This window comes from Vicugna pacos, chromosome 16, assembly GCF_048564905.1.
Source record: "Vicugna pacos chromosome 16, VicPac4, whole genome shotgun sequence".
Classification (NCBI taxonomy): Eukaryota; Metazoa; Chordata; class Mammalia; order Artiodactyla; family Camelidae; genus Vicugna; species Vicugna pacos.
The window spans coordinates 61939247-62000510 of NC_133002.1; the positions used below are offsets into that span (position 1 = coordinate 61939247).

Consider the following 61264-nt stretch of genomic DNA (forward strand, 5'->3'; position numbering starts at 1 on the left):
CCCCCTCAAAACTGGAAAAAAAATTTAAAAAAGAAAATCACAGGACCAATATTGGACATTAATACCACATTGTAAATCAACTACACTTCAATTAAAAAAAAAAGGATCAGACAGTCCCCCTGGGGAGTCCTCAAACATTTAAGGAGGAAAAGACACCTGCCTGTTTTAGAAGCCCCTACATGTGCCCCTCCTGAGTGCCCGTACACACACACACACACACTCTCTCACTCTCTCTCAAGGAAAAAGCAAACGGCACAGCTTTGTATTAAAAGCAGTGTTTATCTAGGAGGTGTGACCCCAGATCATCCCCGGCTCTTCCAAGAGGAACCAGAGCTCTCATCCAAGGTGCCGTGCGGTCTGGAGGCCACGGTCATGGCAAAGGAAGCTGGCACGGGCCACATAGGGACCTGATGCTGGAAAGGGCCCCAGACTGATGAAGATAAGGTGCCATGCTGCCTAGGACCCAGCCCACCCCACTCCTTGCTGAGGGAGGAATCTGAGCTCAAAAACAAACCAAGACCCGAGCAGTGGTTCCAAACCCACAACAATCCTTGTTCCTGAGGGAAGGCGGGCAGGGGCCTCCCCCGGGGGCCCGCGGGGAGCACTAGCAAGGTCCTGCCAGCCACTGCTGTGGGGATCCAAGCCCAGGCAGCCGGCCCCTGACAAAGGAGACAGGTCGGGGTGGGGGTGGCCGAGGTGGCTCTGGGGTCCTCCCAGGACCGTTGCCTGTGAACAGCAGCCGGGGGGGGGGGAGGCTGGGCCCCGTCTGCAGGCAGGCCCTCCCCGCCTTCATCTGGTGCCCTGCTCTGCATGCCTGTGTGGACCCCAGGGACTTGGGGCAGGTCCAAGGGGCGTCACGTCTCAGCTAGGTCACCAGGCCTCTGCTCCCGTGCCCTCCAGGCAGGCCACGCCAAGCCATCTGCCCCTCTGCCCTCCCTTCTGATCCCTTTGGCAGATGGAAAGATGGACAGTATGCTCATCCTGCCAGACCAGACGGCCGTGAGGCAGGAGGCAGGGCTGCCAGTCTCAGCGAGCATTCAGCTCCTCGTTCTGTGCCCGTCCTGCGGGCACTCAGGGCTGCTCCCTGGTCACCAAATCCACAGGGCAGGCTGTAGGGGGTCCTGCCCCACCAGAAGAAAAACAGGGAACCTGCCTCTGACGCAAGGTTGGGGAGCAGGCCCCCATGGGCAAGGACGACCCCTTCCCGCAGTGCTGGCCTGAATCTGCTGGGTTCGTGGACTCCTGAAGTTATCACCTGGGTTTTATTGGTGGCTGGTCTCATCACGGGATGGGCCGTCCACTGAGCCTGCCTGGCTGGCTGCCTGCCTGCACCAAGGCCTCAGTGGGCAAGGGGAAGAGGCCAGGGGGAGGGCGAGGCTGACCGCAGACCCCTGAGGGGAACCACTCTTTGATGGGACATGGGGGCTGTAGGCACTGGGGACAGGACAAAGTTGGGGGGTCCTGGGAGCATGGGCCAGGGACTCTGCTGGTGGCCCAGGCTGACGAGGTCACGAGTTTAAGAAGGCGAAAGCCGACGGCTCCGAGCCAGACGGTTCTTTGGCTGCCATCCTCTGAGACGACATCCAGGGGGCCTGGCAGGGCTCCCCCACAGCAGGCCCGGCCCCCACCAGGCGGGGACAGGCCACCAGCTCCATGCCAGCAAATAAGGAGTGGGAGCTGCCGCTGGGGCCCGGGCCCAGCTCTGGCCCCCACTGTCGGGTGTCCATGCCCACTGGGCCCCGCTCAGATCCAGGCCCCTGCTCTGTGGAAGCTGCCAGTCTGGTTTCAGCCTCCACAGCATCCCCAGGGGCTGGAAGCAGGCAGCTGTCCAGGGGGGTGGGAGACACAGGGCCAGGATGCAGCCCTGATGGGGGAGCAGTGCTCCTGGGTGTGAACAGAGCTGAACTCAGAGGCTGCAGGAAGGCCTGGTCCCCGGCTAAAGGCAGGGCATCGGTCAGCAGGTCTGATGGGCCCACATGTGCAGCTGTGGGGCCAGGCTCAGCTGGGGGCTTCCGGGCAGGAGGCCACTGTCGGCAGGAGGCTTCAAAGTGTCTCAGGATCTATACAGGACAGAAATAGACTCATGGACAGAGAATACAGACTTGTGGTTACCAGGGGGGCAGAGGGTGGGAAGGGATAGACTGGGATTTCAAAATTGTAGAATAGATAAACAAGATTACACTGTATAGCACAGGGAAATATACACAGAATGTTATGATAAATCACAGAGAAAAAAATGTGACAATGAGTGTGTGTATGTCCATGAATGACTGAAAAATTGTGCTGAGCACTGCAATTTGACACAACACTGTAAAATGATTATAAATCAATAACAAATGTTAAAAAAAAAGTGTTTCAGGATCTGGATGAGGGAAGAAAAGGGGCATCGGTGAGGCTCCTGTGCTCCGCAGGAATCACGGACGGCTTGGCCCTCCCCGCACCAGTGCCTGCCTCAGTGCCGCCGCCCAGAGCAGGGGAGGGCCGGCCAGCTGCTCCCACCCGTTCTCCTGTAGTCCCACCCTGGGGAGCAGCAGCGCTGGGGAGGACAGTTAGGGACAGGTGACTAAGGAGCTGAATTTTCAGCCACCACAGAGGAAACGGGAAGCCAACAGCGGGTGAAGGGGCCAGGGCCTGGCTGCTGCCTAGAGGCCCCGAGGAAGATCCTGGGCTGCTCCCCAACACTTGTCAGCGGAAAGAGAACTCAGACACACAGAGCCACTTCCGTCTTCCAGGAGCTGGGGACCTGGAAGCAGAGCTCAGACCCGTGAGCTGTGACACAGCGGAGAACAGAGGAATAGATCCATCCAAGCAGCCAAGGAGGGCTTCCTGCAGGAAGCCGTGTGTAAGATGAGTCATGAGGGGGACGGCGTTGCCCAAAGGACAGAGCTGCTAGGCAGCGGGGAGGGCAAGCGTGGGGTCCCAGGAATGGGAAGACACCAGGCCCCCAACTGCTGCTCCAGGGGCAGCAGGCAGGAAAGGGAGGGTCTGTGAGCGGCGCTGGGGCCTGGGGGCTGGGGAGTGGGGGCTGGGGGCTGGGGATCGGGGCGGGGGCGGCGCTCCGCCACTCACCTTGGTGGCCTTGTTGGTCACGGGTCCGGGGCGGCCCGTACTGAGCTCCTGCAGCCGCGGCCGGGCGAGCAGCAGGACGCGCTCCTGGGAGAGCAGGTCGGTGCAGCCGAGGGAGGCGATGGCCCCCAGGGCTCTCTGCGGGGCAGGCCTGCGGTCAGCAAGGGCCCTCACGGGAGTCCTGTGCTCACCCCCCACCTGTCTCCAGGGCAGGACACCCCCCGCCCCGCGGCGGCCGCCCTCACCATCTGCTCGTGCTCGCCAGTCCCGCCCAGGTGGCGGATCAGCAGCTCCAGCACGGCCTCACAGTTGAGGAGTCCACACCTGCACGGGGGCACCTGGGCAGTGGGACAGGGGCCAGGTGGGGGCGCAGAGCTGGGGCAAGGGTGGGGGGTGCAGGGGTGGGGTCCTGGAGTGGCGGGGTGGGGGGCTCACTCTTTGACGAAGCGCTGCTCCTCCTCTCGGCTCAAGAAGGCGTGCGGCCCGCGAGTCACAGCCCGGACCAGGCTCAGCTCCTGCTGGTAGTCACCCGGGGTCATGGCCTCGACCCTGTAGGAGACATGCAGGTCAGGACAGAGCAGGGTGCCTCCCCGACCGGTGGGATCCTGGAGCTGGGATGGGGGGGTTGCCCTGGGCCCAGGCTCACCTTTCTGCCAGGTCACTGGGCGCCCGGCTGGTAACTGAGGGGCTGTCGCTGCCCGACCGACTGCTGGAGTCTGAGGCCCCGCCCAGGGCGCCGTCCTCCTGGGAGGAGCTCTGAGAGCTGGGGCTGCTGTCCAGCTCATCCCAGCCGCCCCCGGCCTGCCCAGGCTGGCGTCTCACTGCTGGGGGAGACAGTGACCGAGGGTAAGGCCCTCTGGGGCCTCAGGCTGGCCTCGTGTCCGCCTCCCCAGGATCCTAGAACAGAGAGATGCAGGAAAGGCCTGGGGTCTGGGTCCTGAGATGTGGACGGGGTGGCCACCTGGGCTCCAGCTCTAGGACACACCAGGTGAGGGGAGATGGGGGCAGAGAGGAGCACATCCTTCCAGGGGACCTGCCCCGCCCGGAAGACGCAGGAAGCCGTGTCAGGAACCAGGGCCAGGCGGGGGCTGGATGTGCAGAGCAGCAGGGACACTGCCAGCACAGTGGCTCTCAAATCCTGGTGAGTCCTGACACCCTTCCTTTGAGCCATGAAAATGACGGCAGCTGCTGAGTGAGGTGGAGGTGGAGGTCACGGACAGCTATCTGGCCGTCCTCTCCCCCAGTGCACCAGAACACACATGCCCCAGAGCCTGGTCCTCCTCGGGCGTCCCTGCCGTCCCGCACAGCCACCCAAACGTGTCGAATGCATGGACGAGGGCTGGGGCTGGGTTCTTGTCCCAGCTCAACCCTAGTCCTGCATCTGAACAGCTGGGACCTGGATAGGACCCACCCCTGGTGGGGCCGTTACACTGAAGCTCCCACCCAGAGCAGATGGACAGAGACATTGGACAGCGCAGGGACAAGGTATGGTTGGTCTGGATGCAGCCACCACAGAGGCCACGTGGAACTCATCACCTGGGCGGCTGGCTCTGAGTTCTGAGAGGTGGTGTGGGACAGGAGGGCGGGGCCTGTACACCACCCCACCACAGGTGAGCTGCTTTCTTCCTCCTCCATCTGCTCCCACCCAGCCAGCAGGTGACAGAAGCCCGGGGCCCTGGGAGGGGAAGCCAGACCCCACTGTGGGAGGGGTGTCACTTGATACCTCGGGCGCCCAGGCCGGCTGCGGGGAGTGGGTTCCCAGGAGTGGGGGGGCTGAGGCTGGCTGGAGGTGTCACGGCTGGCTGGTAGGCGTTACCCCGCGGCAGGGGCCTCTGGGTGCTGGGGCTCTCAGGCCCAGGGCGCACAGCGCTGGCCACCACCTCTGCGGCCTTCTGGATGGTGGACAGGAAGGCTTCACCTGCAGAGCCTGCACCAGAGGGAGAGGGGACATGGTGCAGCCACCACCCCCACGCCCTGTCTCCACGCTGCTCCCCACCCATGGCTTGGAGGTCAGGACACAAGCTGCACAGAGCAGAGGGCGCGCAGAGGAACCAGGCCCGTCGGGAAGCTTCTCCGGTGAACTCACTTCAGCATGCTCTGGCCCAGTGCAGCCTGAACACTCGGCAGCTTACAGCTCAGCTGTGCCCCTCGGTCCCCTGGGTCCCCGCCTCAGAGCAAGGGGCCTCCTGCTTGTCCTGAGAGCCCCAAACCTCCGTGGGCGCTTAGGGAGGCTCATGTCCAGTGCTGGGGGCTCTCCTGTGTGAGCACCCCAAGGAAGGGATCCAACCATCACCCCCAAATTAAGAACAGGTGAGGTCTCCAAGGCAGACCCACCTCAGGGATCAGAACTTCAGAAGGACCAGGGGACTGAGAGCGGGGACCAGGACCAGGACCATTAGCACAACAGCGGGACACAGCCCAGAGCCCACAAGAGGGCCACACGGCCCCGCTGCAAGCCGCAGGCACCCCCAGCAAGCATGGCTGGCACCGTTCCTGCCCTAGGTCATCTCTGTCACAGCTGGGGCCCCCGCCCTCTGCCCTCAGAGGAGCAGAGCTGGGGGCCCAAGTGCAGGCTGACCTTCAACCTGGCTTCTCACCTGTCAGTTAAGCAGAGCCGACCACACCTGCCCTGCTGCCAGGGGTGGGAGGGATGTCAGTGTGGGGCCTGAGGGGCCCACTCGCCGCCTCGCCCCCTCGCCCCATCGGCCGGCCCCTCGCCCCTTCAGCACTCACCTGTGTGGCCCCGCTCCTTGCTGTAGCCGAAGCCCTGCAGGGCACTCTGGGGCCTGGACTGGGAGCCCATGCCTGCGGGGACGCCCGTGTCAGTGGCCCTCCGAGGAGCAGTGAGCACACCCGGGACACTAGGGGAGGAGGGACCATGAGCCCGCCCAGAGGGGAACCTGGCCCCCCGTGATGGACATGGTTGCATACCTGCTGGAGGCAGGGCCCTGGAAGGCTGGGAGGGAGGCAGAGGTGACAAGGCGTCTGAGAACAGGGCAGCCCCCAAGTCCTGGGTGAAGACAGCAGACACTCAGCACTGCCGTGAGCCCACCGCTGTCACCCTGCCCCTGCTCCGCACACACCCCTCCCCAGAGGACCACGCACAGGGCTCCAGCCCTGCAGCAGGGGTAGAGCCAGGACCCTGGGTGGGGGGACAGGGAGCGACCGGGGTCCCGGGCTCACCTGGGCGGCCGCCCGCACCCTCTGGTACAAGCTGTTCCCGTGGAGAGGGTCCGGGGGGCCTGTGAAAACTGCAGACGAGGCAGAGAGAGGAGAGCCAAGCTGGGCTCTGTGGACCACCTCGAGGGGCGTGGCCTGCAAGCCCCCTCCCTGCATGGGCAGCCTGAGCTCCGTGCCCCCCGCCAGCCCGTGTCTGTGGGGCCGGGGTGGGCTTTATAAAGCACAGATGCCCCGCCATCCCAGGCCCGCGACAGCCCGGCCCTCGCAGCCCCTCGGCTTCCCCCTCGCCCACACCCCAAGCCACGAGGCTGAGATCCGACCTCCGGGGCACCACAGGGCGCGTCGCTCCCTGACCCCACGGCCGCCTCTTGCCTGGGCTCTCGCACCAGCAGCCCAACCGCCTCCCCGGACCCCTCCACCACCCGGCGGCAACCCGAACGGGGCCTCGTGCAACTCAAAACCCTCGAGTATCCCAGGGGCTTGACAGTAAAACTCAGGTTCCTCGGCCTCAATCGTCTCCTCTCGTAAAGCTTCAGTCGGGCCTCATCAGGTGAGCTTCCGCTGCACTACACCCCGCCCAGGCTCTCCCTGCCTCAGGGCCCTTGCGCTCCCGGGGGGACAACCCCCACCACCGCGCGTGCCTCACTCCCCCCTCCTCTCAGGGCTCAGAGCGAGAGCAGGGCCTGCCTGTTTCCTCTGTCCAAACGCATCTCTCTTCTCACCTGGCTGGTGCCAGCCCCAGGATGTGCAGACCATGGCCCCGCAACCAGTGGGCGGGCAGCCGGACACAGGAGGAGTGAAGGGACAGCAGCACCTCCCTGCCGTTCCTGCTGCAGCTCCCACCCTCCCTGCAGGACCCTGCTGGACCCCAGACACAGGACTGTCCTCTCTGTGCACCCCCCCGCCCCAGCACCACCTCCTCTCACAGCCCATGCAGGGCTATCTGCGCACCGTCCCCTGGGGCCAGTGCTCAGAGCTGGAGAGATTTTGGTGCCAACAGAGAACCCGGTCTGCTGCCCTCAGTCCGTTTCACCTGCTCTCTTCCAGGGGACCAGGACAGAGGTGACCCCCGGCACCCGCCGCAGCTGTGCAAGCTGCCCAGTGGGTCACTGTGACCTGCCAGCTGGTGAGGATGACCCAGCAGGACTGCTGCGGGGCACGAGCTCTGGGGAGCTCGGCTGTGATGGGTGCACCCCAGCCCTGGTGCCTCTGGGCCCCTTCCCAGGCTGCTCCATCTCCAAAGCACCGACACAGCTGCCCAGGACCACAGGCAGCCCCGCCCCACCCTGGCCGTAGCCCCATCTGCAGTAAAGGATGCAGGCAGGTGAGTCCCAGCACCCGGCGGGTGGGACATACTCTGTAACTGCCGAGGATCTCCTGCAAGTGGTGGCCAGAGGACTTGGTCCCCATCGTGGCGCTGCCCTCTTGGGGACAGCTTGGTTGGGTGGGTTCTTGCCTGAAGGCCAAGGCCTCCCTGTTCCATTCGCCCCACCCAAGGAGCAGACCTCAGGCCCCCAGCTCGCAAGTCTGTGTTAACAAGAGGCGCGGGACGACCCTGGCCCGGGGGATGGGTGAGGGACGGGACTCCACCCCAGACCCACCTGTCGCCTGGATCACGACAGGCCAGAGCCCCACCTCTCCTGATGGCCTCACCAGTCCCGTCCTCCCACAGCCCTTCTGAGAGCGGAAGGTTTACTAGGGCCCCGGGGAGCAGCCCTGGGGAGAAGAGAGAGCCCGTGGCAGGGACGGCAGCACAGACGCTTGCCGAAAGCCTACAGCACACAGGTCACAGGGGCAGACAGGAAAAGTCTGGCCACAAAGACCTGGCAGGGCTCAGAGACAGACACGGCCATTCCGCCCTGCGTGGTAAGTGCAGTGGAGGAGTGGGGTGGCAGGTGGGGGGAGGCTGAGAGGAGGCAGGGCTTGGAGGAGACCCCAGCGGAGTCTGCCGGGCAGGGAGGAGGAAAGGGTCCTGTGTGGTGGGAGCGGAGAGAGGTGTTGGCAGTGGATGACGGCGTGGATGGGGCCTGGGGAAGCACGGGGGAGGGTCAGGGAGGCGGGGGCCCAGGCTACCGATCCGGCTGCGACCTGCCCCAGCCGCCCTGCTCCCTGTGCCTCGGTGGGGCCGGCTGGGCAGACCCCGTACCTGCGGCTTCCTGGATGAAGGCGGGGTTGCGCTGCAGGATGAGCAGGAAGGACTGGGAGCCGTGGCTACACAGGTGCAGCATGATCTTCAGCACCTGGGGCGACAGATAGGTGGGGCCGAGCTGGGCCCAAAGGAGGGGACCCCACCCAGCAGAGCCCCCTGCCGCCGGCCTCACCTGGGGCAGGACCTGGGCCTCGACCTGACCCCGGGGAGGGCCTGCCGAGACGCTCAGACTCACCTTGAGCTTCACGCGGCCGGAGCCGCTGTGCAGGCGGCTCAGGAGGTACTCCAGGAGGCACTGGCTGCTGCCCAGGGACTCGTGGGAGATCTCTGGGAGGCACTCGGGTTAGGGAAGGGGCGAGCTGACCCTGGGCCGCAGGAGGCCGGCTGGCCGGGGGGTGGGGCGGGGAAGAAGCCGCGCTGCCCCGCTGCAGGCACCCACCCCAGGCCCTGGTTTGGGATGAATGCGGCCATTAGGCCCCGCCCACACTGGTTACTACGGGGACGGGGCCCGGGGCCCCTCGGGCAGGAGAAGCCCAGCAACCCTGCCCCAGCCCCCAGGCGTCCGCGGGAAGGATACTGGCGATCTCCTCAAACAGGTAGCCGGGGCACGGGACATCGTCGTCCGCCGTGCCCTTCAGGAGGATCGGGAGCTGAAAGGGAGCGGAGCCCCACCCACAGTGAGCGGCCGCGTACACGGGGCCCGCGGCAGCCGGGAGGCCAGCCGCTGCCGAGGGGGCCACAGGGCCCTGTCCGCAGGGCTGCAGCGGTCCCAGTCTCCACACATCCTACTCCTGACGCGCCATCTGGTCAGGGGGCCCGGCCAGGACTGCTGCGGTCCCACAGCCACAGAGAGCCCGCAGGAGCCTCCCTGCCGGAGGGTGGGACAAACGCCCCGGAAGGTGGTGGTCTCCACGGCGACGGGCCCTCTGCTTGGGTCCGGATTTGTCACGGCCCCCAGGGCCCTATGCTTGCAGCCACACAGCAACGTAAAGGCGACTTTACATGTACCCACTTACTGACTGGCAAAAAAAACCCAGAACAACTCAAGACGAGCCCCCTTCCCGCGCAGGGCACCGGGAAGGTTCCATTTCTCCTGGAGCACAGATCAGCAACGTGACACAGCCATTCGGCCTGACCGCCCCACAGCTCCACTCCCGGGCATGGGCCTCACAGAAATAAGCCAGAGCAAGAACAACTTAATTCCTTGAGCGTCTCACGGTTACCTGTGAGCACAAACGCCTTTACGATACGTGCTCACTCCGCACAGAGACATACTGTTTACAGACGTGAAAACGGGAAACATCCACTCCCCCATCACTGTGCATCTGCGGGGCGCGAGGCTCGGTGTAGACAGGACAGAAGGCCTCAGGTGCACTGTGAGGCGCTGGCCACAGACGCAATTTGATTGGTGGATGCCTAGTGTCACAAGACCTGCCTGAATGTCATCTGAGGCTGTGTGCTCACACTGCTTACATGATTTGTCCACCAAGACCAAAAGGGGAGCTGAACTGAGGGGGCTTCTAAAAGCACCAGGGTAAGCCCAGCCACCCCCCACCCCAACCAAACACCTACCTGAGGAAGTTCAAGGCGCCAGGAGAATTTCCTGTTAGTTCTGGCCTACACCTGGTGACAAGCCCCAGCCTCCCACTCCTGGAGCATTTTCTAAAAAGAACCTACAACTGTGCATGTGGACCTCCTACAACTCAGGAGCCTCTTTCTGAAGGACCTGGAGCCCATTCCTGGAAACATAACCACCAGGAAGGACAGGGCCTGTCTCCCAGTCCCCAAAGGAGGATAACTGCCAGCTATCAGACAGAGCAGCCTATCCCACCGACACTGCCCCACTCCGCCTAACTCTGCAGCTGGGCACCGCTCCTCCCTAGTTCTGCCTTAAAAACGTCCGGCCCTCTTGCCACAGCTTGGAGGGGCGCGCAGGGCCTTCCCTCCCATCAGGGCTGCGGAATAAACGGTTTTCCCCTGCTCCCAGGCCAGTGTCTGGTTGTGTTTACTGTGGACAGAGTTCACGGCTCACTGGGTTTCTTTTTCTCTAATGCTACTTCAAATTAGGTTGAAAAAAACAAAACTTTGGGTCCCACGGCTCTCTTCTCCGACTTGGATACTGTTCAAGGGGTCTCACAGTCCCCAGTGGACCTGACACTGCGGTGGTCTGACCTGACCCCTCCAAGTACGTGCGGTGCGGCCCCCCAGCCGCGGGAGGGGCGGAAGGGTCGGAGGGGAGAAGAGGAGGGGTCTGCGGCGTCGGAGGGGCGGGAAGGAGGGAGAAGAGGCGAGGTGAGAGGTGGGAGGGGTCGGAAGGGTCAGAGGGGATAGAGGGGATGGAGGGGCCGGAGGAGGACGGAGGGGACACCGACCCCGGGAAGAGCCGGAGGGCCCGGAGCGCGGGGACCAGGCTGGGGCCAAGCAGGGCCACAGAAGTGGTCGGCTTGGGCCCGGGGAGAGGCCGGGGCCGCCCGCACTCACCCGGTGCAAGAAGCTCAGACGGTCCCGCAGCTGCGGCGTGGCAGCCATGATGCCGGTCACCTTCCGGCCCCGCCCCGCTTCCGCCAGGCCTGGGCCCCCTCCAGTCACTGCGCTGGCCTGGGCTCGCTGGCCAATCGCTCGTGTGGGGCGGGCCCTGAGGCCGACTTCAGTAAACAATTTGAGCCTGAACCAATCTAAAGTCCAAGGTCAAAGATAGACAAGGCCACAAGCCAATTGCAGGGCTCTGAGGAACCAGGCGCGGTTCCGGAGGAGAGACCGAGGCGAGGAGAAGCCTAGCCAACTACAAGGCAGAGGAAAGGTGATGGGCGGGACCGCCGACCTATCAAGCTGTTGAGCGCCGGAAGAGGATGGACCTAAGATGGCGGCGCCCACGAGTGCCAGGAAGAGCCGCTCATGTCGGGGAACGGGGCGGTGTGGGGTCGCGTGCGAAGCCGTCTCCGCTCCTTCCCCGAGCGCCTGGCGGCCTGTGGGGCCGAGGTGCGGAGCCTTCCCGGGGGCAGGAGGGGCTGCGTGGGGCGGCGGTGGGGTGGTGGTGACCGGGGAGCGGCGGCGACGGGGTCTACACGGATGACCGGCGGATGCAGGGGTCGCCGCGACCCTCGCCCGTCTCCTTCCCGCCCCCAGGCCGCGGCCTACGGCAGGTGCGTGCATGCGTCCACGGCCCCGGGCGGCCGTCTGAGGAAGGACCTCTGCGCGCAGGAGTTCGAGGCCCTGCGGAGCTGCTTCGCCGCCGCGGTAGGTGGGCTCCGCCCCGCCCGGGGGAGGGACACTGGGGGCGGAGACCCACGTGTCTGCCCGGGACCGCCGGCATCCTTCTGGGTTCAGCGGTGGGCGCTAGCCTCAGACGCGGCCCTCTAGCCGGCGCGATCCCCGCCGCCATAGAACTCGCGCGTCCGTGAGGTGGGGGAACACCACCCTCATCGTGTGCCCCCCCAGCGCCTTGTAACCTTATGTGGTACTGTCGCGGGGGTTAATACCAAAACGAACCTCAGCCCAGGGCTCCAAGAGCGGGCGTCCTGGCACCTGCTGGTGTTTAGGACCCACGTGTGTGCTGCGCATGGGCAGTGACAACCGAGGGTCTACCTAGCGTGTGCTGAGCCCGGGCACCCCGACTCCCGGCGCACGACTACCCCATTTAGGAGGGGAAAGAGAACCAGTAGAGCGTGTATCTTGGGTTTGCCATTATTACCGAGGCTGCAGCGGCTGTGGAGTCCTCCACCCAGGCCACCGGCCCCTTCTTGAGCTGGGAACAGTCTGTTCTCCTGGCTCAGGACTCAGTTCTTCCTCTGACCACTCAGGTCGGCTGCCTTCCATTCTGAGGTGCCTCACCTTCAGATCCCCATCTGGTCAAATGCTATGCGGGTGAAAATCGCTAAACCCTGTGCACAAGAGAGAACCACGGTGTGGCGTTGGTGCATTTTCAAAAAGGATGAGGAGGAAGCAGGACTGGAGGAGACCAACTCTTGGGAGCCCAGGGGGGAGGAACTGTCTGGGGAACCAAGCTGGAAGTTCAGAGTCCCAAGGAGAGGGGAAAGGGGCTGAGACTGCCTGTCATGAGCCTTTAACATAGGGTCTTGAGCTAGTGCCCAAGGTGTCACAGCTCTAAGTCTCCATGGCCTGGGGTGTCTGGGATGGGCCATGATACCAGTTAATCAGAGCTGCTGACCCAGAAAACTGAACCAGAGAGAGGGCACTTGGGTCAGCTCGGCAGAATTCAGGGAATCTGAGACAACTGACTGACGTTGCGGGATGGCCGAGACTACGCGGGCTGTCCCTCGTTTCCCGGAGCGCTCAGAGAACTCCTTGCTCCATCCTCGCCATTGTGGCTGGGACGTGCGGCCTCGGCCCTTGTCACCAACTTCTGATCCGACGTGGGCCGTTCATCCGCCCTGCACGTGTTCCTTGGACTTCCTTCCTGCCTCTTGGTAGACACCCTGCTTTACTTACAGCACTTCCCCAGGAGGGGACAAACCTCCTCTGCGGTCACGGCTGGGGGGATTCGCACGTGAGATGAGATCACTCTCCTTCCCTGCCGCGCTTCGTGGTTAGGCAGGAGTGACCCACCACACGCACCTGGTCATCAGTGAGTCCCAACGCGCTCTGTCTTTGTCATGTCTAGCCCCCAGGAGCACCTCGCTGCCTCTAGTGCCATTTTCCACTGAGGGGGACCCAGCCACAGGCCCCGGGATCTGGAAGGTCAGGACAGGGAACCTGGGAGCTTCTCACCTGAGGGCATGTGCCGATGAACCCATTTTTGCCCATCCTGCTTGGAACCTGAGGCCCCATGGGCCCACATGTGGGGCAGAGGGCTCTGGGCTCCATTTCCAGCCGTATCCCAGGCGCCCTGTCCCTGGGCCAGTGTTTCAGCACCTCTGACCTCAGAGTTTTCTCTGTAGAAGGGGTTCCTGCCACCTGGTGAGGACTCAACCTGACATGGTGGTGGCCCTGCATGGGGCCTAACACAGACAGGCATGGCTCATGTCACGGGGCAGAGCCCCGTGGCCTGTGAAGGCTGCACTGGAGACCCAGTCCCAGGGGCCCCCGCCACACATCCAGAGCCGTGCTCTTTGTAAGGTATTTGCCAGAAGGTGGCATTTGGTGTGGTAGTTTTCTTACTTCAATGCCACGTCTCACCTGGAAACCACCCATTCAGACAAAACACTTTCTTTTCCAGGCCAAGAAGACCCTGACGGGAGGCCACTAGGAAGGACCAAATGCTCCACTTCACGTCCCGGGTGCGTGGCACGGACGGCCCCCAGGGGCAGACATCTAACACCTCGAAAGCTCTTGGGACTAAAAGGCCCAGAAGACGCGAGCAGAGGGGAGTGGGTTTTCCAGCCTCGCGCAAGTGAGGGTTTGGGGTAGAACAAGATGCAGGGAACCAACAGTAAAGCACAGTCAGGTGGCACCAGATCTGTTTTGTTGTCTGCAGGGTGAGCGTGTGGGCCTGGAACACGCTGCTTTACCAGTCTCACTTTTTAAAGAATCTTCACCAAAAGCACGTCATCTGAGTCTAGTGAAGTCACTAATAGTTTATGAGACAGAGAGAGAACCACGGCACCAAGAGGGGAAGATGGCTCTGCAGGGCTGAGACACTGATGATTCATTCCGGCCTGGAGGAAGGGGTGGGTTAGAACGCAACAGTGGTGAGACCACTGAGGCAGCAGGGTCCATTCCCCAATGGGGAGCGCCTCACCTCCCTGCAGCCTCTGGAGTTAGAGCCCAGACACATCCCGGCCAGGCTCCTGCCGGCTCTAGCCCCCTGCCCCTTGTCCTGAGAAGAAGGTTAGGCTGCAGCAGTGTGCGGGGGTCCAGGGAGACTCGGCAGGACCCCCAGGGCTGCGGCCCCAAGATCCCAAGGTCCTGAGCACCGCCTGTGGGGTACACAAGGACTGCTCCCAGAGACCCCTCCCCAGGGGGTGGGGGTCACACTGTCCTCTGGCTCCACCCAGCCCCTGTGTCCCAGAGCCCCAGAGCTGTTTCCTCGTAAACGCTCGTTAGTCCGACCCTCCCCCTAGTGGTGAAACCCCACGGCTCCGGGATGCCCATCTCAGTGAAACGTGGCTCCCAGGGCGGCCTCAGGGGAAGCCACAGGCTGTGTGAGGGCGTCATGGCTGTCAGTCTGTCCCAGTGGGTGGTCACATTTCACAGCAGACTCGGATTCGGGATCAGGAACTAATGACACAACTCCCCATCCCTGGGGTGAGGGAGACCCACGGGTCGGCTGTGGGCCAGAGGGAGGAGGGCAGGCCAGGAAAATGGACTTGCTAAGCGCCTCCACTCAACTTTCCTGTCTGCCTGGACCTGATGTGCGGCCCCAGCACGTGTGTCTGGCCTAAGGATGGGCTTTGCCCGACCCTTTGTGCTCTCTCCGCTCTGACCTTTGACAGCCCGCTGGCCAGAGCTCCCGGCATCTCCGCTGAGCACATGTGCTCCGGTCCCTTCTAGGTGCTCTTTGCTGCCAGCCTTCAAACCCCAATCCACAGTGCTCGCGTCTCACGCCCAGGGCTGCAGACTTGCTTGGCGACCAGCCAGGCCGCTCCCCACACACCACACTCAGCTTGCAGGCCTCCCGGGCGACCCTGCCCTCCTGACCTGCCCAAACTCACTCGTCTTCCAGACGCTATGTATTGAAGGGAATTCAACAAAGTGGTGTCAGGATGCAGCAAAGAGCGTTTCTACTGCTGCTGCAGCTGCATCGCTGCATAGAAGTCACCATGTGCAGCTCTGTACTGTCCACCTGTCTTAGCTGTGGGTTGAGGGCTCAGCCCCACCAGCGGGGACCCTGGCCCTACACAGCTTAGGCCTTGGCTCCTTACTCCCAGAGCTGGGCGTGGTGGCCTCACTCTAGAACAGGAGTACAGACAGGGTCCTGTCCCTGTCGCCCAGGCCAACCTGGCCCCGTGTCTGCCAAGTGAAGCTGCCAACACGAGGGGCTGCCCACTGGTGGCCTGACGGCCTGCTCTGGCTGGACCACTGGCCACGGAACCCAGATGGAGGAAAGCAAAGCACTGTCCCCCGGCCCCTCTTGGGTCTGCCGATCAACCTCGGGGGCAGGGGGTGACCATCGGCTTTTCTGCCACTTGAAAACAAAATACAACATAAAACACCACAAAAACCCTTCCAACAGTTGAGCAGTTTGGTGGGGGTGGCCTGTAGCAGAGGCAGAGCAGGGGTGGGGGGAAGTGAGAGGCAGCCTCTGTCACCGCCCCCCCAGCCCTGCAGCGGGGCCCCCAGCACACGTCACCCGGGCACTTAACGTCTGTGGTTTGGGATCCTGGACTGAAGCTGTCGTCTGGGTGAGTCACCTTGGTACTAACCACACTGATTAGATGTCAGCGGTGTGTTTTGTTTTTTAAACCTCACAACAGCATGGCTGGGAGACCAGAGCGTGTGCAGAGCAGGGAGTGGGGTGGGGCAGACGCGGCTGGACTCCTGGGCCCCCCTGCCCCTCAGAGGCAAAGCAGCACTCGCTGTGGGTGGGGTGAGGGCAGAGATTTACTCAGGGTTTGCAGGACACTCAGGGAGCCTCAGATAAAGCAGCGTTTGGAGTCACAACAGCTGCGGTCAGGTGACTGCTTCTCCCAGCAGCTTGGGGGCCAGTACAGGCGGGGGCACCTCAATCTGGAATCCGGGCTGATCCCCAGCTGCACGGGAGGTAGTGGGTCACAGACCTCAAGGCCACACGCAGACCCACACCTTCACGGTCTCACCAAGAGGCTGTCTCTCCTCTCAGCTGAAGTGGACTAAGTCACTGCAGGAGCAATGGCAGGGCTCGTCTGGAAGGCGAGGCCGCAGCACAAGAGCGGTCAGACTCCACTCCCGGCCTGACCTCCGGGATTTCCAGGTTCACTGGCGGCCTGGGTGAGGCCGAGCGAGACCAGCTGACCGGAAGCAGGCGCTTAGCTGGGCTCAGGGCTCCTCCAGGGCCCCGGGCAACTGTTTGATCTGGCGGCCTTGGACCACCCGCAGGGCACCGCCTGCAGCCTGGTGCAGCTGGGCCTCCAGGGCGCTGCGGAGGTCGCTGACCTGCACATCGGGCAGGGGGTTGAAGCTGATGACGACCCCATCGTTCAGGGCTGGGCCCCCCTCTGCCTGAGGAGCCACGTCCCGCCGTCTCCTCCGAAGGTCCGAGCCGGCCTGGACTTTCAGGTCCCGATTGGGTTTGGCATTGTCTAGCTTCTGAGCCCCGGGCATGGCCGGTTTGGGCCCGAGCTCAGGGTCTGGCCTCCGCTCTGTCTTTTGGATGGCGGCGTCCTCCCTGGGAGCGGGCCTGTGGTCCCTGCGGAGGGTCTCCTTCCTCGTCTCCGGATGCCCACCCTGCTGCCCGCCCTGACCCGTGGCAGAGACGGCCCGGGGTTCCGGCGGCTGTAACCCAGCCTGGGCCCAAGGGGCTGCTCCCCCTGGCCTGCTGGACAGGCCTGCAGGTGCCTGGTCTTGGCTCACCTGCTGGGACTTCACCTGCAGGCCCCCGGTCGCCGCCCCCACCCGCAGCGGGTCTGCCTCTTGAACGTCCGTGCCAGTAGCTGCCGCCTCCTTTCCGGGTTTCTTCCTTTCATGGGAGACTCCACCGAAAACGTCCCGACTCTGCCCAGGGAGTCCTCCAGCACCGTGCTTCTCCAGGCTCCCGAGCACCCTGGCAGGGTCTGGCACGGGGACCCGCTCCTGCACACCAGCACCCGCGGCCTCTGGCATGGCGCCCCGCCTGCCTTCCCTCGGCTCGGCCTGGGCAGCCTGGGGCTCCAGCTCAGCATCGCCGGGAGGTGCGGCCGGGGCTCTGCCTGCGGCCCCCTCGGGTTCCTCCACTGGGCGCTGGCTGTGCCCCTGGGGCGGAGCGGGGAGGTGCCTGGGAGCGCCAGGCCCGGCTTCCAAAGGCGATGGAGGGGGGCGCTCAGCCATTCCCATGTCGTGGGCCTCCTGCTCCTTACCTCTGGGCGCAGCGACCCCGGGCTCGGGCTGCACGTCCACTGCAAGTGAAGTCAGTCCTGGTTTAGCCACAGGAGTGAGCAGAAGCTACCGACACAGGGACCAAAAGAACCGGGCTTGCCGGCAACTAAGGAACACGAACCGCAACTGAAATCAGGCCACACAGGCAGATCCCGCCGCCCAGGACCCTGGTGACACCGGCATCTATGTGCTAAGTGACAGCCCCCTTCCCCCGCCGGGCACGGCCACGGTCCCCTCCCCTGCAGGCCGGGTCCCCCTCCCCAACTTGCCATCCTCGCTGTCCCCGCCGTCCTGCCTCTGCTGGTGGATCTCCTTGTGCTGCTCTTCAATCACCGCCAGCAGCTTCTCCTGCTGGTCCAGGAGGCGCTTCTGCTGCACCTGCTGTTCCTTTATCACCTGCAGCAGGACAGCATGGTCCAGCATCTCCACCCGGCCAGCTTCTGGTGTTCAGAAAACCGGAGAACACACACAGTCAGAGCCTGCTGGCTGCAAAGGCACTACGCTAGGCTGAAGGTGGCGTGATGTGCACAGAGATGCCAAGGTGGCCTGCGGGACCCTCCCTGAGATCCCCTGGCTGCTCCTCTCCGTCCAGCTGGCTCAGCCAGCACCCAGGCCACCCCGGGGCAGAGCCATGGCCTCTCCAGTGACCAGACACCCTTCCAACTGCTTTGGTCCCAGGGTTTATGGGGGCCGAGAGGGAGATCCCATGCTCCCACAGCAATGACGGCGGTCTGGGCTGGGACCTGGGACCTGTGAGCTATTCTGAAAAAGAACACTGGTGCTTTAAGAGAGCTTCCTGCAAGGGAAGACTTAAACACAATCGGAACCATCTTCCTCTTCAGCAGAGACACAAGCTGGGGCCTCAGAGAGACGGAGGCTGTGACGCCACTGCCACCGGCCCCACCTCCCCCAGGAAGCCGGCTGCGGCTGGCACGGAGCAGCGCCAGGTGAGCTGAAGGGAGGCGGCTGCAGCCGGCGTGGGAGGAAGCCTCCTGCAGACCGTGGACCCAGAGGAGGCCCCGAGGCTGGACCTGAGCATGCGGGCCGCTCACACTGCACCACGAACATCCTGGCACCGAGTCAGCTCTTCTCAGCCAGCAGCCTCGGTTTAAGTCACTTTTAAACATGATTGTCTACAAACAGGAGACTATGACAGACGACACATGCACAGGTCGTCAGATATGAAAGCTCGAATCGGAAGAAAGAAGACCGTTTTGTGAGCGGCGCGAGCTAACACCCCGGAGGGGGCCCACGTGCCGGCAGACACAGATGGGCTGGCCTGTCCTCCGTAATGGTGACCTGTGACCCTCCAGACAGGGCAGGGCTGGCCTTCTCCCAGAGGCCGGTGCCGGGACATGCGGCCGGGCAGGCCCGTGAGGGACGTGCCGAGGCCAGCCACGGGGAGGTTGGGCCCCTGCTCCCTGCCAGGCTGGCGTCCACACATCCTAAGGTGATCGAGGTGCCTGCCTGAGAAAGCCCGGGTTCTGTAGGTCAGAGTGGGGCTCTGCTCACCCCTTCAGATGAGGACACAGCGTGTCCCCACAGGGCTCCAGGCCTGCCCCCTTGGCCACGGCCATGCTGTCACCCTGGGTGTGGTGGACACGCTGCTGGCACCACCCATCCCCAGTGAGCGGGTCTCCGCCTCACTGGCCTGGTGGAAGGAGGCTGGAGCGGGGAAGTCCACCACAACCCCCCAGGAGCAGGTGGGACAGACGTGAAGCAGAGTGGCGGTGCTGGGCTCCATGGGATGGAGCCATGCGGATGTTAATCCATTAATACCAGGCCGTGCACACGGCGGAAGTCACACACAGGCCCCTCCCTGTCTGGGGGGGACAGGTGCTCATAGGCTGCACTCGGCTGTGCTCCAGTGACAGCGGAGCCACCGCAGGGCTGAGGAACCCGGGCATCTGTGCAAGAAGTGGGGCAGGGGCATTGGGGGGCCCCACCTGAGGGGCTGCGGCCTGGCCGGGCAGGGAGCAGGCCGTGTGTGGCTCCTGGGGTCGGGCCCACAACGCCTGCTCTCGCATCTTTAAACCCCGACGAATGCCTCACTGTGACGCCCTCCCGACTCCTACCTGCCACCATCTTTCTGATCTCAGCTGCATGTCCCATCGAGAGGCGTGTAGAGAAAGGCAGAATAGGAGGCCGTGAAAGTTCTTTTCAGAAAAGAAAAAGTCAAAGAATCAAATAGGCTCAGGCAACAGGTTATAAGGACCAGGACCAGTAACACGAGACTGAAACCAAAGAAGAGATCACGGGCGGAACCCCTGGCGCTCCCGGGGCGCTCTGGAGCCGCAGGGTGCTAGCACCCTCAGCTCTGCCTCCCTGGCCTCTGGGTGGGCAAAGGCTGGGCCGACTCCCTGCCCAGTCCTCCAGGCCAGCTGTCTCGAGGCTCGTGGAGGAGGGAGGAAGCTCGTGGGGCAGCAAGGTGCCAGTGTCCCGCGACCCCCATGCACAGACCCAGACTCCCAGCACCCAGAGTGCACCCCAGGGCTGCTCTGCGGACGCTGCTAGCAAATACGGTGACACAGGGGACTCAGACTGGGCGGGGACCAAAAACCAGGACGGGTGACCACTGGCTGTGACAGCTGCCACCACCTCTAGCGCGGGGGCAGCGCCCGGCCAGGTGGGGCCACAGGAGGGAGGTCGTTAACAGCGAAGAGCTGGGAGCAAGTAAAACGGGCCGGAAGGCCTAGAGGAGGCCGCAGGGCAAGTTTCATTCACTGGAGACAAAAAGTCAGATGAGCTTGCACCGCAGGACCGGCACTGGGGCTTCACCGCAGGTGGACACGGCACCGCTGCCACGGGGTCCCAGGACAGCAGGAAGTCACCCAGCTCCCCTTCACTAATGCCCCACACCTGGCCGGTGCGTGGGGAATATTATCATATCTACTTTGAGATGAAAAACGAATGGTACCAGAAGTCACGTGACCTTAACCTTTTTTTTTCCAAAGGGGGAGAAAAGGAGATTAAAAAAAAAGATTTTGGTTGGGGGGGCGCCAGAGAAGAGGCTGTCAGTGGGAAGGGGGCTTTTTAATGTCTTTCCTCAGCAGGAAGCTCAAGAGAGCAGAGGCTGGGACCCAGAAAGGCCCCCGAGATGCCAGGCACCTGGAGACGCCAGGCACCTGTGGCTCCGTCCCTGTCGTCACCACGTCTGGAAGGGGCAGATGTCTCCAGGCCCTGGGGGGGGATGTGGTGAGAAAGCAAAGGCCTTACCCTCCAACTTGCTGCCGGCGTGGTCCCCTCCAGGTCCCTCTGCATTCCTCTGCTCCCGGGGCTCTGCCTGCGGCCCTGCCCCTGGGGCCGGCTTCTCCTCTGGGAGGGGGGCCTGCCCACCTGCACACACAGTGAGGACTCAGGAGGTTTGCAGAAAATGTGGACAAACGCAGAGGAGGGACAAGAGGAGGTGACAGGTGTTCCCTAAAATCACCCTCCACTTCGCCCCCTCCCTCCCCTGCCAGCAGTTTATATTCAACCTGATGATTACCAGGGAGGCAATGAAAAAATATTTAACAATCTCACAGGCTTGTGGCAGGGAGCCAGTGGTAACCACCTTTGCCAGTTAACATGCAGGAACCGTCCTCAGCAGCCCTGGGACGGCACTAACGATGCGGCACCTGTCAGGCCAGCCGCGCCCGTGCGCCCAGACGTGCAGGAGCACACGACACATGACGTTTAGCAGTCTGGCAAACAACCGAGTGACAGGTATTAGCTTAGCTGTCAGGCCGCCAGACTCCTGGTCCCCCCGCCTACCCAGATGCAGAGGCCAGCTACGTTCACACGCTGATCTTGCAAGAAGAGAAAGGCAGCGGGACAGAAGTGAGGGTGGTCAGTCCCTCCTGCCCCTCCCCAGCCTCTCCCGGGCCCACACCGAAGGAGCCGACACCCACCAGGCTCGCTCTTCTCTGCCGGCTTGGCATGGTCCAGCGGCGGGACGCCGTCCGCTCTGTCCCCTGCACCTGCCACTGGGATGTCCTGCCCCTTAGGGAGCACCGCCTGGGGCCCTGGATGGACAGCCCCGTTGCCCGGCCCCACGGGCTCCTCTTTCACGGGCTCAATGGCTGGCTGACCATTTTCTTCTGGAACCTTCTGGGGAACCTCAGGAAGTCCGCCCGCTGCCTCCAAAGCCTGGTCTCGTCTGGGTCTCTCTCTCTCTGAATCCAGCGGGAGCGGCACCACCTGACCCTTGCCCCCTAGAGCCCTTTCATCCACATGTTTGGACGGACGCTCATTCTCCGGTCCCTCTTGGTCTTGACCTTCATCCACCACCACCTTGTCGTGAGGGACGGGGGGTTCGTGGCGGTGGGCCTCGCCCATAGGTACCGCAACGCCTGGAAGGAGACAGAGGACGTGGTGGGTGAGCATGGAGGGTGGCCCGGCCTTCCCGCCCAGGGCCTGAGAACGGAGTTCTAATCCCAACCGACCGACCACCCAACCAAGTGACCGCTGTCCAACCGAGGTCTGACGCTGTTCTAGGAAGTTACGGGAGTGGCAGCCTCCGTCTGAGTCACAGGATGAAGGGGCAGACAGGGCCGGGACCGGGCAGGGCTGAGGGGAAGACCTGCGGGCCCGAGAGCCCCTCCCCATGGACGCCAACAGCCCTCTCCACCCTCCCGCCCGAGAAGGGTCACACCACCTTGACCGGGGCGATCCAGCTGCACCTCCTCCGGCTTCTCCTTGGTGTCCCCCCTCGGGGGCACGTTCACAGGGCCCTTGATCTGGGCCTGCTCCATCTCCTCTTTCTCCTCGGGCAGCTTCGGCTTATCCCGGCCGTCCTCGGCCGCGTCCACAGCTGGCTTCTGGCCTGGAAGTGCAGCACAGATAACACAGCGGGGTTTCCACATGGCTGCTCCGCCGGTCAGCAGGGCAGCGGGGCGGCCTCCCTGCACTGTAATCGCGTTTCCCAGTTGAATGGTGGAGCCTAAGCTGTCACTTTTTTCCTGTTCAATCATTAGCAGCTAAGCAGCACAGGAGACCGTCGTTTTCCATGTGTATTCATAACAGAAATAGGTCAAAATGCAATTTACACCTAACTGGGAGCCAAGGAGCGACACTCTATGCAAGACTGGCCGCCACCACCAGGTGGCAGCATGAACCCACCATCTGAGGCCTAGGGACCCTAAGTGCCTGCGTCCTCCCTCTTTGGGGACAACCACTGCGCCCAAGCCCAACCCCTTGCTGCAGGCCGGGGTGCGCATGGAGCTGGTGTGAAAATTCTCATCAAAAGGAAGGTGAGAAAGAGACAGAGCCTGCAAAGCTGAGCGTTCCCGCCGCCCACGCCGCCCCATATCCCACACGGCCGGCCTCTCCCTCCAGAAGGCCCCACCCCACGGTGGGTGTCAGGGAGGGCGGCAGGAGGACCGCCTGCGGAGCCGGGCCAGGATGGCGCCTGCTGGGAACCTCTCTCCACTAACAAAGCCACTTGACGTGTTGGACAAACGCGGCAGAAACTGAAGAATTATCCAGGAGAAGAGACTTCTAAAAAGAGTCACTTCATCCCCGAGGCACAAAGCAGCCGCTTCCCTCCCCTCTCAGGGCATAAGCTGCCTGGCAAAGTGCAGGCGGAACCCCCTGAGGTGGCAGGTCTGGGGCACTCACGACAGTCCATTCAGACGGGCCTGCTCCCTCCCCCCCAGAGGAGATGGGCCTGGGACAAGCTGAGGTGCTGGCCCGGGGCACCTGCAGCCGCTGAGGGGCGGTGTCTGAGACAAACTGGAGGGGGGGGCCCTGCCGGGCAGGAGCCAGACCCTGGGCTCCTTGTGTGGCCAAAGGACCGACTCCAATAAGCACGTGGCATCTGCGCCACAGCTAACCCCACCTCCACCCCCGAGGAGGCCCCTGTGCTCAGACAGGAGGTGTCTGTCCAGCAGGTTACAGAGCTAAGAAGGGGGCTGGGAAGGGAAGGAGAAGCACAAGACGTTCCGTCGCAGGACCAAGTCATTTGCTCGGCAGAAACAAAATTCGCCCATCATCAGGCCTCGCAGCGTTGGGGGGGGGTCCACCCAGGCCGCAGAGTGACCTGAGGCTGGGTGTGAGCGAGGGACGCTGGTGCACAGCGCGGCCGCACCCGGCCCGCAGCGCCTCGTGGCCGACCTTGGGCATCAGACAGCGTCTCTACAAGGAGCCGAGCTCCTCGTGGGGACAGTCTGCCAGCAACGCCTCTCAGCAGCAGTGAGACTAACAGAAAGACGGGCATCACCTGAGCGGCCGCCCCAGGGAAAGACAGATGCTCAGGCCCAGTCCTCCTCCAAGAAGCGGCAGCAAGTCTGCGGGGAGCAGCCAGCAGAGGGCGCCCCAGCCCCAGAGGTCCTCCTCTCGGCCTCAAGGTCATGGCCTCCGCTACTAAAAGCAGGAACCAGACCCACGTCTGCGGTGCCCCCTGACCTGCCCGCCTCGTCCACATTCAGGCCCTCCTGGTGCTGCCCTGGGCCAGGAGCTCCGGAGACAGACGTGCCAATGGACATCACTGGTCAGACTCCTTCCAGAGTCCTTGGGGGGCTCCGGGCGATCCTTTACTGGCTCAAGGTGTAAGGACCTAAAGGCTACGGAAACCCGCGGTTGTGAAACCCAGGACCGGGCGGCAGTTTGGGGGTGCCACGGCCAGAACAGGCCTGCCCACTGCACTGAACAATCTGCGTTCCAGGCTGGCTCCACCTTGGAAGATGGGGGTTGGGGCTGGGGCTCCTCCTTGTGGACTCTGCCCCGCAGGAGCCCTGTTCTGACACGGGGGTGTCTCTCTCTGTGTGATCAGTAAAGATGGAAGCCGTCCTCCCTGACGGCCAAACGCAAAAATAAAGTGAATTTTAAAATCGCAACTGAGTCCCACAGGTGGAGCCCCTGTTGACTGGAGGGGACCCCAGGTCCAGGAGACGCACAGGCCCCCAGGGCTGTGCACTCAACACTACTTTGAAAGGCCAGGCCCTGCTTCTGAGCAGCTGTGCTGACCACCTCGAAGTGGCCACCTCGACGCCACCGTGAGGTGTCGCTCGGTAACCCCGCTCCTCCTGACTCAGGCAGAAGAGAAATCCTGACTGTTACACTCCTGTCTCTGGATGAGTGGGAACCCCAGCGGGTCTTGGACCTGGCTCTCCTGCAAACAGGCAAGTCTGCCCATGGGCAACAGGCAGAGGCGGGTGTGCCATTCTCTGCGGGACCCGTGAGGGTGGCCAGGTCACTCTGGGCTGGACCCGGGAGGCAGCGCCCCTCCCGCCCCCAGGAGCCCTTCTGAATTTGGCTGCAGCTGGAGTGGTTATGTCAGCAGTGGTGAAATGTGCTCAGGGCTGTGTCCTGACACACGGGCAGAAAGCTGGACAGAAATCAGGCAGCAGAGCAGTGGTAACAGCCCTTCTCTGCGGGGCACAGGCGGAGCTGCGGGGCCAGGGAGAGGAGGCAGGCGTGGTGCCAGGCCTCCCCACAGGCACGCTGGCGTCTGTCATGCGGGTTGGAGCCTTCCTGTCCACACACACGGGCTGCTGGTGTAGCAGCAGAAGGCGCACAGCCTCAGGAGAGCAAATACGAAAGAGCTGGGGGATGCCAGCTCCTGCTTGGGCCCGCGGTCACCCTCAGCCACCTATGTCCCCACATGTGGACGTGCTGCCACCCACAGGCCCCTTCCTCTCCTCCCAGCAGAGGCAAGCCGAGTCCCACCAGGGGAAGGGACTCGATGTACAAGGGGTCAGGCCAGAGCGGCCCCAACACCACGAGGAGGTGTGGGTGGGAGGGAGAGGAGGGGAGGGACACACAGTTCGGAGAAGGAGCCACGAGTATTTCAAACTCTGAACCACCTGTCAGACCCGGGGCGGAGAGGCATCAGGCTTGAGTTGAGCAGCCTCAGAGCCTTTCCTAACGGGCTCGGCCACCTCTTCCGAGAGAGAGCACCGGGCTGGGGGAGCGGGTCCTGCTTGTCCCCAAGGGCAGGACTTCTGCGTCAGTCCTGAGGCCAGCTCAGGAGCTAAGGAAAGTTGGCACTGTCCTGGCCTCTATGACACTAGAGAGGCCAATAAACCACCCCACACGCAGACGGGAGACGTCTGCTGGGGAGCACGGCCAAGGCCCGCGGGCCCAGCTCTGCTTCCACAAGGCAACCCGTGAATGATGGGGGAGGCTGGGGGTGAGAAAAACGGAGACCACGTTAAACAAACGGCGTGTGGTTCCGAGAGGGGCCATGTGTTTTGTTACAGACTCATGGAAAAAATGGAAACCAGATGTGGCCGCGGCGGGCTCCAGGTGAGCCAGAGGCCCGCCTCCCCGACAGGACGCAGCTGCTAGCACTGCTTGGGCTGCAGGCTGAGCCACGCAGTGGGGACAGGCAGCCCGGGGCCGGCTATGCCGACTGATGCCAGGAAGCCCACCACCGGGCAGGCTCGTGGCCAGCAGGGACCGCACACAGGACCCAAGACGCCGGAGGGGGTGCGGTGGGGGAGGGGGGACCCAGCGGGGCTGCCAGCAGGGGTGGAGGAGTGACACCCACCTCCCTCTTCAAGTGACTTTTTCCCCGTCCAAGTGACCAAGTCCACGCAACTCAGCGTGGGGCACCCAGGCAGCCTCTGACCACTGACTGATTTCTCCGCGGACCCCGCGTCCCTCAGGGCTCTCTCTGCAGGGAACCCCCGAAGGGGGAATCTTCTCACCAGCCCTCGCCACCCCAGGAAGGCAGAGGAGAGCATGTCCAGCTACTCCTGGCTTAGGGCTCCCCGAAAAGAGCCCCAGGAGAGACTGTTCTCCCACAGGGAGCTGGGGCGGGGCTGGCTCCGCAGACGTTCTCTGAGCACAGGGAGGTGAGGCAACACATCTGAGGGTCCCAAGCCTCCGACTGGGCCACAGCCAGCCCGGCCCTGCAGGCGCCCCGGCACGCTCGCCCCCTCCCCCACCCCGCCGGCCAGCCCTTGGGGCCTCTCCTTTCTGTCAGTCACAGCAGGTGCCAAAACCCGGGCTCCACCTGGACTCAGCCACCACCGCCCAAAGGGACCTGGAATTCACCAGCAACCAGCACCATCCCCAGAGGGGAGTGCCAGGCGGGCAGGCTGGGGAACCTCAAGCTGAGCCAGAGGTGAGCGAACACGCACTCACTATTGGTGTGAATACAGGACCCCAACATCATCAGGGCAGAAGCCCCCACAACGAACCTTCTCGCAGGACCACCACCAACACCCAAACCTAATGCCGCTCGGAGCTGCCGGGCGGCGGCACGGGCCGGGGGGAGGGGCCCTCCCCGCACCCTCCCATCTCTGCCTGGGAAGGCACGGGCTCCAGGCACCTCTTCTCTCCCAACCACCAGGCTGCTGTACCTCGGGAAGCCACACTTGGAGCCTGCCTGCTCCTCGCTGGGCGGGTGGACGAGAAATAACACGAAGTGGGGAGCAGAGCCGAGGGGGGTCACTGACTCTGTCCAGGGAAACCCAGCTCGAAAGTCACGTCCTCAAAGTGAAACAAGCACATGTGAGTGGTGCCCACGTTTACTTACCTGTTAGCGCACTGAGCGGGGGCACTGAGCTCTCGGCCCTGCTGCCCCTCATCCGCTGTCCACCGTCTGTCCTCTGCACACAGGTGGTGCACCTGCCAGCCCCCTGGGTGCCCCCCGCCCCTAAATCACCAAAGAGGATAGAGGCAGCTGGGCAGGTAAGACAGCCTGCAAAGTGCCACCTGCGTCCCCGTGACCCCAAGGTGATGCTACCAGGGTGTCCCCGAGAAGGCTGCAGGGAAGGGGGCCTGTGTGTGTCACTGGGAGCCACGTACCTGGGAGCCAGGCTGCCTCTGCCTTCACCTCGCCCTCAGCCTCTCCAAGCTGGTCGCCTGGGGCTCCCTCGGCCAAGTCCACAGGGCCTTCCTGGTTCACGGACAGGGTGGTATGTGTGCTGACCACCAGGATGCCCAGGCCAACCCAGAGTACCACCTGGAAGAGACCAGACGCAGAGCTACAGGGTCACGCAGAGCCTGCATCCCCACCCGTTCTGGGAGGGTGCCAGCGTGAAGCCCCCTCCGTGAGCATAGCACAGAGGCCCCAGCCACACTGACCACAAGAAGGTGACGGTCCCTAACTGATCAGCATGGCCGAATCACGGGCCAAAACAGTGAAGGGGCTCAGGGAGGGGCCACACCCACCAGCAGGCCTCCGGGAGGGAGAGCCAGGCGCCCTGCACACACCTGCGGCTGCAGAGGTCAGGCCCCTTGATGTTTCCGGCCAGAAGACTGAGACCCTCAGGGTCCTTGCTTGTCCCTTCCCCTCACCCAGAGGCCCGGCCGAGGGCCCAGGCCACAGGGTGCCCAGCTACAAATGACCTGCCCCCAACGTGACCCAGCAGGCTGGACACGCCCGCAGCTGCGGGGCGCAGACACGGAGACACCCCGTCCCCTTGGGTGCAGCCCAGCAAACTAAGCTGGAGGCACTGCTGCTCACGTCCCCACCCCGTCCCTCCTGTGATGGCCCTGAAGCCATCATAAAGGCTGCCCTCAGTGACTGGCTCACCAACCCCACCCAGGGAAACCCCGCCTCCTCCTGTAGCTCCTGCGGGGCCGGGCTCGGATCACCTCTGCTGCCGCACCAGTGGACACGTGTCTGCCCTTCCCGACCCGGCCCGCCTGGCTCTCCCCGAGGACCAGGAAGTCCTGGCTCGGCAGAGAGGGGGCGGCCTGAGCGAAGAGCAGGGAGACACCGCCTCTCACCTCCACGTGCTTAGAGCCAGAGCACACACGTGTTCTGAAAGGCACGCTGACTCTTTAAAAATTTCAGCTCAAAAGAACCAGTCCCAGGCCCGGCACAGTAAGAGATGAGAGAAGCTGTACTCCTGCAGGCGGGAGCCGATCAACGGGGAAAACCTGGGAGAAAGTCTGTCTCCACTGCTGCCTCTCCAGAAACACTGAGCTGGCTGTGCCCGGGGCCGGCTGTGGTTCAGGGCAGCCTGGTCAGTGCCCGTGGGCTCGAGGAGCCCCTCTGGTGCTGACCACTGGCTGGCCCCAGTCAGGGGCGGGGGGGTGCTGCTGGACTCGAGCCCCTAGGGTCTGAGCAGCATCTGAAGTCTGTACAAGACCCAGCTCCGGGCCAAGGGCTCCTGGCTCCTCCCCACAACCCTGAGCCACTTTCTTAAACATGGTGGATGCCCAGCATTTGCTGTGTGCTCACAGATCAGCGTGGTACAGCTGCTCACCGTGAGGAGAAGGTTCATAGAGCAATGCTGGTGTTCAGAGGGAACCAAAGCAGTCTTAATTTTTTTTAAAAGAAACTTTAAATCTCTTACATCTTGTCTTTCTCCAGCTGATGGCTGAGGAACAACAGAAAAAACCATGTCCTGACCAGGACCCCGCGGTACCAACAAGATGAGCCCTGAAGCACCCACACGAGAAAGGAGCCCCACCAGCCCCGCCAGCCAGGCGGGGGGCCGCTCCGGAGCAGCCCGGGGACGGCGCCCAGGTTGGGGGCCCATGAGCCTGGGCTTTGCCAGCAGAACCCCGTCGGGCACAGAGAGATGCTTCACGTGATTCTACGTGTGTTTAGTCTACAGACATGGAGAGTCACACAAAGGTGCCTGTTCACTTCTATAAATGAAGCCAAAGCCAGCGTGAAGCTGGACAGCTCCACTCGGGGACACACTGAGCCGGCCCCTGACCCCTGTGCCGCAGGGGGAGAAACAGCTGGCGGGGGAGGTGAAGTCACCAAGAGAAGCTGTAAGATCAGTGGGTGAAAAGCTAACACACGGGGAACCTGGAGGCTCCTGACGCACAACCAGTCAGAAAGGCAGGAGGAAGGAGACACCCCAGGGCCGCAGGCGCGGGTCCAGCAGGTGGAGGCGGGGAAGGAGGGCTGAGCGCAGCCGTGACGACTGGGAGGCTCACAGGCACACCCTGCAGATGAGCCAGAGGATCAGGGGAACGACTGTAAGTTTACCCACAGCTTCAGTGAATTCCAACCAGGCCAAACCCCAAAAGTTGGGTTTATCTTTGTTATGAGTCAGATCGGCTGATTCAAACATTCATACGGAAAATAAATAAACAAGGATATCCAGAAACATCATTAATGAAAGAGGAGAGCCCAGAATGAAAGCGTTTTCAGAGCCACACGACCCCGTGCGGGGGGCACCAGGGCGAGGCCAGCCATGGCACTGGGCGGGGCGGCCGGGAAGCTAAAATGCAAGCCCAAGGCGAGCCCAAACACGTACAAGAATTTCACACACGGAAGCAGTAACGGTTCACGTCGGTGGTGGGCTAGCAGTGTTCTTGCAACCAGGGAGCCATCTAGAAAATAACTCAGGGTACCTACTTTGTTTCTCACACCAAAGCAGAATTCAGATGGGTCAGAGATTTCAGTGGAAAAACAAAGCCACAGAGGTACTAGAAGAACTGAGGGAAGAATCCCCTGAAACAGCACCCGGGTGGGAAGGCCGTTCTGACGACGACTTTCTTCCTCCCCACTGAGACTTGACAAATGGCGAAATACACTTGCAACCTGGCAGGCAATGGGCTAACTGCATATCGTGAGCAGCTCCTGACTCACTGACCCCTGGCTGAAGACACTGGGGAACAAGCTTAGCGGCCGAGACTTGAGAGGTGAGGCCTGTGAGAACAGAGGCAGCACCGCCGGCTGCCAGCCCAGGCTTCTCCCACAGGGTGCGGAGCAGCAGTCTGCAGCCTGCACAGGTGCACGGGGCGGGCCGCAGGCCTCAGGGACGAGGGGCCACAACCTGGAGGAGAGGAAACCTCAGGGAGGCACCCACGTTCTGTGTGCAGCCCTCCCCCAAGGCACATGCCAGCAACCAGCTGCGCAGACTCACGCAGAGAGCAGATGTCACGAGGATGAAAGCTAAGTGGAGTACGGAAATCCGTGGGTGACCTCGTCTGGCTGAGACTTGGGAAGGAGTGAGGGCAAACCTGAAACAGATTTGCCTCAAGTGGACACAGGTCTCCTGCCCATCCTCTGCCCACTGGACAGAGGGCAGCATCACCCAGAGCCTCTGTGATTTCTCACACACACCTCCATAAACTACCAAGCACACCAGGAGATGGGACCAGGTCACAGAAAACCAAGAGGGTGCAAAGGATCAATATAAACAAATGCTGACTATTCGAACAGTAATAACGTGGTGTTTAAAATATAAATAAACAGAGTTAAAACATCACTGGATACTTGCCTTGCCCAGAAAGTAGTTAAAAAAAAAAGAACTAATTTATGGTCAACTCTAATAAGCCAAGGATTCACATTAAACTGCCTTGTATAACCTCTAGCAGAATAGAATGTACACCACCAACTAACGAAAAGAATAAAGAACACAGACTTACAATGCTTGATTTACCCAAAAGACAGCAAGGAAGAAACAGAAAAAAAGGACAGACGGGACAAATAAAAACCAAAGAGTAAGACAGAAGCTTTAATCCCCCTAAGTCAGTCATTTTGTTAACTGTAAATGGTCCGAAACACTCCGGTTAACAGACTGAATCAAAACGAAACAAAACTCAACTACATGCTCTTACCCGAGATGCACCTTAAATATGAAGGCACAGAGAGATCAAGAGAGGAAGGGTGACAAAACCGCACTGTGCAAATGTAAACCCCAAACAAAGCTGGGCTGGCTGCATTACCTCAGAGCAGGCTGACTGTAAGGAGAGAAGCGTTTCCAAAGATGAAAAGGGACATTTCACAAGACAAAGGGCCATTTTAATACGACATAACCATCTTAAACCTGTGCTCCTAATAACACAGCTTCAAAACAAAATGTGGAGAGAACTAAAGGGAAAATAAACAAGCCTGTAATTACAGCAAGAACTGTCCACCTTTCTCATACCTGACACGCAAGATTAAAGACTCAGCGAGAATGTGTAAAATCTAAAACCGGCCGTCGGTGGCAAACGCGACCCCGCTGCACGCAGCACGCCGCGCCCCACCGCAGCCGACACCGGCAGGACGGGCCGCCTGCTGCGCCGCAGCGCCAGCCCCGCCGCCGTCCAAGGACTGAGGCACCTCGGCTTGTGCACGCGCGCCATGCCCGGAATCCATAAACGCCCACAGGTCTGGAAATCTAAAGAAGCCATTGGTGAAAGAAGAAATAAGGATGGAAATTAGGAAAAGCTGTGAGTTGAATGATGACGCCGAATTTTCCACCTACAGTTTGATGCATCCCCGATCAACAGCCAACAGCCGGTTCTGGAGGAAGGTGACGAGCCTCTTCTAAAGCTGAGTTGGAAATAAACGCGAAGGGCCAACGACAGGAAAGACCTTCCTGAGAAAGGATAAAGTTGGCGGCATCAAGGCTCATTGCAAAGCCTCAGCCATTGACACAGGGCAGCGCTGGGGTGGGAGGGACCCACAGGCCAGGGACGGGAGCCCCCGTCCCACACACACGGGAGATCGATGACAATGGTGTCACTGCAACGTCAGCGGAGGGTGCTGATGGGCACCATGTCGACAGCCATGCAGAACGTGGACCCAGACCCCTGCCTCATGCCAGTCATTCCAGGTGGAGTGTGGCTCTAAGCGTGAAAAGAAAAATGAAAAGCTACCACAATGTTACATGGGAGGCTATCGTCACGACCTCGAGAGAAGCAAGAAGTTCTTGAGCAGCACATAAAAAGCACACAGCAAAGGGGAAAATTCCAAAACCTGAACTACACCAAGATGAAGGGCATCTGCTGGTACAAGGTGTCATTAAGAAAGTGAAAAGGCAGCCAAGAGTGAGAGAACATTTGTAATACAAGTTTCCAAAAAAGTCGTACAGGAGACAGGCAACCCAGTGGGGAAAAATGGGGCAAGACTTGAAAGGCATTCGCAAAAGAAGACCCCACATGGCAAAGAAGCATCTGAACGGTGCTCAGCATCAACAGTCACCTGGGGACTGCACATTAAAACGCGAGCGCAGTCCCGCTACACACCTGTCGGCAGGGCTGGACCCTGAAGAACGGACAGCAGATGTAAAAGCAGCCGGATTTCCAACGTGGTGCCTGAGGACCACTCTGGAAAGTCAGGAAAAGTCTGGCAAAGTCTACAGGAACTGGACAGCACCCCAGGACCCAGCCATTCCACACCTAGGTGACAAACAACAGTGCACACACGTGCACCCGAAGGAACGTGTGGAGCAGCCTGTGTGGGACACGGCTCTGGGTGACCGTGAACTTCCAGAGCAGAACAGCCCGGAGCAGGGAGACAGGCAGAATCCTCCAGCCCCGCAGTGACATGCGTGAACTCGGGTGACCAGGCTGGGCAAGGAGCCAGACACGCACCGACACATCCTGTGAGACTCTGCTGGAACCAACTGGAAAGGCAGGCAAGCTTATTCTACAACATTAGAAGACAGACAAGCAGAACATTGGCAGAGGAAAGACAAGGGCAGCCCAGGGAAGTGTCGGGTGCCAGAATGTTCTGTCTCCGCCCTGGACAGGGTTTCATGCCTGGGCTCTCTAAGCAAACCGTTCATCAGGCTGCCCGAGAGAACGGGGCTGTGCCGTGTCAGCGCCGCACTTCCGAAACGCTTACAAGATGCACCAGACAGAAAAAGCGCAACAACTCCTAAAAGGTGAGCCGAGGGCACGGACTACTGATGGAGAGAGAGGCTCAGCTGCACCCCAGGGAGGCCGAGACTCACCGCCGCCCTCAGCCAGACGGAGCGGCAGTGCTGACCTGCACACAGGCCCTCGGGGATCCCGTTCCCAGAAGGCATCCTAGACTCTTCCTCAAATACATGGAAATGCTCGTGCGCAGTCATGCACCAAGGTTTTGTCCGTAACAGGGAAAGGCTGGAGAGGTGGCCCCGCAGAGAGACAGTCCTTAGCGAGACCATAGGGGTGACCTCAGGAGGGACGGGGACAGGGAGTGTGCGGCACACACGGATAGCCCGGTGCCCAGACAGACATGCAGCCACTCGGGAAAATCTGTCCAGCATCTGATGCTCAAATTAGCAAGCTGGGGTGACTCGGATGCCAGGCCCGCAGAGCCTCCCCACACACAGGCGGCCCTCGCTGCCAAGGCTGCTCCCCGCGGCTTAACCCCACATCCGGACCCACGCTGCTTCCGTGCTAAGAAGCACGGCGAGCTCACAGAAGCCATCGGGAGCACGGCCTCCTCCCCGCCCCGCCCCGCCCCGGGCCCGCCCCGAGCGGGGCCACGCAGCACGCACCTGGGAGGACAGCGAGCTCTTGTGGACCTTCCTGGAGATCAGCGCCGGGCAGATGAAGCAGATGAGGCTGCCCATCGTGGCGCCTGTGAGGCCCAAGATGGTCTCCACTGGGGACGAGAGCAACAGGGGTGAGCCGGCAGCGAGCACAGCCAGCAGCCGCCTCGCCACGAAGGCCCGTTGGTGCGCCCCTCCAGACGGCAGTGGGGAGCGGGGCGCAAGGGCACAGGGTGTGAGATCTGACACACCCGCGGCCCCACGTGCGACAGCAGGATGGGCAGCAGGGGAGGAAGGGCCGGCAGCGGGTGCGGCCCCCACTCACCATTTGGGATCATGATTCCACCGAACATGGTTCCGAACACGACCAAAAGGGTGAGGGCTTTAAACCGCAGGGGCGGCATGTAGCCTCCAGCGGCGAAGGTCCCATCTTTTTGCTACATGAAAGAAAATAAAAACTAAAGACTTTTGCAATGACCGGTTTCCTCTCCTCTCTCCTGTTAGCAATTCCCCAGGCGGGTCCGCCCCGGGGGCGGCAGGCCCGCTCCGGGCGCAGGCAGGTCGCCTGAAGGTGGACCTGCGAGCGGAACCACAGACACCAGGGAGGCACAGGCTGCTCGTCACGGCCGCTGCGGGGACAAGCGCAACTCTGCCCTGAGATGCAGCGGCGAACCTCGCTCCTGGAGCCACGCCACCCATGAGGGAGACCTGTACAAGTGCCGCACTGCACGGGAAACAGAACGCAGATCTGCCTCAGGGGACGTGTGCGGGTCTCAGGGTGCAGCGGCCCCCCACGCGCACGCGCACCCTCATCCCCAGCAGGCATGTCCAGGAAGAAGACAAGAGGAGAGGTCACGACCGGCAGTGATCAAACTTAAGAGACTCCACCTCCAGCCTCAGGCTCGGCGTCCATACACGCAGGGACCCGGGAGCGTCCCGTCAGGCTGCGGTGAGGACCAAAGGGGGCGAGAGGAGTGAAGCTTCTAGAACAGCAGGGTGCACACAGGAGGGGCTGACCACGATTCCTGCTATTGGGCTAGGAAAGTGCCACTCAAGTAAAGCTTCAGAACCTTCCAGAACTAGGGTGTGGAGGCCCCCGACGTCCAGAATTGTCTTCTGACAGGCAGCTATCTTAGGATGGACCTGTGAGGGAGGGCGTGAGGTCTACACCTTCTAACTCAGGAGCCTGCCTAGAAATTTACCCAAGAAACACTCCACGAGGAGAGGAAGAACCCACATCTACGTGCACGAGGAGGTCATGAGTTACTCCTGAAGGTCAAGGATCAAAGGCCAGCAACAACTGGGACAGCCGACCAGAGGCGAGAGCAAGGGATTCTATGGGAACAGGTGGGCCGGAGGCAGGAGGAGAGCCGCGCGGGGGTTGGGGGCAGAGACATGCACCAGCCCTGCGGGCAGCAGAGCGGCCACCTCAGTGAGGACGGAGGTTCTGCGCGTAAGCCCTCCTCCTGACAGCATTTCCTCTAACGCCGCAGCTGACTCTTTAATTCAAAAAATGAGTAAAATATGTTATGTACAGAAACACAAATGCTGTTCAGATATGAAATGCAAGTTTGTATCAGATGAAAGACCCGTGGCCACGTAATCGGACAGAGCCCAATCAGACTGTGCTCGGTGTCCAAGTCCCTGGACAGCTAACTGGGGGGGTTGGGGGGCCTGGGGTTCCGTCATGAGGCACTGTCCTTGGTGGCAGAAACCACGGGAAGCTGCCTCAACCACACGCCAGCCACGTGGACACTGAGCCTGGTTCCAGTTGTCCCAAAGACCCAAGCAGCCACCCCCCATGCGTCTCCCAGGCTCTCCCCCTCCCCCAGGGCCCAGACAATTCACGTGGAACTTGTGTGGCCACCAGGGGCCCTGGCTGAGACCACGGACCAGGCTCAGAGACTGCAGGTGGTTACACAAGAACAGCCATGACCCGGGCCCTGTCCACGGGCACGAGTTCCCACCCAGGCCCCTCCATCCACCTGGTGGCAGTCAGGGAGCAAGGAGAGCTGTAGTTCCCATGGTATGTTTGACAACTGCTTACAAAGGATGACGTGGCACAGGGCCTACACACACGACAGCAAGCAAAACTCGGTCTCCCTGCAGGCTCAGACATCTGCTGTCAAATTGCTAAACCTCCAGTTACACAAATGTAAAGAGAATAGTGATCCAACCCCAGTGCCCATCCACCCACCCAGCTGGCCGTCATCAGCTCCTGTCGATCAAGCCAGCTCCTCTGCGCTCCCGGCCACTCCGCTCATGCAGGTGGAACTGAGGCCAGCCCCTGACACCCCTGACGGGGGGGGGAGCGGGGAAGTCACGGACACAGCCTAACTGCCTGGACGCTGGGCCTGACCCCACATCTCCTGTTGGAATCAACCTGATTGATCAGAGGTTCTTTTCTCCAAAGTGGGTTCAAAACAAGATCCCCATTAAGAGATTTCATTTTATTTGAGTTTTTAGTGTTTATCTAGGAAAAGCTCTGCTGGCCAGTGCCCAGGAAAATGGGGATCTAGCCAAAGCCACTGGAGGAGAACGCAACTGAGACCCGGGCGGCAGTACTTCCCAGCAGGACACCGTCCAGGGGCCTGAGCACCTTACCTGCTGCTCGAAAAGCAGCGTGTTCAAGGCCTGCCTGCAGGGCAGGATCATCATGGGGAAGCCCACGGCCACCGACATCATGAAGCCCACGCGGATCATCTCCGTCACCAGGTTGGACGGGAAGTGCATGAGCACGTTGCCCGCTGTGGCCTCCGCGAAGCTCACATAGCCAAAGAACCCCACCTGCGGGAGGACAGCAGCGGAGGGTGTGTGGCGGGACCTCGTCACGAGCAGGCCCAGCAGCTCGCAGACCGCCTCCTGGACGAGAGAGGCAGGCGGCCTACAGGGACAACGGGGCAGCAGGAGGAGGAGCTACCCGGGTGTAAAGGGGGCGCCAAACGCCCCATGAGGCCAGCAGACAGGCTGATCTTAATCTGGCTCAAAACCCACGCTAGGGAACTGTGGGGCAAACCACGGCCCCACGGGCTGAGGCTCAGTGCGGAGGGCATTTGCGAAGCCGACGAGGGTGGCAGAGCCACAGGGTTCAGGGGAGCGAGCCAGGCTCTCAGCGTATTTATAATTCTACTTGTTACGTGAAAAACACGAGGGCCCGGAGAATTAAAAGACTAGCGGGAAAACCTACACGCGCTGTGTCTGCACCCGTGGGCTGGAGCCCACGATGTTCATCCTCCGCTTTTCTACATTCTCCAATTTCTACAATGGACCACTTCTCTACAGCGAATCAGTGGAGGTCTTGGGGAGGCAGGGAGAGGAGGCACTCCTCCTGGGACTGGGACGGACACCAGCACCAGCAGGGGGGAGCGGAGAGCGGCTGGGCCTGGAGCTGAGCAGACCAGCAGAGCTGCCCGGGGGGCCGCCACCGCCGCCACCACCACCCGGGGCGGGAGGGAGCAAGGGCAGGCCCGCAGTCGGGCCTGGAGGAGCAGGGGGGAGGGTCCCTACCGCGACGTAGAAGGTGGTGACCACGTTGAGGGAGGAGGCGAAGACGGAGCTCATGGCCTTCACCGATGGCTCGTCCAGGCTGTCGTAGGTGGGCAGGACCTGGCTGTGTGAGAGGCAGCGACTTCACAGAGAGGCTCCAGAGAGACACGCCCTCCCCCGGGGCCCCAGCCAAGTCTCCGACAGCTGCCTTCCCACCCGGAGGGCCACCGCCAGAGCCGAGGCCACAGTCTCCTGCCACAGGATGGCCCTCGCAGCCCTCCCCGAACGCGCGCTCCGTGAACGGCTCAGGCTCGGAAGTGCCGCAGACCGAGCGGCCGGCTGTTCCGCGGCAGCGGGAGCGGGAGCGCGACCGCTCCGGGAGCCTGGGGCCGGGCTGACGCAGCCCGTGTCTACAGGGCAAGCAGGAAGCGGTTCAGAGCATCTCTGTCAAAAGAATGGAAAGTCAAACAAACAAGCTGGGCCGCCAGCCCAACTCAGCACCTCAGCGAGGGGGCCGGAGGTGCCGCCGGGCGTGGGAGGGACACGTCCAGCGGGCTCTCTGCTAACGGCAGGAGGGGCCTAGGCACCTGCGACAGGTGGGCCACAGAGAAGACGAGGGTCAGCCGTGCAGCCCGCAGGGAGGGCTGACGGTGCCCCAAGGGGGCCAGGCCAGCGGTCCTGCCACGCAGGAGGCCGGGAGGGGGCGCGGCAGGCCGTAATGCAAAGCACAACAGCCAGCAGAGCCAAGCCCCAAAACCGCGGTAGAACAGTGAAACCTTACTAACAAGGACACGGCCTGGGCGGGGGTGGGGGCCCAGCCAGCACAAGCTGGCACCACTCCCTGGGCTTCTGCACACTGTCCCCTCAGCCACCCGCCACAGGCAAGGGTCACCCGCGGACGGCGGAGGGCATGGGCGACTGCACACATCCCCACACAGCCCAGGGGCTGGCAGAGGACCTGCAGGGGAAACGGCGCGAGTGTCTGGGCACTGACCAGCCCCTCAGGCCGGAGCAGATCCACACCAGAGAGCCTGCGCACCTGCTCTCAGGACAAGGGCTTCCCTCCCCGACCCCACCCAACACCCCCCCCCACCCCCTACACACAGGGAATACTCTGCCTGGGCGCTGCTGGCACTGTGGGGAGGGAGCTGTGCCTGGCGCACAGGCTGGAGGAGTGTGGGAAGGCCGCGGTGCCCACCTCCTCCAATCCTGCCTGCACGCCAGGAACCCCAGATGGAGGCAGCCAGACCCCCACAGCAGTCCACCCCAGCACCCGACCCACCACGCAGCCCAGGCCTGGTGGTCCTGCACCACTACGTGCTCATCTACTGCAAAGTAAGACCAGAAAGGGACAGGGTGATGACAAAGTAGAGGCCTGGCCTGTCCAGGAAGAGACCAGCCCGGCAGGCGGGGGCCTGTGATCCCTGCCCTGCATGTAGTCCATGCAGAGATGCGGGGCAGGAGTGTGGGCTCTGGATGGCTCAGCACAGCTCAGCACCACTCCCTGGGGCCACGGGTGCATCTGCAGGCCCCGCGCCCTCCGTGTGTGCACAGACCCTCTGGAACCGGTAACTCAACCTGAGACCCAAACCCAGCAGATAGGCCTGGCCACGCAGCAGCCACCACCAAAAAGCCCGACCAGGGTTTACCTTTAAAAAAGCAAACTCAACAGACAAAAAGGACAACTGGTAACGAGGTACATGGCAAAAGAACGTAACTTCTGTCACCACTTGTAACAGGGACGCCAAACAGCGAGTGTGGGGTGTGCGCGGGCGGGACTGAGCTGCCAAGGGAGACAACGTGTGGGGAAGGATCCGGACGCTGCGTGTGGGTGTGAGCACAGCCATCTCAGCAAGTGCTCTCTGCCACGTGAGTTTACACCCAGCACAGTTCACGCCCCCAGGAGCTGCATGGCGGCTCCACCAGCCCCACCGCGATGGGCCTTCCCCGGCCCTGCGGGACCGGTGCCTCTCTGCCGAGCGGGTTACTGTCCGACCGGGCATGAATCCCAGGCGCCTGCCATTCGGCAGAGAAGGTAGTGCTGCCAGAATTACAGCAACAGCCTGATCTGCACTTACAGCGTGGTGCGTGCCAGAGAGAGAACGCCCGCCGCGCACGCGCACACGCGCGTCCCCGGCGGTCTGAAGTCAATGTTTGTGCAATTTCCTCTGAAGTATTCTCACACGAACAGCTCCAGCCTGGCAGGATGCTGGGGCTGTGAGTCAACGGCTTGGGCTGCTCCGCGCTCCCCACAGCCAGCTCTTCTCGCGGGGGACTTGGCAAACCGGCGCTCTCACCAACAGCGCCCGCAACACAGCCCGGGAATAAAGTCAATTTCTCTCTGGATAAACATCCAACTCCCTCCCTCAGCCCCACTGAGGCGCACAGGACGCTGAGAGGGTCTGCACCGTCCTGTTAAAGAAAACGGCGCTTCCCGCCTCCTGGCCCCGTACCCCTCCCATAAACACTCCCGCCTCAGGCCCTGGGGCCAGCAGTACTTACGACTGGCAGGCGAAGGACATGCCGAAGATGGGGATGCAGCGGAAGACGCCCTCCCAGCGGATGTAGCTGACCTGCCGCAGCCACTGCCCACCGAAGAGGCCGTGCTTGAGCGAGGACAGCACGATCTGTGTGAGGAGAGGACAGCGGAGCTCGGCACTGGCCGGCAAGCACAGGTGGGGCCCGCGCCATGGTGGGAAAGAGGCAGGCTGGGGGCTCCATGTCTGGCCCCAAGCTCCCTCGCGGCGAAGCCTGGGGCTGCCAGCTGGAGGGGCCCAGGGTCTGGTGTGGTCCCAGGGCCGCTGCCCTCTGCTGTGCGGCCGAGCACTGCCACGAGGAGCACACACAGCAGGGCCTCCTGAGCGCAGATGGTCAGCAGTAAGGCCCCCTCGCTGTGCCTGCCCCCAGTGCCTTGGGTGACAGGACAGTCCCCTGGCCTGGCAGGTCCCTGCTGGTCCTGCGCAGACATAGGTCCTCCAAACCCACCAAGGACAGGACTGTCTAAGCGGAGAGGGCCGGTCACCGGGCTGGCCGTCACGGCAGAGGGACGCCGGCTCACCACCAGGGCTCAGTCCCCTAAGGAAAGCCTGCTGCACAGACTCTCAGGTTCAGCTCTCGCAGGAGAGATCAGGTCCGACCTTCCCAGGGCCGGGGCAGGCCTGAGGGTTCAGGTCCGGGAGCTCCCACCAGGAGGCCTCCCAGCGCTCAGAAGGAAAGAGGCACTCTGAGTACCCATGCCCTGCGACATCCCCCGTCCTGCTGGTCATGAACTCTCAAGGGAAAATAACCGCGAAGGGGGAGGGCAGAGCTCAGGGGAGAACGTGTGCTCAGCACAAAGGAGGTCGTGGGTTCAATCCCCAGAACCTCCTCTAAAAGTAATTAAACTAATTTACTAACTCCCCACCACCAAAAAAAATTTTTTTAAAAAGAAAAGAACTACTACGAACATTGGGGTGCATGTACCTTCTAATTCGTTTTCTCCAGATTCATGCCCAGGAGTGGGATTGCTGGATCATGTGGTAACTCTGTTTTTAGTTTTTTTAAGGAGTCTCTGTACTGTTTTCAACTATTCTTCAATTAAAAAGAGAGGAAGGAAGAGAGAAAAGAAAGGAAAGGAAAACAAAGGAAGGAAGAGAAGACTGCCCTCCCCCTGTGATGAAGGCTAGCCCACACTCTGGCCACAGACCCCAAGTGCAAGGTCCCTCCGTGCACTTTCACTCCCCGGACTGAGCCTTCCCTGCTCCTGAGTCCAGAAGCCCTGTCTGTGCTCTGGGCTCCTGGGGACGATTCTAAGGTCACTCTCCTGTCACCTTCTGGACTCACCACAAACATGAAGACAGTGTAGAAGATGAGGGCCATGGCACTGAAGGACTGGATGGAGGCCATCATGTTCCTCTGCAAGCTGAGCGGGAGCACGATGCACAGGCACACAGCGAAGAGCAGGAGCACGCGCAGGGTGCCCGTCACCTGGAGGGAGGCCCAGAGCAGGCCCAGGACACAGGCTGAGAGGTGGGCTGACAGCGTCCCACGGGCCTTCCAACGCACCAGACACCTGCACGTGTCCTTACCTGCAACCCACAGAGCCGAGCAAAGAAGTTGGACCCCAAGTCGCCAATCACAACGTAGAAGGCAATGCAGGTACCCAGCATCAGCCCGATCATGCTGCCGGCAGGAAGGCGTGGTTGGAGCGCATTTTCACAGAGGCCCTGGCTCATCACCATCCTAGTCGGCCCCTCAGCTGACACCCAGGGTCCCAGGGAGCCCCAAAGGCGCCCCTCCCTGCTGGGTGGCCGCCGACACGTGACAACCCGAGGGAGGGGCTGGATGGAGGGCGCGGGGTTGACACCCAACAGTTTATAGGACGGTGGTGGGTTCTGCAGGGTTTGCAGTTTTACTCGGAAAGGAACACTGAGCAACACCGAACTCTATCTGGCTTACGTTTTCCTCTCCACAGGAGGTTCTACAAGTTCTTTCTGGTGCTACAAACATGCACTGCCGCGTGAGACAAATTAAAAGGACAATCGACTGCTTCAGAACAGGTTATTCTTTCCGGTTTCCAATTCCCTAATTTAGAAGCCCCAAAGTGCAATTTCCCAGCCATTTTTTCATCTCATAAAACTGTACTCCAAAGGGAGAAAGCAGGACATTCGCATCTTAATGCCACCTTTACATAGCGGTGCTGGGGGCAGGGCCGTGCACGGTTCCCCAGAACAGAACTGAGACGAAGCACCACGGGGCAAGGGCCGCCTGGTCGCCTTCCCCGGGGGCCCCCACTTTTATATTGTTCTTAGTGAAACTTACATAAGGCTTTCAGCCTTGACACTTACCATTTTAAGGGTACAATAAGTTGAACTTTCAACTACTCAGTAAGTAACACTTCAGAGGAAAATATTTTAAGTTACGGACGAGCCTGCATCTGAAACGTACCCCTCACTGTGTGACAGCCCTCAAGTCTGTTCAGCTGCAGGCGAAGCACAGAGAGGACTACACCCGCCCAGGCCACACCACCTACCTGGTCTCCACCAGCATCTTCCCCGCTTTTCCGTAGGCGTGCAACGCTGGTACAGAAGAAAGGAGAGTTACCGCTCAGCCAGCAGCACGGAGCCCATCCGTGAGGAAGTTACTGATAAAAGTCGTGGAGGGAGATTTGACAAAAACCCGTGGGCCTGGAGTTGCACGAGTGTGAGGGGGATATTTCTAAATTTCGGTCCCACGCTTTTTTCAGACCTATCATTGATAAATAAGAATCACAGAAAACAAGAACAAAGCCAGGGAAAGACATGGGCAGGTTGGTTTTTTCATACAAAAAGGGAGGAAAGAGAGGAAAAGAAAAGAAACATCATCCCAGTGAAGAAGCAGTGTCCCGCTGGGCAGGTGGGCAGCCGAGAAGGAGGCAGGAAGGAGGCCGGGCTGGGGCAGAAGCTGGGCAGGCGGGCAGTGGACGGCGGGCAGGGAGGGGCCCGGGGGGCTGTTGGCCCAGCCCTGGCACATCAGTTTTCACATTCACACCAAAGGGACCTGGCTCAGGGCTTTTATTTCAGAAGAAAATCTCAAGTGTGGTACTTTGGGACTGGAGGGGACAAGTGCGCTCGGGCCCGCCCCCTCGCCCTGCTGGTGGATGGCGCGTCCTGTAGTGGGGCCCCTCGGCCCTTCCCTCCTGCCGGCAGAACTGTCTCCAGCAGAGGAGGGACTGAGAGCTGACCCAGCAGGTCCCTCCCAGGACCTGACGGGGTCCGGTAACCCCGCGTCCCACGCCCAGGGCCCAGAAGGACGAGGACAGAGAGCTCCGGTCTCCTGGGTGCGTGTGAGTGCCCGGCCCGCTTCCTGCCCCGCGGCTCCCTCCCCCGGGGCTGGGTGTCCACGAGAGCGGGAAGCAGGAAGTGCAGGCCGCCTGATGTGAATGAGGCCAAAAACCACCTGTGACTTTGAGCTGACTGAGAAAGAGGCACAGCATTGCCAAAAGCCAGTAAGCGTGGCATCTGATCCGGGCCACACAGCGACCGGGCAGCCGGCCTTGAGAAGCAAAGGGGGTCACTCCGGCCTCACTGGCTTGTCCGACTACCGCAAGGACACTCGCACCTTGGGGTCATCTAAGACACGCGACCTGGAGCCTGAGTGTGAGGGTGGCTGCGCCCAGCCATCCCATCCCTTTTCCTTCTGCAAAAGGCAGCTGAGCTCCACAGCATGTTCCAAATGCTCAGAGCACCCTGCCAGAGAAAGTTCCAAAACATAACTATATCCTGGACAGAGGGAACAGAAGGTGTGCTGGGAGGTCAGAGCACATGTCAGGAGTGGCACCCCTTCACCCAGAAACACTCGCCTGGTTCCCACAGTGACACCCTCCCGGGGCTGCCCCCGAGGTGCTGCCTGTGCCGAGACACAGCCACCGCTCCCCGCTCCTCAGCAGGGCCGCCCCACGTACCCGGCCCCCGATAAACACACCACTGCAGGTGTCGGCCCCTCAACAACCTCCAATCCTGATCTCAAACACAAACGCCCGCACGGCCCTGGGAGGGCGACGGGGTCCGGCGCTGCCCTCTGCCCCTCCAGGTTGGAACCACAGCACCGGACCAGCCCCGCGAGGCTGGGAGGGGTCTGCAGGGATGGTTTCTGAGAAAGCACACCCTGTGTGGGCTGGACACTCAGGTCCCCATGCTCCTGGGCTGGGCAGCCCTTCTCCATCTGTGACCAGCATGCTACAGCTCACGGGCTGGGCCTCACAGGGACCGAGGGCCAGCACTCCTCCCAGCAGCGGAGCTGAGACTGGTGTCAGGAGGGCTCTCTGGTCTCCCCTGGGGGGCTGGGTCACCTCTTCCTCCTGGGGCCACAGCCTGGCCCACAGCTCTGAGCCCACCTTGCTCAGAGTGTGGGACCCCTGCCCCACTCCCATACCCTCCACCCACCTTCTGACGCCCCCTGCCGGCCAGGCAGAGACAGGAAAGCACTCACCCAACAGTGCTGTTCAAGTTGGGGGTGGTGACCTCAACCCAGCCGTCCCCAGAGCCAGGGCCTGGACGGCACCCGACACCCTGCTGCCATCCACCAGGGGATGATGGGCATCTGCTGGACAGACGAGGGTCTGGAGGTGCAGGGAATCCTGGGTGTTGGGAAGGGTGGTTTTATGACCCTCATTTGCCCAGCAAGGGTCGCCAGGTGCAGGTCACACAACTGCCAACTGGCAGGGAGGAGACTGGCTGGACAGGCCTCTGCGGCCCCACCCGCAGAAACCTGGGTGGGCGACAGGATCAGGCACGATGCCAGAGCATCCCCGGCGCACACTGAGGGGTCCGAGGTGGCCTCAAGGCCCAGCCACACTCCCTGAGTGCAGGCCCAGCTCAGAGTGGCCTCACGGGGGCCAAGACTTCCAGAGGCGGCTGACTGTCCGGCACAGCTGTATATCTCCTGAAAAGGGGGGTTAGAAAAGTTCACGCAAAAGCAGGACCTGTGGGGTGAGGGAGCAGCAAGTAAGAAGAGGATAGAAGTCACAAACCAGTCCACAAGCAGCCAAAAAACCCACGAAAAACAAAAAACACCAACAAAAAATCCACCAGCGCTGTAACTCCCCAAACTGGCAAGGTTCACTCTCCGGCCATGCCAATGCACAGGCCAGAGCAGCAGGGGCAGCGCTGTGATCACTTGCAGGGATGAACAGACCTGAGACACTGTCGCAAACGCAAACTCGAGGCTCGCTGGCAGACACACGGGGGAACCACCGACCCATTCCTCGGGTTGCAGGTGGTTTATACAGGCTGCTTATTCGAGCTACGCCTGCCGTTCCAGGAATTTCCACACCATCCCCTGCACTGTCCCCTGGTCTAGACAGAGGCCGTCTGTCCATCTCTTCAACCCCCAGCTGCCTGATGCCCACGGATCCAGCAGACAACACGTGCTGGGGGTCTGCTGACAGAGGCTGCCTGTCCCGGCCCTGCAGCCCCGGGATACAGTGGGCACTCTCCTTCGAGCCCACCCTCTCTGGCAGCTTCACAAGCTCTCAGGGATGTCTCTGGCCAGGAGAAGGCAGAGGGTGGGAGAGAGGCCCACAAGCAGGAGACGGCCCAAGAGGTATGAGAGGATTGCTGACCCACGGGGTCCGAGAGAGTCTCATCTCTTTCTATCTTGGCTCCTTTCCAAGCAGTGGGGCCCCTCCACTTCTGAAACGTGCCAAGACCGAGCCAGGACAAAGGGCAGCAGATGGTGGAGGCTGGGCGAGGGGACGGTGGGAGCTCACAACTGAGCCCCCTTGTTTGGTACCAAAGACATAACCAGAGACCACTGGTGGTCTCAGATCTTTTTCGATTCTAGCAAATTAGAACCACGCTGCAGTCACCACAAGCAGTCAGAGGTAGGAGCCCCAGACAGCCGTGCAGAAAGGTGTCCATGGGGCAATTTCCCTCAGTCTTTCACATCTAGCCAAACCAATCTGCCTTCTAGGAACTTTCTAAGAATAATCAGACAGACAGCTGTCAAAAACCATGGCCTCCCCAGTCTAGGGTCACCCGTCCTCTTTCAGGGCACAGCCAAGCACTTCGTGGGATATCTTCTACAGGAACCCCACTGCACAGAGGCCCTTAGTGGGGAGAAAGGGTCACCTCAAAGGCCATGGCCCTGCAGATGGAGGAAGGGGCCCGCCCCAGAGCACATTACACCCCAAGCAGAATTTGGTCTCGTGGGTGGGGGTGGAGAGGGCAGCAAGTTTGGCTGGTAAATTTCACCTCCCTCAGTGACTCCAACAATAAAAAAGCCTGACAGCTCTGGCCTCCTAGGAATGGAAAGAGAAGGAAGCACCCCTTCAGTTCTGAGGTCAGAACAAACGCGAGCATCTCGCTGCCAATGCAGCACAGGCAGACTGGCAGGAAACCAGAGGTCACGCTGCCAGAAGCCCACGCATGGGACCTGCAGGTGTCCGTACTTCGTCCCCCGGAACGCTGCACACCACTTCCTCTTGCCGCCTCCTCCCGCTGTGAGAGCTATGAGTGCAGGGTCGGGCTGGGCCCTCCGCGAGCAGACCCGGTGTCCCGGCCACACACGAGCTGGGACATCCGGGGCTCTCATCCTGAGGACAGGAGTTTTCCCCAGACGCGCACAGGGCCGGCTCCCGATGACACGTGTGCTGCATTTCAACACCCACACCACGTATCCCCAGGACGGCACGCGGAGCCCAGAGTCCTGAGGCAGCAGAGAGAACGCAGGCCTCATGCACCAGCCCTCAGAGCCCAGCTGCCCAGGAAATACTCCAAACTGAAAGGAAGCAGGAAGGGCGACGTCTGCCTCGGCAGATATCAAAGGAAGAAAGAAAGAACCAGAGGGAACAAAACCGCAGCCAACAGCATCAGGAAACAGGACACACGCTGCTGGGGGGCGGGGACGTGCTCCCGGCCGCAAGCCCGAGCCCCCGGACAGTCTGCCACAGGACTTACAGTCGGGACGGGCAGAGAGACCCCATCAGGCCGCTCACAGGGAAGCGTCTGGGGGCTCAGGAGAGACGGACAGCACCCAAGTCAGCAGAGGAGACGCGTGGCGAGCTGCTGCAGCAGCTGAGTTGGGAGGGGGCCTCTCTGTGTGTATGTGCTTAAAGGTGGGCAGAAGAAAGAGCATCACCTCGATCTTGAGGCTTGTCTTTATGTTAGCAGGCTTTTAAACGGCGTTACATTTTGAAATAAGAAAAGAAATTGCTGCTCAACAGACTCTCTAAGAATAAAGTGGAAGAAAAATAAAGGAATGAGGCCCAGGCCCCTGATCCAGGTCGCTGCACTTCTTAAGAATGTACTGAGAAAGGTCCACCCCGTGGAGAGGTGGCGCCCTCACCCAGGCCAGCGTAGGTCCTCCGTTTGCTCAGGCTGGCGGATTTCACCAGGAACATGCAGGATTGGTGCGTCATCCAAGAGCAGAAGACCAAGAGCAGGGCCCCCAGGACGATGCCACACTGGAGGGTGGGGAAAAACAGAGACGTTAACAAAATAAAACTACGCGGTGCCCTTACTTTACACACTGAACAGCACGTATGTGGTGCCCCAAAGCCCTCCCCGTGGGCCCTGTTCTCGTACACACGAAGCCCCAGCCCCAACCTATTCCCCTGCCTACGGGTGACAGTTCCTAGCACTTAAAGGACAATGCCCTGGATGTGGCGGCCACGCACTCTGTCCACGGGCATGAAGCCCATGCATGACCCCGAAACAGCACTAGGGACACCGTTTCCTTCCTGGCCCTTCCCAGTCTCCCCAGGTCCCTGCAGACACCCTACAGTGAGCCACCTTCTAGCCACTTGGAGCAACAGCCACGAGTGATAAACACATTCTGGAAGAAAGAGATTAAAAATGACATTTATGCCTTTCTTATAAGTTAAACAGACACTCACCATCTGACCAGCAATTGCACTCCTAGGTATTTACCCAAAAGAAATGAAAACATGTGTTCATGAACAGACCTGTATGCCAATGTTTACAGCAGGTTTATCTGGAATCCAAAAACTGAAGAAACAACCAACTGTCCTACTAGCTTCTACCAGAGCAGAATGTACACATATCCCACCATCTTGCTACCCAGCCTGAGGTCAGCCTGCCGGGGCACGTACACACGGGGTCAGAGCCTGTGCGCGGGTCCCTAAGCACTCCAAACAGGAAACGCCACACCTGCCTGGCAAAGGTTAGAGGGCAAATAAATGCACGGACGCTAGACAGTCGTTGCAATGAACCTGTTGCACGAGCCATTCACATAAAGTTAAACCCGGCCACACTGACCTCTGGTGCTGGAGGTGGGAAGGGGACCTTCAGCTGTGGGGAGGGGCTGGGGGGCTCTGGCAATGCTGTGCTCCTTAATCTGGGAGCTGGCTACATACGCTGTTAACTTTATGAAAATTCATCAAGAGGACACCTAAAATGTGTTCACTTTTCTGTATGCATTACACTTCAATAAAATGTTAATTCTCTTGGAAAAGTACCCAAATTATTAAAATCAATCAACCAAATAAACAAAACAAAAACCCCCAAACCAAAACTTTTTTAAAATGGCATGGCTGCCAGACAAACACAGACATCCCCGAATTGCCCGTTGACCTCACACTGAATTCCGGCCACGGGGCTTCCCATGGAGAAGGAGCCGAGTCCGAGTGAGAGCATGTCGGAACTCGGCCAGCCCCTCAAGGCAGGGCAGACCACATCCAGGTCTTGGCTTGCGAGGCCCCTCCCTCTGAGCTCTTCTCTGGGCAAGTCAGCCAGGGCCGAGTTTGAATGCTCTGGCGGAGGCGTCGTACCCAGCACCCGGCAGACACACGAATCTGAATCATTTCTCAAATCTGAACCATGGTGGCACTTGGCAGACAGGCCTCGAGGATGGCAGTCTGATCTGCAGACACAGGACCAGTAAACTACACCTCCCAGAATGCAGTGCTGTGCTAGGCAAGTCGCAGTGCACACTGGGACACGTAGTCGGCCCAGAAACACCTGAGGTGGCCGGCCCACGCTGGGATTCACACGTCTAGACACAGATGTTGCCCCAGGGGTTCCGGAAGCCGCCAGCGTGGCCTTCCACATCTGCCTGCAGTCTCTGTCCTCCCGACAACGTGTTTGCCGACCAAGTCAGATCAACCACTCACATGGGAACCCTAAACACATTTTTTCTTCTTCTTTTTTTTGCTATTTTTATTCCAAAGATGCTAAACATGAAAAATGCAAAGTATTAATCTGAAATTAAACGACTTGTGCCAGTTTCAGTTCCAAAATGTCCATCTAATTTCCCTTTTTCCACCTATTTGGTTTCATCACGTAAGACTGGCCTTTGAGGCCTTGATAACCACCTGCCCTTCCCTGTGTCCCCCTCCTCTTCTCCCACCCTCAAGCAAGCCAGCTCTCTCTAGCGGACAGCTCCTGCCCGGGGGAGCAGCACCTGCACCATGGCACACGGGAAGCTGAGAAGTTCATTTTTAGGAAAGAAGTTACCCAATTTGATAATTCCATCAACCTCCCTTTTCTAAAGTACCGAATGCCTGTATATTTGTGGATTAAACAGAAGCCAAATGAATCCACACCTCAGAAATGGTGAGTTTCTTTCCCGCGGTATTTAACATTGGAATGCTACCAATTTTTCAATATTTCAGATTTTTTCAATTAATGTAACATATGCAAACGGTGAAATGCACAGACCTTCAGTGTACAACCTGGCAGATTTAGTTATCACCTTGTAACCAACCCCCCCTAGGTCCAAGGCCTGGGGGGCTCGACGTGTGTGCTTCTTACATACAAGTGCAGTAGGGTCAGAGTTTTAAAAAAATAATAATAAAGAAAGATAACACTGAATCCTGTGGTCACTTTCCACTTCTGGAAGATCACTTTGCACTTTGGTCTGAAGTTACTAGTCGTGCGGAAGCTTTTCACTGAGGGAACTCTCGGTCTCTCTTGCAGGCCCGAGGCGGGCGGGCTCCGGGACCGCCTCCCCCAGCCCTGGTTCCCGTGAGGGGACGAGCCCGGGGCGGCGAGGGCGGCGACCACTGCCCGCTGGACTCACCTGTTTGAAGCAGAAGGGCATGGTGAGGACACTGACCCCTACTATGCTGTTCACTATGTTCGTGATCAGCCCCCAGTTGGAGGCGGCGGCCGCGGTCATAGCGCGGGGTCTGGGGGCCACGGAGCCTCGGTCCAAGGCGCCGGGAGGACGCTGGGGCGCGAGACCCTGAGAGGGGCGGGTGGCTGCCTGGAGGAGGCGGCCTCGCGGAAGGCAGCGGGAGCAGTCAACCTCCAGACCCCGCCAGGCCCCGCGGCCGCCTCATGGCTTCGTCACCCGCTGGTTCTCGCTGGCCACCCTGGTGTCCCCGCGCCCAGACCCGGAAGAGCCGCGGGGTGCCAACTAGGGACACCTCAGCCCGGCTTCGCGGCCGCCCTGACAGACACACTTCCGCCTTCCGCGGGCTACTCTGCCCGGAAGTGACGACAAGGAGGCGGGGCTGGGGCAGGGCTCTCACCAACGAGAGGCGGGCCTGGGCGGGGCCGTGTGGGCGCGGGGCCTGAGAGAGGGCTCGCGGGTGATGCCTGTCGGGGCGGGACTTGGCGGGACACAAACCAATGAGGGGTGGAGGCGAGCCCGGGGGCGGGGCCTGCGGGGGCGGGGCCGGGCAGCGGCGCACCTGTCCCAGGGCCCGCTAATCCTCCAGCGGAGCTGGGATTCTGAGCCGCCGTCTTGCAGGGCCGGGAACACGAGGAACTCGCCCTGCGGGGCCCCCATCCGGAAGGGCGTGAAGGTCAGCAGAGAAACGGCCGCGCCACGCTTTCTAGAGAGGAGCAGGATTTCAAGCACTCATTTTCAACATTTACACCCTAGGACTGATTTCGGGAAGTGTGCTGGGGCCCGGGGCGCGGGGGCTGGGGCCTTATATGTCGGCGCTGATGTGGTTCCGAGGAGTTATCACCTACGTTTTACGAGTGGAACGCTGAGCACAGAGAGGTCAGGTGACTCAGCAAGCGTACACAGCTCTTAAGAGGGGACGTGGGATCTGCTCCTTGTGCCAGTGCCTTTCAGAACAGTACTTGGAGCAGTGAAACAAGGGACTCTAACATTCTAATATTAAAGGAGCAAAGAAATGTAGTGAGAGGACGGGAGAGGTAGAGACCAATGTGACCGGAGAAATCAAGGAGGGCTTCGAGAAGGTGGCTTGTAGGCTGGTCTTGAGAGACAAATGGGAATGGAGGACGGAGATGGCTTTGGGGAAGGAGAGAACAGAGAAGGGCTCTGAGACATCTGTGAATTCCTGGCACCTGGCAGGTGCTATGTGTCTATTGAGTGAATACTCAGTGACAGGAGGGCTGGGATGGCCTTCTCAGGAAGAAGCAAGTAATTCCAAGCCAGCTGGAACTGTGCACGGGAAGAATTAAAAGTCACTGGGAGAGGGAATAGGGGAACCTTGTTTGTAGGCACATGAAGGACCTGATGTCTTAGGGCAGAGGCTGATGCCACAGCTCCAGGCAGTGCAGCCACTAGGTAAGTCTGTCCCACCTTCAACCCCCAGGCACCAGTGGAAGAGGAGGAAATGCCAGGTAAAGAGTAATTAAATTCAGAATGAAAATAATAAATGCTATTCATTCATTTTTATATAAATCATAGTACATTCTATAACCTGCTTTTAATTAGTTATGTAATTTTTATGAAATATTATACATGCAAGATAGGATATAAAAATTAAATGTATCTTTCAATGAATAACAACAAATAGCCATGAGTCCACCATTTGGCTTTAAGACAGAATCTTTGTAGAATCTTAGGTGCTCCCTTTGAGTCCCTCCACAATTTCACCTTCCTCCCCTCTTCACAACCATCCTGGGAGCATCACTATCCAGATTTTGTCAATTTATTATTTTTCTTTAAAGGTTTACCACATATGGATATATTCCTAAACAATTAAAGACTACTATGTGTCTCTTAATATTCATTTATTCTGTTTCCAAATTTTGCCAGCACATGTGGCGGCCAAGAATAAACAGTACACTTCCCAGCCTCCCTTGCAGCCAGAGGTGACCATGTGACTAAGTTTTGACCAATGAGGAGTGAGCAGAAATGACAGGTGCAATTTCTAGGTCAGTTTTTAAAAGGAGGCAGTCTGTCCCTTCCTCCCTCTTTCTTCATCCTGCTGCTTGGAATATCAAGGTGATGGTAAGAAGCCATCGTGGGCCATGCAGACCATGGCAGGAGTGGGACAACAGGCCAGAAGGTGCCTGGATCCCTGGACAACAACATGGGCAGAGTCACCATCCCAGCCCCTGGCCACATCCTCCGGGCTGCTCCATTGGAAGAGACAAATCATCTTGTCCAAGTCATTATTATCTTGGACTCTGTTTTGTGAAGCCAAATTTATAGCCTAATTCAATTGTGTACTGGGAGAGAGCATTTTCGCACTTTTGACTTTTGTGTTAATGGATTTATATGTGTGTATTCTTCTGCAACTTCCTTTTTCACCCAACCTTGTTTGCAAGATACAGCATCATGTTGTACGTACTCTGCGTCATCTAGTCTCACTGCCCTGTGGAATTCCACTGTTCAAAATAGCCCAGAGTATCTGTATCCATTCTCCTGCTGAGGGCACCTGAGTTGTCTCCAATTATTTGCCATTATAAACAGTGATGCAGTGAACATTACGGTCCTTGTCTCCTTAATATTTTGTCATTTCTCTGAGTAAATACCTGGAAATGGAATTGCAGATTCAAGTGTTTGTGCACCTTTGATTCTACCACTTACTGCCCAATTGCTCTTCAACGTAGTCATAAGAGTTCCTGCCCGTTTACATCAGAGGCTGGAGAACTATGTCAGTGAAGCACCAGGCAGCAAAAGTATTTTCTGCTTTGGCAGCCATGCAGTCTCTGCCACGACTATTCGAAAGCAGCCCTAGACGACACACGAACAAATGAGCATGTCTGTGTTCCAACGAAACTTTATTTACAAAAGCAGGGCTGGCCCATTTGGGCTGAAGGACCGCCGATCTCGGCCCCGGCTCTACGTTGTCACAGACATTGGCCATCAGCAGTCTGGCCAATCTGGTGAATGAAATGGAATGTCGTTGTGGTTTTCCACTTGTTCTCCCTCATTACAAATGAGATTAATCACCTGCTCATATGTTTACTGACCATTCGTACTTCTTGAAATGCTTGTACGTTTCTGCTTGTTCATTTCTGCCCATTTTTCCAGTTAGCTGTTGGTCTTTGGTCTTACGAATTTTTAGTTCTTTCAAGGTGCTTGACAGTGAACCCTGTGTCCCTCGGTTGGGGCTTCTCTGATGTCTCCTGATCGTATTCGTTTTTTGTTGCTGTCATAACAAATCACCACACACTTAGCAGCTGAACCAACACAGATCTGTTCTTCCAGTTCCGTGGGTCAGAGGTCCCACGGGGATCTTACCAGACTGAAATCCAGGTGTCGGCAGGCCACCCCCTTTCTGGAAGCTCTTGGGGAGACTCCGTTTCCCGCTCACTGAGTAGCCGGCAGAATTCACTTCCTTCAGGTGGTAGGACCAAGATCCCTGTTTTCTTGCCAGCTGAAAACTGAGGCCTGGTCCCAGTTTCTAAAGGCTACATTCCCTGGCTGCAGGGGGTCATGGAGGGGGCTGCCTCCAACTTCAAAGCCAGCAGCCAGGGGAGAGAGCTGGCTTCCTCTCACTGCATCTCTGTGACCCAGCCAGGAAAAGGTTTCCAATTTTAAGGATTCATGTGATTAGATTGAGCCCATCCGGATAATCCGGTATAATCTCCCCATCTCAAGGGTCTGTAACCTTAATCACGCTGCAAAGTCCTTCCACAGAAGGTAACTAACGTATTGCCAGGTTCCCTGGTTTATGGGGTACACGTCTTTGGGGGGAGCCAGTATTCTGCCTCCCGCACTCACGATGAAATTCAAGCTACGTCTCTTCGGCAGGAAAACCATGGACGTGGTGCCATGTTTCCACTGAACACTATCAGCTGCTGCACGCCTCCCCATTACTGGTGATGTCATCTTTGATCACTTGACGAGACAGCTCCCTTAAAGTTACATCTTTCTCCTTTGTAATTAATGAGTGGTTTGTGGGGAGGGACTTGGAAACTAAATATCCCAGTCCTTGTCAAATGTTCAACTTACTAATTTATCTCCATCACTGTGGACTCCTGTTTTCCTACCGTATTCAGCGGGTTATAATCCTTACTATCATTACCTATTCTGATGCCCACATTGTCCCAGATTTGGACCACGAGAGCCCCTTCAGCTGGCTCCTGTGTCCTTGACAGTGTCCCCATCATTCCCCGAGCACTTCCTTGCTTTCTGGCTCAATAAGATGTTCCCAGCTCATCGTGTACTTTTCTTGGACTCAGTCATTTCTCCAAAGAGCCCTGGTTCCTTCCAGTAGAGACTACTAATAGAGACCAAGGTCTGGGCCCCGGGTGCGTGCATGGCCATTGGGATGCCACGGCTCCTGGGTCCCTCCGTGGACAGAGCTTGGAGACACGTGTGCATGCACCACACACGTCTAGATTTCTCCCTATGTTTATCTACATGTATTGAAAGCCACAAGTTCACAGCCATACCTCAAATACCCCTGGAGGTCCAGGGCCACAGCGTTCATCCTGGTATCCTCCCTTTCCATATTTGTAACTCCGCAGTTGAGGCTCCCCTCCCAACTCGGGCTCCAGTACCTTCCCCTGGGATGCCCACCCCCACCCTAGACCCCCTCCCCACCCAACTCTGGTTCTGAGTGGCTTCTCACCCCCAATCCCCGCTGGCACAGATACTCACTGTGCCCCGCCCCACCTAAAGGTTTTAGGACCGAAATTTAAAACAGGGAAGGGGAGCGCCATGGTCATTTCCAAACATGCACCCCCTCTGTTCTCGCTACCCACATGTGATTTCAATCATCGGAGTTGATGGGATGCTGCTGTCCCATGGGAGCCATCTGTGGCTTCTGAGGCACAAAGGCTGTGTGACCCTGGGCATGTAAATGAACCTCTCTGAGCCTGCTCTGGGACACCCATCTCTGAAGTGGCAGCAACTTTCCATTAGATCGCTGGAGGTGACACCATCTGGGAAATGAGAGGGAGGGGCTGGACGAGGATCCAGCCTCTGGATGCTGAAGACTTAGGTCTTCAAACAGGGGGGTGCTGAAGCCCACCCAGCACATCTGGGGTGAGGTGAAGGACCCTGTTTCTCACATGCTGGGCAGGGAGGGGGCGCCTGCTTTACCAAGGATGAGCACCCCGACCACCCCCTACTCTCCCCCACCACCCTCTCCCCCACCTCAATCCTCACCAAAGAAATGCAGGGGCCCAGCCTGGGTTAAATCCATGTGGGAGCTGTGGCTGCTTCAGAGAAGGTGGCCTGGGCCCAGAAGCAGGTGGTGGGCAGAGCCTGGGCCGTGGAACTGGCCCTGCCCTGGTTCCCTGGACACGGCATCAATCCTCAGTGTTTCCAGGTGTAAAACGTGGCCGATTATCCCCCTGCGGGGCTCCCCGTGAGGTCGCAGGGACAAGTCCGGATGAGGGCTGGTCCCTTCTCTCCTGGAAAGCAACACACTTTTTGGCAATCCTCTTCTTTTTCATGTGTCTCCTACTTCCAAACTGGAGGCATGATCTGGAGGCATGATCAGAGGCTAGGCTGGTCCCTCAGAAAGAATGCTGGGGACCCAGCGGGCGATGTGCGCAGCAGGGAGCCTCCGTGGGGTCTGGGTTTCCACACCCCCGCAAGCAGGGGTTAAACATTCGCTCCAGCCAAGTGGCTGAATTGGCCAGAAACCCAAGTTTCCATCCCCTCTCTGGTGGGGTTCCCCCCCTTTCAGACGGTCTGTGTCAGAGCAGAGCCTGGAGGCTGCCCCAAGCCCAGGGGGGTGGCCTCAGGGAGGAGGGGGCACCCAGGCCTGGTGGCCCCCTGGCCCTGACTCCCTGCACTCTCCTCCCGCTGTTTACATAACCCAGAACCATAAAACTGACAACAGGTTCCGCAGAAAGGAATGGGTCTCAATTAGCATCTGCTGGGCGGAGCGGGCGCCATCCAACCCTCTCCCACCGGGGCCTCATGTCCAGAGGGAGGGCATTGCTCGAACCACGTGGAGGGACCAACTTCACCCGGAGCCTCAAGGCTGCAACCCCCCACACACACACACTTGGCCCTGACCTTGGTTTTCTGGGTGGGAGCAGCGGCGGGTGTGGGCAGGCTTAATGAGGTGTGAGGAGAGAAGGGGGTCAGCCCCAGGGTTTCCCAAATGCACTCACTCCGTTCATTCCATAGGCCCCCTTTTGGGGAGGGGGAGGGGCAGACAAGAGGTGGGGGAAGCCAGGGCTGGCTCCAGTGTGACCTGGAGGTTGATTACATCCCACTCTCCTCTGTCAGGGCCCCCACAGGTGGGAGATGCCTGGGGAGCCCGCCCAGGTGCACAGAAGCTTCACTAGGGCTGGCAAGGGGGAGATGGGCGGGGCCGCCCTTAACACCCCCACCCCCCATCCCCACTGAGGTGGGCCCAGCTTTGAGAGTCTATCCTTGGCCCCAGTCCAGCCCCTAAAACCACTGACTAAGGTTTTTTTCCCGGAGCTCAAGCTGTTGGTGACTCCTGGTGGCTCAGGATCCGGGGGAAGGGCTGAGGGCCGGGGGCCGGGCACCCTAGAGGAGAAGGCAAGAGAGCAGCTGCTGATGGGAGCCAGTGCTGGGTGGACTTGGGAGAGTCCTGAGGGGCCAGAGGGGCTTCCAGGGATCTCGACACTGGTTCTCTTTGCCTCCAGGGGCCTCTTTCTGAAGCAGGGACAGCTATGAGACCCTCTGTTAGAAAAACCACAGATTAACCATTCGCTCCTCCAGTGGCCTCCGCCCAGATCTCGAATCCCAGGAGACCAGGCAGGCAAGAACCCAAGGAGGTGGGCAGACCCTGTCCATGCCAGGGCCTGGCCAGGTAACCCAGCCCTGAGGGAGATCAGTAGCCAGCTGGGCCCCTGCCTCTGCCTTGGCCCTGTCTCTCTCTCGCTGCTCCTGGCTACCCGTCACTGCCCAAGCCAACCATGTACTCCTATGGGGCCAAGTTCACAACCACCTAATTTGCAGCACTCACCCTGGAGGATCCCAGGAATTGGCGCCATTAAATTGTGTGCAGAGGAGAAATTCCGTCTAGTTCCCGCAGGTTGCAGGTGGAGAAGGTCCATGGGGCACACCACCTGGCCCAGGTTGTCAACATGAGGGCATTGCCCATACACCGGGAGCTGACCTTTGGCTACGTTCACCTTGGTCAGCATCTCAAAGTGGCCACCTGACCAGCGTCCTTGCTGCCCTTTCCTCTATTAGCCGCACTTCTCTGTCCTTGTCGATGGCACTGCACCTGGCCAAGAGATTACTATTCCCACCCCCTTGTGCAGCCAGGACAGTCACGTGACTAAGACCTGACCAATGTTAGCAGAAGGTTTGGCTGGACTTCAGGAAAGCCTTTTCAGTGGTCCTTTTTACTTCCCTCCTCCTCCTCATTCCTGCTACCTGGAATGCAGATGCAATGGCTGGAACTCCTGCAGCTGCCATGGAACCACCCTTCACTCCTCTTTTTCAGTCACCTCCCGCCCAATTTAATCTGTCAGGAAATCTTGTTGAGTTCATGTTCAGACACCCATGATTCTGACCACCTCTCACCACTTCCTCTGTTTGTACCATGATGCAGGGCATCATCTTCTCTCTCCTGGACCGCTGCAGTGTTCTCCCCACTAGGTGCTTCCTGACCTCATCACAGTCTGTTCACCACCCAGCAGCCAGAAAGTCAGGTCATATCCGCTTCTCCTCCAAACCTCCTCACTCAGGCCATCATTTAAAAAGTCCACAAATAGTGGGGAGGGTATATAGCTCAAGTGGTAGAGCACATGCTTACCATGCATTGCGGTCCTGGGTTCAATCCCCAGTACCTCCTCTAAAAACAAAATAAAACCTACTTACCTCCCCCTGCCAATGAAGAACATTTTTTTAACAATACAATAGTAATTAAATTTAAAAAAATCTTTTTTTAAGTTCACAAATGATAAATGCCGGAGAGGGTGTGGAGAAAAGGGAACCCTCCCACCTTGTTGGTAGGGATGTAAATCGGTGCAGCCACTGTGGAGAACAGTGTGGAGGTTCCTTAAAAAACTAAAAACAGAGCTACCACATGACCCAGAAACCCCACTCCTGGGCATATAGCTGGAGAAAACTCTAATACGAAAAGAAACATGCACGCCAGTGTTCACAGCAGCACAGTGTACAATAGCCAAGACATGGAAGCAACCTGTGTCCATTGACAGACAACTGGATAAAAAAAAAGAACAAATAATGCCATTTGCAACAATATGGATGGACCTAAACATGATCAGACTAAGTGAAGTATGTCAGACAGAAAAAGACAAATATCATATGATATTACTTACAAGTGGAATCTGAAAAAAAAATGGTACAAATGAACTTATTTACAAAACAGAAAGGGACTCACAGGTATAGAAAACAAACCTATGGTTACCAAAGGGGAAATTAGGAGTTTGGGATTACTAGATACAGACTACTGTATATAAAACAGATAAAACAACAAGGTCCTACTGTGTAGAACAGGAGACTATATTCAATATCTTGTAATAACCTATTATGAAAAAGAATATATATATGTAACTGAATTACTATGCTGTATACCAAAAACCAACAAAACATTGCTAATCAAACGTACTTCAATTAAAAAAAAAAACAGAAAATCTCCTCACTCACAGTAGAGCCCTGGTCCTGGTGGGGGCCTGGCCAGGGCAAACCCCTGGGCTTCCTGAGAGAGGCAGCCAGTGGAGATCCCTGTTATCCTCTCCATTTTACAGGTGGGGAAACTGAGGCTCGGTGAGGCAAGGCTATTTGCTCAAGGGCACAGGATTCCTAAGTGCGGGCCCAGATGTGGACGCAGGTCGGTGTGGCTCCATAGATCCCACAAGCCTCTGCCCCCCGAGGTGAGCTGAGGGTCCCCCACCGAGGTGAGCTGAGGGTGGCAGCGTCTTCTAGCCAGTGGTAAAGTCCAGCATCGCACCTGCGGGGGTGGCTCCTGGGGATGCCTTAGGCCACATCAGGGGAAAGAGGACAGACAGAGCACTAGTACCCACACTAGACCTGCCCCCGAGCTCCCCTGCACGCAAGGTTTGGGGCCTCGTGTGGCCTCTGTAGACCTGATCCCCACCAGGGCCTCTCCTTCCCCTGGTCTGAGTGGGGAGCCCTCGGCCAGGTCCTGCCCAGCAGCTGGGAACAGGAAGTGTGTCCCCCGGCCCATCTGTGCAGCCAGGCTGAGCTGGAGGGACAGTGTGACCTCTGCGATGTCCCTGGGCTCAGGCAAAAGCTGCAGATTGTAATCTTGGCCACCAGGAGAAAACTGCCCCTGAATCTCATTACCGTCTTGTAATTAGAGGTGGGGTGGAGAATCTGACAAAGCGGAAACCTGCTTTCATCTGTAGGGCTTTTCCCCCTTTCCTGAAACTTCCAGACACGAGGGAAGAGCTGCCTGGACACAGAGGAGCAGAGCTGCACGTCCGGATACAGGGAGCCACGTGCACCGGCCCTGTAGCCCCAGAGCGGGTGGGTTCCCCACCTCAGTCCCTGGAAAATTCCCAACCAGTCTCCTTTCCTGTTGAGGCTGGAGGCAGATCTAGGGGTGCGGGAAAGGCGGGGCCATTTTGGAGCTCATTCTCCTGACTCACCAAGCAGGTTAAGAGTTGGCACTGGACCCCAGGAGCACCCGACCCCTCATCAGCAGGCCACGCCTCTGGGCCTCCATCTCCCCAAGCTGGGGTGCAGGGCTGTCCCATGGCCACCTTCCGCTCAGCCCGGCCGATTGGGTCAAAGCCGGGCTAAGACCGCAGCACGCACTCGGGCCACACTCCTCCCTGCTCTTCAGACCACCTGCCGGGCAGGCCAGCGAGGGGTGCGAGGCCTCACCCCCACTTCCCAGGCTGCATCTCAGCGGTGGGGACAAAGAGGGGCTGTTTTGCAGGCGGGCACTCCCCAGGCTCACCAGGGTGAGATGCCGCAACGGCGTTGTGAGTAAGCAGGGAGAGGCCAGAGGGGCGGCCCAAGCCAGACAGGTGTGCCCTGAGGTACGGGGTGGGCAAGGGCCTGGGGCTCCTGCCTGTCTTCCTCTTCAGCCCATTCTGCATCTGGTCCTCCCAGGCCCCGGAAGCGGGGAGACCGCCCCACGGCCACCACCCTACCCAGGCAGTGGCCCTGGATTCAGAGATGTCACTCATCTCCCCTAAAAGGTGTGCCCCAAACAGGGCTTCCCAAGGCACCGGGGAAGGCTGTGATCCACAGGGTGGGAGGGACACTAGAAAGTCACATGGGCCCGTTCACGTGGGGAAGTCTCTCCCTTGCCCTTGCCACTGGAACACTGAGCTCCTCCACGCTGCCCCAGCGGCCCCAGAGCGATAAATTTCTGACTTCTCTTTGCTTGGTTGGGGACAGGACTGGGATGGTGAGGGGGGGGGACACAGCTGGGAGTCCTGGGGCACAGTTGGGCGGTATCCAGGCTCCCCATCCAGCAGCTGCAGTCCCCCGGGCTCCCTGCTCCCACGGCTGCCCTGCAATTGGGCAGGACGGTGGTGGCCCGTGGGGCGGTATGCAGGAATGTGACGTGCCCGGGCGTGGGTGCAGCTTCTGAGAGCTTCCCCAGCTGTGCAGAGGCCCAGGCAGATGGAGCCTGGGTGATTAGAGCTGGTGGCAGCTGAGGGCTGATGGAGGGGGGAGTGCAGGTGGGAGCTGGGGGGCCCAGGCCCCTGCACACGCCAGGCAGGGGGCTGGAGCTGCGCCCAGGGGAGGGCAGCCTTCACGGAGACAGGGGTCCAGGGCAGGGAGGCTATGGGGGGCCGGGGGCAGGGCTGAGGGCGGTGGGCCTGCAGGAGCCCTCTGGGTGCCCACCCAGGCCTCATCTAGCCCTCAGGCCCCTCGCGTGGTGGAGAGTAGTCTCCCCTCCGACAGGTGCAGGAGGACCCACGGGCGTCCAGCCTGAGGGCAGCCTGTCTTCACTCTCCTACAGAGGAGCTGCTGCTGGGAGGCCTGGAGGCTCAAGTCCTCTCCCCTTCTTCACGGCGGGCGGGCTGGGAGAGCGCCTGCATCTGGCCTCGGTTTCCTCGCCGGAAATGTAGCGCTCGCCACGCCTCGCAGCAAATCAAGCAGGGCCCACAGAGGGCCCGGTACACAGCAGGAGCTCAAACAGCGAGGAGCCCCTGCGGCTTGCAGCCCTGCCCGCTCCCTCCTTGGGACGGCCCGCGGGCCCCGCCGCCGCCCCTGCAGGTGGGGCGGCCTCCGCTCGCCGGGCGCGGCGGGCCCGTGCGGGAAGCGGCAGGCGTGCGTGCAGCGGGGGGCCGCAGCCGCCGGCCAGCAAGAGGCCCGCTGTCTGGGTGCCCGGCCCGGGCCACGTGTCCAGACGGCACCGGCCGGCGGGCTGCCGGGGCGCTGCCTCCGCCCTCCGCGCAGGGCGGGCGCTGGGACTGGCCGCGGTGGCGCCTGCGGGGTCACAGCGCGCCGCCTCTGGTCATGGTCTCACCTTGGCCCAGCCCCGGGTGGTGACTCACCTGTGCTCTGCAGCCCTGGAGGTGGAGGCAGCCAAGACCTGCGAGGGGAGCAGGGGGCGAGGCTCACGCAGGCGAGAAGCCCCTGGTCCCACTCCCCAACTCCAGCCCTGGGGGAAGGCAGTCACAGGACGCAGCTGCAGGGTGCCGCACCCGCCCTTCCTGGGGACCCCCAGCCCCCATCTTGAAAGGGTTCTTTTGTGCGATGAGCTCCCCCCGGGGGCTGAGTCACAAGATCATCCCGACTTCCCAGCTGACAGGGACTGAAGTCACTGCCTTGGAGGCTCTGGGGGCGGAGGGGCCAGATCTTCCTAACATCACGC

General features: G+C 60.0%; 3 protein-coding genes across 8 annotated transcripts; 1 reads left to right on the forward strand and 2 right to left on the reverse strand.

Moving 5' to 3' along the window:
* Positions 1–259: 259 nt before the first annotated feature.
* On the reverse strand, positions 260–11012 carry TEPSIN (TEPSIN adaptor related protein complex 4 accessory protein). Of its 5 annotated transcripts, none has more exons than XM_072939817.1 (13): positions 10877–11012; positions 8973–9045; positions 8631–8722; positions 8393–8486; positions 6250–6317; positions 5998–6076; positions 5800–5871; positions 4883–4993; positions 3713–3890; positions 3502–3615; positions 3312–3390; positions 3070–3204; positions 260–2060 (listed from the first exon to the last, which is right to left on the reverse strand). In XM_072939817.1, the coding sequence occupies exons 1-13, from the start codon at positions 10922–10924 to the stop codon at positions 1509–1511; spliced, it is 1695 nt and encodes a 564-aa protein (XP_072795918.1). In that variant the 5' UTR covers positions 10925–11012; the 3' UTR covers positions 260–1508. The 5 variants fall into 5 exon arrangements, with proteins under 5 accessions (XP_072795918.1, XP_072795922.1, XP_072795917.1 ...); XM_072939821.1 differs by having other exon boundaries at positions 4790–4993; positions 10877–11010; XM_072939820.1 differs by lacking the exon at positions 10877–11012 and adding an exon at positions 9619–9703 and having other exon boundaries at positions 1244–2060; positions 4790–4993.
* Positions 9841–13808, forward strand: NDUFAF8 (NADH:ubiquinone oxidoreductase complex assembly factor 8). Of its 2 annotated transcripts, XR_012059900.1 has the most exons (6): positions 9841–9929; positions 10463–10580; positions 11117–11374; positions 11522–11632; positions 12847–12980; positions 13572–13808. XR_012059900.1 is itself a non-coding variant. In XM_072939822.1 (4 exons), exons 2-4 carry the CDS (start codon positions 11291–11293, stop codon positions 13599–13601), a joined length of 225 nt encoding a protein of 74 aa, XP_072795923.1. In that variant the 5' UTR covers positions 10468–10580; positions 11117–11290; the 3' UTR covers positions 13602–13808. The 2 variants fall into 2 exon arrangements, 1 of the variants encoding a protein (XP_072795923.1); XM_072939822.1 differs by lacking the exons at positions 9841–9929; positions 12847–12980 and having other exon boundaries at positions 10468–10580.
* A 2069-nt stretch (positions 13809–15877) lies between these two features.
* On the reverse strand, positions 15878–49820 carry SLC38A10 (solute carrier family 38 member 10). Its single transcript, XM_072939815.1, has 16 exons — positions 49420–49820; positions 46726–46843; positions 41933–41978; positions 40989–41082; positions 40744–40887; positions 39424–39548; positions 36943–37045; positions 36040–36222; positions 33761–33872; positions 33442–33548; positions 27080–27236; positions 21981–22148; positions 21235–21675; positions 20561–20680; positions 17614–17784; positions 15878–17364 (listed from the first exon to the last, which is right to left on the reverse strand). Exons 1-16 carry the CDS (start codon positions 49516–49518, stop codon positions 16310–16312), a joined length of 3243 nt encoding a protein of 1080 aa, XP_072795916.1. The 5' UTR covers positions 49519–49820; the 3' UTR covers positions 15878–16309.
* Between the last annotated feature and the right edge of the window lie 11444 nt (positions 49821–61264).

Excerpts from the sequence above, each read along its gene's own strand:
- TEPSIN (XM_072939821.1), bottom strand. The coding sequence starts at position 10,924 with ATGGCTGCCACGCCGCAGCTGCGGGACCGTCTGAGCTTCTTGCACCGG. Across the intron at positions 8,723-8,972 it reads CCTGTTTGAGGAGATCGCCA|AGATCTCCCACGAGTCCCTG; the intron begins GTATCCTTCCCG and ends AGTGCCTCCCAG. Across the intron at positions 3,891-4,789 it reads AGCCGGCCTGGGCGCCCGAG|CAGTGAGACGCCAGCCTGGG; the intron begins GTATCAAGTGAC and ends TGTCTCCCCCAG.
- NDUFAF8 (XM_072939822.1), top strand. The coding sequence starts at position 11,291 with ATGTCGGGGAACGGGGCGGTGTGGGGTCGCGTGCGAAGCCGTCTCCGC. Across the intron at positions 11,375-11,521 it reads TGGCGGCCTGTGGGGCCGAG|GCCGCGGCCTACGGCAGGTG; the intron begins GTGCGGAGCCTT and ends TCCCGCCCCCAG. Across the intron at positions 11,633-13,571 it reads GGAGCTGCTTCGCCGCCGCG|GCCAAGAAGACCCTGACGGG; the intron begins GTAGGTGGGCTC and ends TTTCTTTTCCAG.
- SLC38A10 (XM_072939815.1), bottom strand. The coding sequence starts at position 49,518 with ATGACCGCGGCCGCCGCCTCCAACTGGGGGCTGATCACGAACATAGTG. Across the intron at positions 39,549-40,743 it reads ACACTGTCTTCATGTTTGTG|ATCGTGCTGTCCTCGCTCAA; the intron begins GTGAGTCCAGAA and ends CTCCTCACACAG. Across the intron at positions 20,681-21,234 it reads GGCAGAGAAGAGCGAGCCTG|GTGGGCAGGCCCCCCTCCCA; the intron begins GTGGGTGTCGGC and ends CTGTGTGTGCAG.